Source organism: Lytechinus pictus, chromosome 11 (genome assembly GCF_037042905.1).
Source record: "Lytechinus pictus isolate F3 Inbred chromosome 11, Lp3.0, whole genome shotgun sequence".
NCBI lineage: Eukaryota > Metazoa > Echinodermata > Echinoidea > Temnopleuroida > Toxopneustidae > Lytechinus > Lytechinus pictus.
The window spans coordinates 4866811-4938899 of NC_087255.1; the positions used below are offsets into that span (position 1 = coordinate 4866811).

Consider the following 72089-nt stretch of genomic DNA (forward strand, 5'->3'; position numbering starts at 1 on the left):
AAATCGGATGTAAAATAAGAAAGTTATGACATTTTAAAGTTTCGCTTAATTTCACAAAACAGTTAATATGCACATCCTGGTCAGTATGCAAATTGGCAGACTGATGACGTCACCCACTCACTATGTCTTTTGTATTTTATTATATGAAATATGAAATATTATAATTTTCTCCTTCTTGTCAAGTGAAAAGGGTTTTATTTCTTCCTTAACATGTGGAATTACCATTATTTTAACAGTTTATGGTTAAGTTAAGTTGGTCCTTATTGTCAAATCAGTAAAAATTGAAATATTGTATTATTCAAACAATAAAAAACAAAAGAAATAGTGAGTGATGGACATCATCGACTCTCTCATTTGCATATCGCTGAGTCGTGCATTTAACTTTTTTGTGAAAAATAAACGAAACTTAAAAATGTCATAACTTTCTTATTTTACATCCGATTTCACTAGATGAACTTTGCAGCGTTATGTTTGTTTGATTTTTCTTTATCGATTCAAATCAACAAGTGGAGGTGCCGTGGCCGAGTGGTCTAAGGCGCCTGGCTATACATGGAAAGCCCGGGGTTCGATCCCCGGCCGCGGCATCTATGCCCGTGAGCAAGGCATTTAATCTACAATGCTCTTTTATCATGCTTTCAAATAAATGGAAATGCTATATGCATTATTGGTAACTAGGTGTGGACTTGTTTAAAAAAAAAAAAAAAAAAAAAAAAAAAAAAGGAGGTGCCGTGGCCGAGTGGTCTAAGGCGCCTGGCTATACATGGAAATTCCGGGGTTCGATCCCCGGCCGCGGCACCTATGCCGTGAGCAAGGCATTTAATCTACAATGCTCTTTTATCCTGCTTTCAAATAAATGGAAATGCTATGTGCATTATTGGTAACTAGGTGTGCACTTGTTTGTTAAAAATAAAGTAAATAAAAAAATTTCTAGGGTGGACTTGACCTTTAACGAATAATGTTTTTATTAAACGTTTGCTACACGGAGGAAAAAGTTCGGGTTGGAAAGCAACCTTCGAATATATTTTTTTTAGTTCTTTAGGTGGTGTAGTTATGATAAGAGTAAAATGAGTTTGAAACTAAGGTATACCATTATTTTACATAGGTGTGCTGAAGGCCACTGGCACGAATTAGACATTTTGGAGGGAAAAGTAATCCCATTATTTTAATATCTTAGTAACAATTAAGCGTATTATGCCTCAATAATAAAACCCTTTTTTATATTGAATTATTTAGGTCTAAGATATAATAGTCATGATAGTTGAAGGTAAATAACGACCAGTTTCATAAAATGGTATGATTCGAACTTTTCATCTGAAAACTTGTTCAGAGTTCAAATAAAGATGTTTTCAGTAATAACAAAGGGGATACAAGGTGATTTTAATATAATAGTATACCAAATTCATAAAGCGCTTTATGCAAAAGTTTCAAAGCGCTAAGAAAGAAGGAAAAAAGAAGAATATAAGTACAAGATATGCAGTAAAGGAACAACAAAGAAACTGAAAATGAAAACACCAGTTCTAAAAATTGATTATACATACAAATAAAGAGATAATCGGCGAATATAAAACTTAAATGTAACGGGTCGATAATAAATTTCATGGAAATGGATACAGACAACTTTGAAACTGAATCGATGATATTTTAAGAAACTATATGTGATATAAAATCTAAACGAATATAATGATCACTTCACTGATAATTTTCAAAATGAAAATAATTATTTATTTCATGTTACAGATGGGCAATCCGAATGTGATCTATAGGAATGGGGGAATTGAAAGAAGTATTTCTGATACTGTAATGTGCAATACTCTGCAATAAACACAGAGAATTTCAATACAAACAATTACGTAGGGGCTGAATACACGAAAACGGGACTTTTTCCTTTTGTAAAAGAGAAGTTGAGTCTTATTTCCAACATTTTTTTTGCAATGAAGTTAAGCGATTATGGGAAGAGATGTGTAAATATTGGCAACCGTATATATACAGAGAGTGACATTTTGGTTAAAGAATATAATATCAAATAACGTTTAAAGTATATAGTAATTTTAATTTTGTATTACCAAAACGTGAAGGACATATAGGGAACACTTTTAATTTTAATGGCATCCAATCTTGGAATGCTCTTCCTAATCAAGTAAAAGCAGTTAAAATATTTTCTCAATTTAAGAGTGCATTAAAGAAGCACCTAAAACTGGAAGCTACCGAGAGCAGTATTACCAGTAAAATCACACATTTTGTACAGTTGGTTTCTAGTATTGTAGATAATGTAGGGTATGTTAAAATATAATTTTGTTTCATATATTAGGATGATTGTTGTTTGCTTCAGATACTTGCATATTATTTGACTGATGGATATGTATGTATGTATTTTATTTATTTTTAATTTTTTCCATATTCCAGTACTTGTTGTAGTTTATACTCTTTGTTATAATATGTTCATGTACTATAGGACCCCATTGGAAATAAGCCTTTCATGAGCTATCCTGTCAAGGTATTCCTCAATTTTTATTGTAATCTCCTGTGATATTCTTGACGAATAAAATCAATCAATCAATCAATCAGGGGGGGGGGGGGAGCTGGGCAGGGGGTGCACACTATGGATGTATTGGTTTCTTCATTTTTGTTTTGCTTTGTTTATTTGAATGGGTGTATACGCGTGGATGTGTGGGTTTGGTGACGGGGGGGGGGGGGGATTCGATCAAGATTGTGGGTGGCGCACGAGTCGAGTGTCTGCATGGGGAGAGAGATGAGGGGGGGGGCATATGGGGGATGATAACCTTCCTCTATTAACCTTAAAATAACCTTTTATCCATTTTTTTGGTACAACTTTACGTGCAAAAGAGATTATTTATATAGGCGCCCCTTTTCTGTTCAGGGGGGGGGGGCGGTGAACAAATCTGTTTTATTTGTCGATTGATGTAGAAAAACAATCTGCTTTCACATTAATTGTTATGTAAGAGAAATTGGGCAGTTAATTCCAATTCTGAAAATTTGTAATCTCAATGATATTGATATATTTCTTTGTTTCGTATTCATGTACAAAATCTTAAATTAATTCATATGAATTGTGATTGTAAACTCATGATTTGAAAGAGGAAGAAGACATCGAGATCTACAAAAACATACCATTTGATTTTTTTTTCATGGTCAGCCCCATGCAGCCGCGCGCCTATTTTGGTTCCCGGTTTTGTTGGCTACGTATACGTCCCTCCACTTAATTAATGTATATAGCCTATATGGCTACATATATATGTTACTTTCGTGCGTCAAATTGACTATCGACATAATAAATGATATGAAGAAGTTTTTTTTTTTTTTTGCATGTTAATTGTTCCGATCGATGATAAAGAGAAGTTAATTTTGCGTGGAATTCTATATCTGTACTACTGTAGAATATTTTTAAACTGTTTCTCCCCAATTTTCTTCAGCCCCCATGAACTGAGCCCCCTCCGGCTCCGGTTCCCCCAAGGAAATATGGGTCTCGCGGGACCCCGCTAGCTATGCGCTAGCGCTATAAGCATTCCATACTTTCTCGAATGACGGTATAATGCGTGACGCTACGTTGAAGACCAGTCGCTATTTGAATCGGGTAAGTTAGCAGGAATTCACGCATTTTCGGCACAAAATAACGTTTCAAATTATAAAATACCACACACTTTTTCTTTTGGTATAATTTTCGTAGAGATTTCTGATGTTGATGACTCTAGAAACCCTGTTTTCTTTCGACCTGTCGACAGTTTACGTCAGTGTGATCGTGAGTGGTGACGCCCAGCTTGGCCCTGACGCGATCCGCGTCATCACTCGCGACTAGATCGAGCAAGCTGAGCTAGCCGGAGCTGAAGGTAACTCCTTGGCTGAACAAACGCTATCGTGCTGCGCTACAAGTACAACGTGAACAGAACAAAACCAAACCTCTCACCAAGCTGCCATATTGACGGGACTCAAAAATGGAAGAGTCAGGTGAGCCATTCACACCCACTACCTTTCAATTCTTAATAGAAATTAATGTGTAAATTGAATATTCATGAATATGATCTTTATTAATTTAAATAGCTTAGGCCTAGTTTGATAAAAAAAAAATATAGGAATCATACTGACAACAGTCTAGGTAAACAATCAACTTGTTTTAATATGTGTTCGGTGATCAAAACAATAATTAGAATTCTACTAAATAGTACTATTAATGATGATAGGAATATGATCGACTTTCGTACTATGATAATGATGATATTCATGATATTATGATTTATGATAACGATTTGATAAAAGATAATGAGTGATTATGAAAACTAGGATATTAGAAGAAAAAAAAAGAAAACTACTAGTACTGTACGATGATAATTATTGAAAACTGGGAGATAGAAAGTATACTATAATGATCATGATGACAACCTGAGTGATGTGATGTCTATTTTATTTATTTTTTTATTCATATCATAATTGAATTATTAATATTGATATTATTACCATCTTATTGGTTATATTTATTTTATAATAATAATAATTATTATTATTGTTCTAATCATTTCCTTTTGTCTACCGGTATACAGGTGTACTGCCTGTATAGAATGACAGCCTGTCTATGTATAAAGGCCATAATATGTGCTCATTTCTTATCTCCCATAGGTGGTATAAATTATGGACAGACTTCTTTGTATTAATTGTTATAATCTTATATAAATACTATTGTTGTATTTTGTATTATCATTACTATCATTATTATTATTATCATTATTATTTTGTATTATTGTCATTATTATTTTATTAGTATTATTATTATTATTATTATTGATATTATTTTAAGTATTATTGTTAGCGTTATTATTACTGCTACTATTAATATTGTTATTACTATTATTAGTTATTATTATTAGAAGGATATAAGTATTATTATTATTTAGTATTATTATTGTTATCATTATTATTATCATAATTATGACTATTATATTATTATTATTATTATGATCATCATCATTGTTATTATCATTCCCTTTGTTTTAATTTGTCTACTACTTGTATAGAATGAGTCTGTCTATTAAGACCATAACATGTGATCATTTCTTGTCTCCCATAAGTGGCATTTATAGACAGACTTCATTGTATTAATAATTGTTTTAATCTAATAAATACTATTGTTGTATTTTATATTATCATATTACTATCATTATTATTACTGCTATTTATTATTATTATTATTATTATTTTAAGTAGGGGAGATCGGGGTTAGTTGGAACGCGGGGTAAGATGAAACATTGTAATTTTCTTTAACGCCTCGCCCTGTAAAATAAATTTATGCAATACTGCCCTCAACACTGTTCCTTTGCCGATGACGTCCTACTTACGAAAGCGACTGGCGCGTATAATCTGGAGAGATTGAAGAGCGCCATCATATTCAATAACAACAACAACTGTTGTATTATTAAGACCATAATATGTGCTCATTTCTTGACTCCCTTAAGTGGCATTTATAGACAGGCTTCATTGTATTGATATTGTTGATATAACAGGGAATAATTTTCCTGGTATCGCATCGCAATATGCTCCACATTTTTGAAAGACTGCTATATAAAGTCTTTTGTATAGCATATTTTTATAGGACTGTACATTACTTACTTGAGAGCTTTTCTTTTATGACCAAAAATGCTATTCAAATTTGTAAAGCAAAATTATTCCCAGTATAATAGACCAATGAATATTATTTATTATTGTATTTTATGTTATTAGTATACCGGTAATTATTATTATAATTGTTATTATCATTATTTTTATTAACATCACTATTGTTATTATTAGAAATAGTTGTAGTTCAAGTTTATTCAACCAATCATATGAAAAGCAAACAAATGTAACAAAACATTTACACAAATGCAATACCAATAAATGAAAGGTTTGGACCTCTGAGAAGCATACTGCAAGAATCTGCCGAAAATGAGATACAGTAAGTGAAGACAAGCGTGGATTGGGTTCTTGGGAGACTGCAAAACAGCAGAACTCTACACCGGCAGAGCCTGGTTACGCCACAATATCGTTGATATGTCTATTATGGTATTGGTATTCATGTTTATTGTTTTTAAGTTAATTACTCATTTTTGGATTAGATGGAATTAACAGGTTTATATTCAGCAGGAGACCATATTAGCTTTCACCTACTCATATTATTATTGTTATCATAGTTGATATTAATAGTTTTCATTGTTGATGTTGCTGTTATTATTATCATCATCGTCTTCAACATCATGGTGATGATAATGAAGAAGAATGTGATGATGACATTGTTGATGATGATAATGCTATTGTTGTCAACTCATCATCATTATCGATAATTTGACTTTGGTATTCATAGATTCATTCTTTATATTTTATTGTCATTACCACTATAGAACCCTTTAAAACACCATCTTAATCTTTTTAATTTACTTATTTGTTTTTTCCTCTCTGTAATTTTTTGGAGTAGATGGAATAAGCAGAGAGCAAGATTCAACAGGGGACAATCAAGTTAGCTTAAACAAGGAAGGGAACACGATTAAACTCAATTTCATCAAAGAAGAAGCCGAGACAGACAGTTGGAGTTTTTCATCTCCAAAACACGGCAGTGACGGTTTGATAGATCCGTTATTAGAAGACGGAAACAATGACGCAGAACACTCAGACACTGATATGGATGGCTGGATTAATGAAAGAATGGGAGGTGACACGGAAAGAGGTACGGGTTGGTTTTCATCTGGAAATTGCATTTCTTTAGTTGTGATATACTTTTAAAACAATTTATGTTTTGTAGATGCACCCCAGGATGGTTTTGTTTTATGAAGCTCATCATAAGTTATGGCGTAACTTCTTTAGTACAGATTTACGACGGGGCTCGCTCCACCCATTTTTTTTATGAGAATTTTTTGCCCCACTCATTTTTGATTTCTGGAAAATAGCTCCACTGGTTCTTGGTCCTAGTCTAATGTCCCCGTCTTACAAAGAGTAATGATTGATTCGATCAATCGCAATTGTATGGAAATCCAGTATTGTCATGATATTTTATACAAGAAATTTAAAAATGTCCTTTGTAAACAAAAAGAAGCACACTGAATTTTCAAGAAAACCATGGATGTATGAATACATCATAGTTAGAAAATATATTAAACAAACATGCATTTCAGATGTTGACATTCCTGGCTTTCCATAGTTGTGATTGATTGGATCAATCGGAACTCCTTGTAAGACGGGGCCCTGATGTAACAAATAATTTTTTCTGAAAACAAAATAAGTTTACCTGCAATGATTTATTGTGCATATTTATTCTCTTGACCAGTTAGAGACATCATTTTTGTCTTGCTGTGCCTGCATAGCAGAGTGAGAATATAGGTGCCTCTGTAGGTGCCACTATAGGTGCCCCGGGGGTGGTGATGGCGGCATCGTCTCAACATTGAAATCTTAACCAAAGTTTTTGGAATGTCATCATACTAGCTTAGAAAGTATATGGACCTTATTTGTTAAACTTGGACATAAGAGTAAACAAGTATTACTTAAAATCCAACTAGGACAAGGTCATTTAGGGTCAATGAACTTAGACAATGTTTTGACAACATAAAAATCTTAACCAAGGTTAAAGGAGAATGAAACTCTTGGAGCAAGTTAGCTTTTGTGAAAGCAGAAAAATCAAAGAATAAGATCAACAAAAGTTTGAGTAAAATAGGACTAGGAATAGAAGAGTTATGAGCATTTGAATGTCGAGATCACTAATGCTATGGAGATCCTCCCATTGGCAATGCGACCAAGATCTATGATGTCACAGATGAACAACTCTCCCCTTTTGGACACTGAAAATATACCCCAAAACATCTCTTTTTGCTCATTCTAATCATATGACAAAATGATTCATCAATGATATAATGTTGTGAAACCTCTATACTTGTCCTCTCATAAAGAGAACACCTCACCTTGTGATAGACTCTATAAAAGTGAGAATATAAGTGAAATAAGTACTAAAGTAATGAGGGAGTTGTACGTGTGTGACATCACAGATCTTGGTCGCATTGCCAATAGGAGGATCTACATGGCATTAGTGATCTCAATATTCAAATGCTCATAACTTTCTTATTATTCATTCAATCTTCCTCAAATTTTCAACAATATGTTTCTTTGATTTTTCTCTTTGATATGGATTCAGCTGGTTTCAAGGGTTTCATTCTCCTTTAAGTTTTTGAAATGTCATCATAACTTTGAAAGTTTAGGGATCTGTCTAATAGTTAATAAAACTTAGAAATAAGGATAATGGTTTATCATTAACAATCTGCTTGAGTTTCAGGTCACATGACTAAGTAAGGTCAAAGGTCATTTAGATTCAACAAAACTTTGGACATGTTTGGGAATTTGTTGAATTGCCATCATAATTTATGGATCTAATTTATGAAACTTGGACATAAGAGAAATCAAGTATCACTGAACATTCTATGTGAGTTTCAGGTCTCATGACGAAGGTCAAAGGTCATTAAGATTTAAGAGTCAACAAACTTTGGCCATGTTGGGGGTATTTGTTGAATTTCCATCATCACTTTGAAAGGTTATAGATCTAGTTCTTGAAACTTGAGTAATCGAGTATCAATGAACATCCTGCATAGGTTTTAGTTCACATGACCAAGGTCAAAGGTCAATGAACTCTGGCCATGTTGGGAGCATTTGTTAAATTGCCATCATCACTTTGAAAGTTTATGGATCTACTGTACTAGTTCATTAAACATGGACATAAAGGTAATCAAGTATCGTTGATCGTTTTGCACGAGTCTTACGTCACATCTGCCCTACCTGTATGCCCCCCCCCCCCTTGACAGCCATAGGAAATATATTTTCTGCAGCTGGAGTGAAGTGACACTTCAGTCAAATTTGAGTTATTGTTGTTTCCGAAACACCCTTTGTATGTTGCAAGTGCAGGCAAAATTTGGGGAAGAAATGATCGTTCTATGGAAAGATGTTGAAGAAAATATGCTGTTAAATTGCATTGACGCCTGTGGAAATGACAAACACACATTACTCATGTACAACAAATGATGCTTTTGTAATTTGCTTCCTTTTGCCAAAGTATGGCAGTGTGGCTGTAAGCTAGGGTGAAGAATGTTCAATTTGACACATGTCTTTTCATCTGCTATAATAACCCATTAGAAATGTGATTTCCAATTCTATATTCTCTGCAGCGAGCCAATCTTCAGACGCCAGCTCCCAGCAGCAACCAAATCAAGCGCATCATGAATACGAGCGCAGAAACCGACAGCTCTTGAAGTGCTCCCGTTGCGCCAGTACTTTCTCCAGAGAGTCCAGTCTCGTGGAACACATGAAAGTCCATGATCCGGTCTATCCCTCACACCCCCCGCTGCGTACTAGACATGCGAGGGTGCACACTCCAGGAAAGAGATATCCTCAAGGCCAGAGAACAAGAGGTAGACAGGGGCCAAAGACTACCTTTCCTTGGACGGATGGGCAGGAGGAAGAACTGGTCGAATGGTGGAAGCAGAATGAGTGCCTCTATAACAGCAACAGTCGGGGTTATCTTGACAAGTCACTGAGAGAGAGGTTGTACCAGGCCAAAGCAAGGGAAATAGGAGATGGTTGTACCGGTAAGGTTAGAGATTGATTGACGGCCATTCCTTAGCTATTGTAATTGAATTCAGTTAAAAAACGGTTCAAGTCATGAAAAATGCCATTCTAACTGGCCGCAAACAAAACCACTCTTTTCTTACTACAGTTTTCCCCCCAAATCACCAGTAGACCACCGAGAGTGATTCAGCAAAGAACACATTAATAGTTAATAGTAAATAAACTAGGAATAATGCAGAATATAAAAAATGTTAAATTTGGGAGAGGTGTATGGTTTATGGTTCAGAATTTTGAATTTTAAATCCCCTTATTGTCCTTGGCCAAACATACATTTGCCACGTGTACATGGGTACCTGGCAGGAATTAACACCATAAAATATATCAGATAAACTGGTACTGGTAACAACAGAAAGTAAAATGTGCACAGAATGTAATAAATCTTACATAGAATTATAAAAACTATTAATAAATGATATCTGCAAAACGATTTATCAGGAAAATGTATGATGGGGTGTCCAAACTTAACGGACATTTGAAAAATATTCATCTGGCTAAATTTTGTTTAAAAAATATTCACATTTTATACAAAAACAATTCAAATAATAGCTACCATATTGACCGTAACATCGTAAACTATAATATTATTGACGAAAAATGTGAAGTAGGCCAAGGGGTTTTGTTGGTATCGCGACCTCAAAATTCAATTCCAATTGACAGATTTGTGCTGTGCTCGAAGCCCGTTCTGAAAAATGTGTGATCTAACTTTGCGGACCAAAGTTATGTGGATATTTAAACAAAACCTCAAGCTCAAACGTGAGATATTTATATCGGATGGGTGGCAAAATGCTATAGAATTGGTCAGTAACACATTTTACTCACATTTTTGATGATATCTGCTTGCAAAATGATGATATTGTGATAATTGTTGAGAAGTTCAGATTTTTTCAGAATGGGCGCTAATGGGGACAAATCTGCCGATCTTTTGTCAATATTTTCATGAATACTGGACTTATCCTAAAGAAACTTAATGCTAAAGGGTAAGTTTAGGTCTCTTTAAAGTTTAAAGATATTGAATCATTTTTTAGATAATGACCGTCCGCGAAGTATGTTTTACACAAAACCAAGGATCAGAGAAAATATTGCAAAAGAGTCACATGTACATGTACATGCTTGTAATTTCGGTCTGAGCGGTTTAGATTTCCCCTGTACAAAAATGCCATAGGGGATACAATAACCCTGACCGTGATTTCAATGCTCGTGGTCAGTCAAACGTTGTATCGCTTTTTCACATGCAAAGTCAATGCAGTGCCGATACTACGGTTTGGCTGACTGCTCGTGTGCGCAGCTGTTGTTTGCTTTGCTTCAGTACACGTTTCCAATGGGATGTGCGCATTTTATCAACAATTTGTATGGCATCGCCGTGGAATTCACCTTATATCTCAGAAACTAAAATAAATTGCTGTTTTTTTTTTGGGACCAAAATTGACTGATACGACGGTTTGGATCAACGCCGACGATATAATGAGCAAAGAAGATATAAAAAGTCACTGAGAAATGCATGTTTGTTTATTATAGTGTGGTCTCAAATGTTATTTCCTCTGTGAGCTACAGTACACCAGGAAAGGCATGGTGTAATGAAATGAATATAATTTCAAACAGTCCTGAATTATTTTAGTTAAACTTTGTTGTTCTAAGAAAGCATACTGGCATGTGGTAAACACTTTGGGATTGCTTCCAACAATTTCCTATCAAAATTACATACCAGAAACTCGAACGTAGCTTGAAACGCCTTATAATATGGAGCTGTGCTTATGCCAGGCTATGAGGTCAACGGTTACACTTCGTAATTCAGAAGGTTCTTTATTCCGAAGGTTCGTAATTCCGAAACACATAAATTTCCTATACCTCGATGTTCGTTAATACGAAAACGTAAAAGGGTTCGTTAATCCGAACATTTGTGGCGTTATTCCGAAGGTTCGATAATCCGAAAACAAAATAAGGTTCGTTAATCCGAAAACAAAATAAGGTTCGTTGTTCCGAAGGTTCGTTAGTCCGAAAATGAAATAAGGTTCGTTAATCATTTCGTTTTCGGACTAACGAACCTTTGGAATTTCGAACCTCATTTCGTTTTCGGATTAACGAACCTTCGGAATTACGAACCTCACTTTGTTTTCGGAGTAACGAACCTTCGGAATTACGAACCTTCGGAAATACGAACCTTCGGAATAACGAACCTTCGGAATATCCGAACCTTCGGAATAACGAAGCTTCGGAATTACGGTTGTATGCGGAGGTCAACAATGCTTCTGTATATTTTGCATTTCAGCTGAAGACGTGCAGACACACCTTCGAAGTTTAAGAACCAAGATGAATCATATACTCAAGGATGGCCAGGGGCTTGGGCCTAGCATAGAGGGGTGGTCACCGAGGACGCCGCGGTGTAAGTGGGTCTGGGATAGACTGGACTTCCTCATACCCTTCATCATACATCGCAATATCAAGACCATTTGCAAGGTAATTTCAGGTGTTGGTTGTAGCTGAAATTATTCAACAATTCTTAGCTTAGAGCGACTGTTTTCAACGAAAATGATTAGTAAATGATAAACTACGATTGTGTTCAAGCAATATTTTTTTTGTCAGCTGTGAAATAAATGTCTTTCAAACAGGTAAAATGAAAAGCTGAGACATCTGCATTTTGAAATGTTATTTTGCAGATTGTAGAACCATTGTCTTTAAAGGTAAAATAAAGTAATTGCAGCTAACAGCTATTTCATGAGAAAGCTTTTAAAATCAAGGTTAAGAATTCCACCATATCATAGATCTGCTACATTGAAATCAACTCATCATTTTGAAATCATGAAATCTTAGCTGAAAACGGATAATTTTGATGATAACTAAACACAAAAAGGCATATGTGTGACAGTGTATTAACATTGCTTGGAAAAATTCCTGACATTTTATGGAATTTCATGCTTATTTTGCTCATTTGCTCAGCAATTTAACATTTTTCTCCAGATCCAATTGGCAATATTTATACTTACAAACACTTGGGTGGTCATTTTGTTGGATTCTTTTCAAACTCATTTTGAGATCATTACCACAACTGGTATTTCTCTTTAAAAGAATGAATAAAAAGAGGTCTCAGTCATGAATCTATGATAGGCCTTTTTTCTAGTTAAGCTATGTATTGTGTAGTATCACCATTTATGAAAAAAAAATGTGCATTATACAAGAAGTAACCTTGATTTTCTTGCTTCCAACTAAGAAGAATTTACACTAAAGGTTACTGAAACTTTGTTGCTGAGGTTCGTAGTGTGATGACTGAATGAGCCTGAAGTCTATCCAGATAAAAGAATACAATAGTCATTTAAGTGAACAGTCCTCAGAACTTTACCATTCAGTTGGGCATGCTGTGGTCTGGGACTACTGACTCTCTTCTTTAAAGCAGGGTTACGAGTTAGAATCCCAGCCATAGCATGTTTTCCTTTAGCAAGAAATTCATCCACATTGTGCTCCACTAAACCCAGGTGAAGAGAATAGGTATGATTGATATATTGAATGGGAGGCAGCGTTAGGCCACCGCACACCTTACCCGACTGGTCTGCGACTGAGTGAAGGGAGATGAATCGTAAGGTAGTCATAAGCCTCGACACCGCACACCTTGCGATCCGACAACCCTTCTGTCTGCGACTCACGCATGCGCTTTTTGTTTTTTGCCATAGCAACTGAGAAAATGACGTTTACTACTGCGTATGCATGTTGCATATCATGTACGTGTCGTGACTATGCTGTCTGATTGGCTGGGAGATGGATTGAGCTTGCGATCCAGTAGTAAGGATTCGACATGTCAAATCCTTACAATTTTCCTTGCGATTTGTCTCTGACTGGTCTGTGTCTCTCAAGCTGACAAGAGCTGTGACGTCACATCTCCCCTCACTCAGTCGCAGACCAGTCATAGACCAGGCAAGGTGTGAGGTGGCCTTAAAGGCACCTTGGAATTCTTATTTTTTGATGGCTCTGTGTAAATGCCTATTAATTTTAGTTATCTCTTCAGTTACCAAAGGGAAGCTCCGGTGAGGACTCTCCGTCTGGGGGCTCCGACGTGAGCATGGGGGTCGAGATTATACCAGGGACTAGCAGCGCTGTGGAGTTAGGTCCAGGACCAGGACCTGGTCTAAGAGACTTCTTCCCAACCCGGTCTCGTGGGAAGACCAAGAGCGCGAGGCCGGACATTGCTTCAAAGAAGGCCAAGATATATGCTGTGGCTCAGGAGCAAGAACTGCATGCTAAGGTAGACTATGTACTATAATCGCACATTAAACATTCGTTTTGGAAAGCTGATATTAAGTAATAAGCTTTTTTTGCAATATATGTTGTATACATTTCTCAGTGATAGCTTTGGCTGCCAGATATTAGGGCTTATATCAATCCAGGGCTGCTAAGGCCATGGACGTGGACACCTTATTGGTTGTCGTCAATGCCCTTCTCATTGCCCTTTAAAGGACAAGTCCACTCCAACAAAAAGTTGATTTGAATAATAAGAGAAAAATCCAACAAGCAAAACACTGAAAATTTCATCAAAATCGGATGTAAAATAAGAAAGTTAAGGCATTTTAGAGTTTTGCTTAATTTCACAAAACAGTTATATGCACATTCTGGTCAGTATGCAAATGAGGAGACTGATGATGTCATTCACTCACTATTTCTTTTGTATTTTATTACATGAAATATGAAATATTCTAATTTTCTCTTCATTTTTAAGTGAAACAATGATTCATTCCTCTCAAAACATGTGGAATTGGTACTGTTTGATAATATATGGTTTAGTCAAGTTGGTCCTAATTGCCAAATCTTTAAAAAATTAAATATTGTATAATTCAAACAATACAAAACAAAAGAAATAGTGAGTGAGGGTCATCATCGACTCTCATTTGCATGTCACTGAATTGTGCATATCACTTTTTTTGTGAAAAATAAACGAAACTTTAAAAAGTCATAACTTTCTTATTTTACATCCGATTTTGATGAAATTTTCAGCATTATGCTAGTATGATTTTTCTCTATTTATTTACATAAACATTTTTCTGGGGTGGACTTGACCTTTAATAGAGGTTGACTGTGGCCCATTTTTCCATTTAAGCTGTAAAACACATGCCCTATTGAAAAGTGGACTTTCCCCAAAAACATCAGAACTTGATACCTGTGATGTTGTATGATTGGATATTCAGTTATCATGAGCTTTAATATCAAACTGATGTCTCTCGTTGATAATCATCAAACAGTGTTCATGTGCCATTTTTTTTCTAAGTCAAGAGAGTGTTTCATGAAAATCATTGTCTGTTCTTTTCGCTGAGAAAAGAGATGTTATATTAAAGCTACTGCAAGTTCTTTGCATCTGAGTATAATCAAAAGAGAAAACGTTTGACATAGTTTGTTTAAACTTTAATATATAGGTATCAAATTAATGTAAAAAGAGAGAAAACGTTAGAGTCAACACATCTATTATTTGGGTTTGTGTTAATCTTGCAAGGCTGTCTTAGGGCATTATATTGACTTATTGAACATTTTGAAGCCAAGGATGGTCCCAACACCACGCATTGTCGCTCTTAATGTTCATTTCATTGCTTTGTATCTTTACAGCCAAGACCGGTTGAAATGGATCACGTTCTAAAATCCCATCTCCCACTTACCACCATCCACCATCAGCCTCAGCCTACCATGGATGTCCAAGAAGCTCCAACGACTAGCATTCCAACGACCACCACCACCTCGCATCATCAGCCTGTCGTCTCTACCGATGAGGAGGAAGTGAAAGCATTCCTTGGACACCTGAAGTGCACCCTGTTGAGGATTCCGGCCGACTTGAGGATGGACATGCAGGCCGAGATACTGGCCTTGGTGTACGCCCGCCACAAGGAACATCGGCAGTCTTGCAAGTAGCCGTGAGGATAATGCATGACCTTGGCTGTTTGAGAACCATTTATGAACTGCCATTTGTCACAAGCCACCACTGACGTCCCAGGGGCCAGAAACTTTAGGATCCGGAACACTGTCACCTTGCTTCATCATCCTCTCAATTCCACTGATGAGAAGGAAGTGAAAGTGTTCCTTGGACACCTTAAGTGCACCCTGTTGAGGATTCCAGCCGACTTGAGGATGGACATGCAGGCTGAGATACTGGCCTTGGTGTACGCCCGCCACAAGGAACATCGGCAGTCTTGCAAGTAGCTCTGAGGATGCATGACCTTGGCTGTTTGAGAACCATTTATGAACTGCCATTTGTCACAAGCCACCACTGACGTCCCAGGGGCCAGAAACTTTAGGATCCGGAACACTGTCACCTTGCTTCATCATCCTCTCAATTCCACTGATGAGAAGGAAGTGAAAGTGTTCCTTGGACACCTTAAGTGCACCCTGTTGAGGATTCCAGCCGACTTGAGGATGGACATGCAGGCTGAGATACTGGCCTTGGTGTACGCCCGCCACAAGGAACATCGGCAGTCTTGCAAGTAGCTCTGAGGATGCATGACCTTGGCTGTTTGAGAACCATTTATGAACTGCCATTTGTCACAAGCCACCACTGACGTCCCAGGGGCCAGAAACTTTAGGATCCGGAACACTGTCACCTTGCTTCATCATCCTCTCAATTCCACTGATGAGAAGGAAGTGAAAGTGTTCCTTGGACACCTTAAGTGCACCCTGTTGAGGATTCCAGCCGACTTGAGGATGGACATGCAGGCTGAGATACTGGCCTTGGTGTACGCCCGCCACAAGGAACATCGGCAGTCTTGCAAGTAGCTCTGAGGATGCATGACCTTGGCTGTTTGAGAACCATTTATGAACTGCCATTTGTCACAAGCCACCACTGACGTCCCAGGGGCCAGAAACTTTAGGATCCGGAACACTGTCACCTTGCTTCATCATCCTCTCAATTCCACTGATGAGAAGTAAGTGAAAGCATTCCTTGGACACCGTAAGTGCACCCTGTTGAGGATTCCGGCCGACTTGAGGATGGACATGCAGGCCGAGATACTGGCCTTGGTGTACGCCCGCCACAAGGAACATCGGCAGTCTTGCAAGTAGACCTGATGATGCTGAAGACTGAGGCTGTTTAAGAACTCATGTTGAAGTTCTACCATCCGTTGTCAGTCTCGAGCAACCACCAACGCCCTAGAGGCTCAAAGTTCTAAGATCCGGGACACTGTCACCTCGCTCCATTAGCCTGTTCCTGAAAGCATTCCACGGACACCCTAGATGCACACTCTTGAGGATGAGGCTGAGATACTCTGAGGTACTGGCCCCGACATTCGCCCATCACAAGGAGCATCAGCGATCTCGCAAACATGCAAGACCCTTTGGTTAGAATGAGCAAAGGAGATCATGACTATTGAGTTGTTGAAACTTCCAGTAACATAGTAGACTAAACAAAACATCAAGAACTGCACATGGCTTAAGTATATGCTTGAGCTAAAAACATTTTGGTGGATTCTGGCCTCTTAGAGGAATATGGACAGTCTCTACTTTAAATATCCTACACTTTGCTGCATTAAGAATTACATTGTACTTATAGTAACATGAAAATTTGAATGTACATGTATAATTGGTGGATATCTTGAAGGGTCCCTGCTTGTATGTCACTGTTCAGATTGAGTGATAAAAAAACCCCAGGAATATCATTGCCTTGATATGAACAGTGAAGTTGAATTCAACATTAAATTGCTACTTGGTCTATTCATCGCCTATCCCACATTGTCTTATCCTCCTTGATCTACAATCAGTTCATCTTCTATTAATTATTTGGTCTATTCGTCATTTAGCCCATTTTCCATTTTGTCTAATCTCCTGATAGTCTTTACCCATTTTATCTAATATCCTCTTGACCTAATATCACTAAGTCTATGTAATGTGTATGAATCAAATTTTCAATTGAAATAGTGCAAAATAGGCAAAGTGGAAATCATCTGGGCTTTGGAGTTCATGGCAATTTGGCTAAGAAAGAATTAGACCAAGCATAGTGTATGCAAATTGGCGGATTCACAATATAGTGCGCCATCTATCGGTTGCAGCGAACAGGCCAAATATCCAGCTTTCGGGGTCGACATCGCGCGCAGTGCCAGTGTACTGTAATGTGACTGTGATGCTTAAAAAATGAAAGCGGAGGAAGAATTCACCGAAAACGGTCTAAATTTCGCAGAGATATACGCGGTGAATTTCTCTCCACCTCCTGGACCTGGTAATGATTTCATGCAAGCCTTCCGAGTCATGTCGGCCAGCGCAGCATAATTACTTCCATGCACTAGCGCGGGCAGATGTCAATTTCGGCCTGTCCGCTGCAACCGAAAGATTGCGCACCATATTGAGAATCCACCAAATTATACCAACTTGATCAGATATTGAATTGGTCTAGCATTTGTGGTATTCGACTATCTGACAAGTAGACCAACTACTTGTAGACCAAGCGAATATAAAATGAATTCAAGGTATCTATGACTGATTAGTGTCATAAATGAATTGGCTCACTAGAACCTAAGGTAACACTGAATACTATAAAGGAAGATTGACAATTCTAGGGCCTGTTTTATAAAAACCTGTAATAATAACAAATGTTCAATTTCTATAAATAGGTTCACTTATTTAATATCAGCCATTGGAATTGAATGATTTCAGGAGCTTTTAATGTTATTGCAAATTTGTTATATATCAAGTTTTATGAAATAGGCCACTGTTCTGACATTTGGCATTTTGGCATTTGGCATTTTGACATTGGTTTTTGTCTCGCCTGCATAGCAGAGTAAGACTATAAGCGCAGCTTTTCCGGCAGCGGCAGTGGCGTCGTCAACCATCAAAATCTTAACCAAGGTTAAGTTTTTGAAATGTCATCATAACTAAGAAAGTTTATGGACCTAGTTGATGAAACTTGGACATCGGTAATGTTATATCACTGAACATCCTGCATGAGTGTTGGTTAACATGACCAAGGTCAAAGGTCATTTAGGGTCAACAAACTGACCATGTTGGGGTGTTTATTGAATTGGCATCATAACTTTGAAAGTTTATGGATCTAGTTCATGAAACTCAGACGTAGAGCAATCAAGTATCACTGAACATCTTGCATGAGTTTCTGGTCACATGATCAAGGTCAGGGTCAATGAACATAGTATTTTTTTATCATATGAATGGTATTCTTTGTGAATAAGTTATTAATTAGTTGTTATTAAAGTCAGCACTGCTGTTATATTGAATTGTGTAATGCAGGCGAGACTGCCAGAGGCGTTCCACTTGTTTCAAATAATCACCCTTTCAGTAAATTTCATCTTCCATTAAATTTGTACATAAAGTACAAAAATGTTCCATTTTCAGCATGACATTTTCCCTAGATGTCATTAAAGTCATAAATTTTGCAGCGTCATCTTATTGTGCTCTGGGAAGATTGTAGGAAACTTCAGGAGATGGGGTCATTATCCCCCCCATTGTCCTTTAGGGTTAAATTGAGTTGCATTAAGCCCACTGCACAACTTGTTATTTCCTATTTAATCAGAATTAACAGGAATTTGGAATACAACGTATCATTCGATGAGAAGGTTAAATTATGGAACAAACTAGAGTTTAAAGTTCTAAATTGGTATTTAAGTACTTAAATGAAAATTCAAGGCTATTTCATTCACCTTCTTAGACATAAAAGGGAATACAATTCACAATAGTAATGACATCATAGGAATTGTACAATTAGCTACCATTTTAGCCAATCTAGCCATTACCATGTTTACTGTGAAACAAAGGCTTGCAATTATCTAAAATTTTGATATTGAATTTCTTAGAGTTACCTGAAACTCAAAGGAGATCATTATATATGTTTATATTATTAAAAAATTATCAAAATTCTCATTAAAAAAACAAGGGCATTGTTAATAAAGGTAAATTCTACCCAAGAAAATGTCAATTTGAATAAACATAGAAAAATCAAACTAGCATAACGCTGAAAATTTCATTAAAATCGGATGTAAAATAAGAAAGTTATGATATTTTAAGTGACATGCAAATGACATAGTTGATGATGTCCCTCACTCACTATTTTGTTTTTTATTGTTTGAATTATACAATATTCATTTTTTTACAAATTTGACAATAAGGACCAACTTGACTGAACCATATAGTATTAAACAATATGAATTCAACATGTTCAGGGAGGAATTAATCATTGTTTCACTTGACAATGAGGAGAAAATTTTAATATTTCATATTTCATATAATAAAATACAATAGAAATAGGAGTGGATGATGTCATAGTCTCCTCATTTGCATACTAGCCAGGATGTGCATATAATTGTTATGTGAAATTAAGTGAAACTTTAAAATGTCATAACTTTCTTATTTTACATCCGATTTTGATGAAATTTTCAGTGTTATGCTTGTTGGATTTTTCTCTTTTTATTCAAAACAATTTTTTGTTGGGGTGGACTTGTCCTTTAAAGAAAATGGGCATTGTTAAGGTGTGTGGTGGTATTGGCCTAACATTGATTAAATGGTCTCTTTCTGACTGGTTACCATGAAATTATCTATGCAAGAAATCATATGATATTGCACTCAAATTTCCTGTTGACTTTTCTGAGTATGAGAGTTGGAACAATTTTTTTTCTTTTTTAATACTGATTTGCTCACCAAATTACTGATTTTCAGATTTTAAAATACTAAAATGATCTTGTTCAGGTTTGCAGCTCTGGTTAGAATGTTTAACAATTCCCCCCTAAATTGCAGAAATCTTGAAAAAAAAAGGAGTCAATTTGTCAAAGTAGCATATAACTGGCACGAATTTGATGGTCCTACTCGTATATGTCCTAATTTAGTCAAATGACTACAATGCAACTGAATTTTTATGTGTAGGAATTATTTGAAAACCTTTTTAATGTTCACATATTACTTCAAATGAGTATATACATATACTCGCCTATTAAAACAATTAAGTGGACATTGATTCACATCCACAGACGTGTGAACAGTAAAGATATTGTGAATTGATTAAAAGTAACAAACTGATGGATTTTTCATCAACTATGAATGCATATATCCCTCATTTGTTTATTGATATACAACAATTTTCAATGCAATATGATAGTGCTATCTTGATAATGAATATTACACACACCAATGTATTATATTTATTACTATTTTGACACTATGAATCATTTGTTTATGTATATATACGTGTAGATAATTTGATGTCAGAATATTTTTGAATAAAATAAAGTCAATACACTTTACAGTGCTTTCATTTCTGCCTTGTTATGTTTGGATTCAGAGTGAGACGTTGTCAAAATATGGTATATTTCTTTATTTCAAAAATCTGTATTTATTCATTCATAGGACACATTCAAGCAAGTATACAAAATCAGTACAATTACTGTTTCACTTCTTGCTCAAGTTATTAAAATACAGTCAAATAGTCATGGTGATGATTGTGATGATGAAAATGATATAGAGGGTGGTGGTGGTGGTGGTGATGATGATAATGATGAAGATGATAATGATTATTATGAAAATGATAATGGTGGTGGAGGTGGTGTTGGTGATGATGATGGTGAGAATGATGATGATGCTGTTGATGATTATGATGATGATGGTGAGGATGATGATGATGATGATATGGTGATGATGGTGATGGTGATGATGATTATGATGATGGTATGGTGATGATGATGATGATGATGGTGATGATGGTAATGATTATGATGATGGTAATGATTATGATGATGGTAATGATTATGATGATGGTAATGATTATGATGATGGTAATGATTATGATGATGGTAATGATTATGATGATGGTGATGATGATGATAATATGGTGATGGTGATGGTGATGATGATTATGATGATGGTATGGTGATGGTGATGATGATGATGATGATGATGATGGTGATGATGGTAATGATTATGATGATGGTGATGGTGATGATGATGATGCCGTTGATGATTATGATGATGGTATGGTGATGATGATGATGATGGTGGTGATGATGGTAATGATTATGATGATGGTAATGATTATGATGATGGTAATGATTATGATGATGGTAATGATTATGATGATGATGCTGTTGATGATTATGATGATGGTAATGATTATGATGATGATGGTGAGGATGATGGGAGAATGCGATGATGATGATGATGATGAAGGAACAGAAGGAGATGAAGGAGTGTGATGGTAATTAAAATAGACGAAACTGTAATAATTATGATAAGAATATGTCAAGTTTGGCTCTTTCTTTCTTTTTTTTTAATACATTTTTGTACTCTCAGATACAGAGGGAATATGATAAGAGGGAAATCTGTTTTTGAAAGGGCAATTTCTTCGGGACAGCATCATGCACCTGTTACAATCTGGTTTCTCCTTTTTCACAGTGAGGGTGTATGTGTGGGTGTGAGAGAGTGTGGGGGTGCTTGCTTGTTTCGGAGGGGGTGAAAATGAGAGCCACTGACTGATAAGCGACAAGGGACTAGTGTGTTTGATATTAGATGCATCGTGGATGGAAATCATGCGGGCTTATTTCATAAACCAGCAGCAGCAGTAGCAATAGTAGTAGTAGTAGTAGTAGTAGTAGTAGTAGTAGTAGTAGTAGTAGTAGTAGTAGTAGTAGTAGCAGCAGTAGCAGCAGCAGTAGTAGTAGTAGTAGTAGTAGTAGTAGTAGTAGTAGTAGTAGTAGTAGTAGTAGTAGTAGTAATAGTAGTAGTAGTAGTAGTAGTAGTAGTAGTAGTAGTGGTAGTAGTAGTAGTGGTAGTGGTAGTACTCAGCAGTAGCAGCAGCAGTAGTAGTAGTAGAAGTAGTAGTAGTAGTAGTAGTAGTAGTAGTAGTAGTAGTAGTAGTAGTAGTAGTAGTAGTAGTAGTAGTAGTAGTAGTAGTAGTAGTAGTAGTAGTAGTAGTAGTAGTAGTAGGAGTAGTAGTAGTAGTAGTAGTAGTAGTGGTAGTGGTAGTAGCAGCAGTAGCAGCAGCAGTAGTAGTAGTAGTAGTAGTAGTAGTAGTAGTAGTAGTAGTAGTAGTAGTAGTAGTAGTAGTAGTAGAAGTAGTAGTAGTAGTAGTAGTAGTAGTAGAAGTAGTAGTAGTAGTAGTAGTAGTAATAATAGTAGTAGTAGAAGAAGTAGAAGTGGAGATGGTGGTATATACTGTAAGTATATCATTGAAAACAACAATCTTGGGTGTGAAGAAAATATATATTGGTAAAACTTGAATGTTTTGTTTCTGACTTTAATCGAATAGCAGTTAATTTCTTACTAATCGGTGTGCATGTAGCAAGCATAGATATTGATAGTATGTATATATTCCTATATCAGCCTACTATTGTCGACCGGGGCGGCGCTATGGTGTTTTGTGGGGGGCCGCGGGGCATATTTTTTTCATCTCAATTGCATTACAGGGTCAATATAGAATCGCACAACCTATATACTCTTTGTAATCCTCTTCTTTCTTCTCTCTTTCATCTTCTTCCTATTTTTCTTGTTATTCCCCCTACCCCCACTATAGTTGACAAATCATAGGGGAGGGGTGGCACCCCATGCGCCCCTAAAGCGTGCCGTCCGTTATTATTATTTTTAATCATTTTTATTTTTTACTTGATGTTTTATCGAATAAATTTATCACTCATTTCTGCCATTCGGCGTTCCCCTCAATCCCAAAGCTCCTCTGCCAAGTTCACTCAACCTTTCCCTCTCTGTCCTCCATGAGGTTTAAATTATTATTTCAGACGACCACACACACAAAATACGTGAATGGGAGACCAAAAACATTGGAACGATTACAATATATGCATGAGCTTGTCCCAAAACGTTTGATCCGATTCGAGGTCGTCTGCAAAGTATCGTTTATGGGCACGATGGGCGGGACTTTTCAGAGAAGTATGGGTTGGAAGTAAAAAGAAAGTCCCGCTAAAAAAAAATCTGCATACCGGTACTACCAGTCACGGGCGGGACTTCCTTAAAAAAAACAACCCGAAAGTAATATAAACGTGCAATGGTAAGTCTATATTTTGGGCATACAAAATATATTTTCCTATGTTCAGGGGGTGTGCCACGGGAGGGGGGGGGGGGCAGGGGGGAACCGCGCCCATGTGATTTTCCAAGTATAGGGGGAAACGATAAGAAATAAACAATAAGACTATAAAAATGAAAGGCCCAGTTGTGTTATATGTTAGCAACTTTTTCGGTGGGGTGCATAAGTGTATTTCGTGTCACTTTTCGAGGAGATACTTCAGTAAAAAACCAATAAAAAGGCTTTAGGATATCCAAAATTTTACAATGCCGAATAAAGATAAACAATCTCAAAGTCACCTACACATTCGCCGGCTCCCCAAAGTGGATTTCAATGAATTACACCAGAGAGTTGTGACAACTCCCTGACTACAACTTAAGGCTCCGACCAAATTACAAAAGTACAAAATGCTGTTTTACATTGATTTAATGCCAATATTGGAAAGCAAGCAGGGGATAAAAAAATGAAAGGAAAAGAAGAAAGTGTGATTTCCGTTTCGCGGGAACACCTTGAAAACAATCGCGTTTCTTACTCTCTCTCAGAAGGATTGCGTGCAATTGGAGCGCGAAAATTAGCTCCTTAATTCCCAAGACTGAAAAGTGCAGTCAGCGAACTTGACATTTATTTCAATACTTGAAATAAAAACAGTGGGGGGGGGGGGGGCAGAGTATTTTTTGGTAGGGGTGGGCTATCATTTCTTAAATTCATTCCCTAAACTTTAAAGGTGATACAAAAGCCCTTATAAGCCAGTTTTGATATCATCTTATGCAATAAATTCATTGATATATTTGAGAAGCGTATAGCCATTTACGCTAGATACATCTATCATGGAGTCAAGTGAGAATATACAAATATAAAGCATATACACTGAAAAAAAAATGGTTGCAATTCGACACCACAATATGAGTTCAGATTTGGGTCCTCGAGCGAACATTCAACATGTTCAAAGGTATCAGGATGACACCTTAGTGAACCATGACACCTGTTGTCTACTATGTTCATGTGTTCGTTTGCTGTGTTAAAAGTTCGCTAACTGCACTTTTTTAGTCTTGGGAGGGTGCTAAACGCCTTTAAAACACCTTTAGATGTTCACCCAGGACTATTTTTAAAACCTTTTTTTAGTCTTGGGAAGGAGCTAAACACCTTAAAAACACTGACCTTTAGATGAGTGTTTGCTCAGGACAATTTTTGACACCTTATTTATAGGAGTAAAGTCAGATATAGACCTAAACCGTGCACATGTTGAGGTTCAGAGGCGGATCTAGATTTTTGCCAAGAGGGGCGGGGGTGACTAGTTGTTGGCTCAAGTCAATGACGATGAGCTCCTCTGTACTACGTCCTATAACCCCCCCCCCCCCCCTTTCCCGTATATCCGCCATTGTTCTGCTTGCGCAACCCTCCTCTGGGCAGGGAAAGGGGTGTTGGATTTTTATCCCCTCTCTTTTGAATCTATTTTGTTATTTTTAGGAGCAAAGGGGGGGGGGGTTATCCCCTACCCCCCTAGATCCGCCACTGAGGTTAACCTCGAGTTAAGAATGCGAGCCGGTAAATTATGATTCAAATGTGATGAGCAGTGTTTATTATTATTATTATTATCATATTTGTTTATTTCTGTCACTTGTGTTAATACCTTCTCCATCTTCTTTTTCATGTTTTTTCTTTGTGCAAACACACATTAGAAAATATTCAGAAATAGTAGGTTGCCTGGGAATGAATGGATGAAATTGAAATGAACTCTTTACTGTACATCAATATATTCCTTTAAGTCAAAGAAAATAGAGCAATGTCACTTGTAAACTTGTATGCGTTCATTTTGTTAACTGTTTAAGAAGAAATGCTTTTCCACCATATTCAGTAAAGGGGCGTTCCCGGTTGGATTCCAAATTTTGGAAATCGTCTTAAAAATCGTGGAAAAGTGTAGTGCAAAATTCACTTCCAACCAAACTTCTCTCGACATAAAACATGTTTCGACCTACTTTCTCAAATATGCGAGGGCACAAACATTAATCGTCAAATTGTTTTTACCCCAGCCATACCAAACGAGTCCTATTTCAGACCAGTATTTTTTTAAACTATAACAAAAGTTTGAAGTAAAAAAAAACGAGTTTAAGTAATATGCCTACGCATTGGGCACCCTGCCGAGTGGATTTGGCGCATTAAAAATCACATATATTATTATTATTAATACCATATCAAAATTAACCTGCATAAAACGTGGCGTCACATTATAGGTCGTCCTATACCCCGATGAAATTACTCTCATGCACGTTGCCTCTGATGAGTCTGGCGTTTCTTATAAAAAGTCTGCAAAAATGGTTTCTATCATCCTATTTCATAGAAAGTCGTTATAAGTAGTTGAGTGACCTTCTGGAATCTCAATGTCAAGTTCGTCATCACGACAATGACGACGATTCGTACTTGTGATGAAGCCACCGTCCCTGGTTGACACGGCACACGACAGTAGTCTCGATTTCAGACCCAATACGTGAAGAGGAGCTTGACTGAACCATAAAATGTTAAACAATAGTAATTCCACTTGTTCAGGGAGAAATAAAACTTTGTTTCACAGGACAATGGGGAGAAAACTAGAATATTTCATATAATAAAATACAAAGAAATAGTGAGTGAGTGATGTTACCAGTTCCCTCATTCGCATACCGACCAGGATGTGCATATAACTATTTTGTGAAATTAAGTGAAATTTACAAATGTCATAACTTTCTTATTTTACATCCGATTTCGATGAAATTTTCAGTGTTATACTTGTTGGATTTTTCTCCTTTTATTCAAATCAACTTCTTGTTGGGGTGGACTTGTCCTTTAAGAATTGGAATCTATGTAGTAATCAGATATCTTGTATCTCGCGAATAATTATCTTCGCCAATGGTGATGATTATGATGATGAGGATGGTGGTGATGGTGGTGGTTATGATGATGGTCGTTACGACGATGGTACTGATGATGGTACTAATGATCATGGCGATCATGGTGGTGGTGGTGATGATTATGCTGATAATAATGACGAGGACAAATATATTTTATTTGTTTTATTTTCAGTTTTATTTTCTCGCCTGCATAGCAGAGCGAGACTATTGACCCGCTTTTCCAACGGCGACGCGTCGGCGGCGTCGTCAACATTGAAATCTTAACTACAGTTAAGTTTTGGAATGTCATCATAACTTTGAAAGTATATGGATTTAGTTCATGAAACTTGGACATAAGAGTAATCAAGTATCAGTGAACATCCCGCATGAAGTTTAGGTCACATGACCTATGTCAAAATTCATTTAAGGTCATGAACTTCGCCCTTGCTGGGTTTATTGAATTGTCATATATTTGAAAGCTTATGGATCTAATAAATGAATGAGAGCATAAGGGTAATCAGGTATCACTGATCGTCTTGCAAAGTCTTAGGTCTCATGATCAAGGTCAAAGGTCATTTAGGGTCAATGAACACAGTATTCTGTTATCATATAAATTGTGTTTATTTTTTTTGAATAATTATCCAATAGTTGTTTTCAAAGTCAGCACTGCTGCTTTATTGAATAGTGTAATGCAGGCGAGACTGCCAGAAGCGTTCCACTTGTTTGTTCAGTTATACAAACTGCTGCCCTTGAAGGCCCCGAGGATTAATGCCACGAGGGCATCAATTAAATCTAAAACACACCTTCATAATTTCCTTGTGCAAAAAATAAACCTACGCGTCAAGACTAGCTCGAAGATGACGAACTTTTTTTTTCACCAAAAAACGACGCATCACAAAATCACCTTAAAGTGTTTCATTCACCCCTGGATAAGAAGTTATCTTATCACTTTAAGAACGCGAAGGTAAACTAAATTAGTCAAGTGCAATTATAACCTACTTGAGACTATACTTACAACTGTTTCTTTCAGTCAAGTAGATTATGACATCGCCGTAAAAGACAGAATAATGAGAGGCGATTTAAGGGATGTAATTAATTTCGTTATGATGGTCGCTAGTTCGTCATGTACAGTATGATGATGACGTTATTTTGTTATATCACGAAGGGACGAGGGCCGGGGTGATATGTCGGAAAGAGATCGACGTTCATTCGTGGTAATAGCATATATGTTTCGATAATTAGGAACATATTTTATTACAAGTATCATGGCTATACAGAAAGGAAAGGTGGCGTATTTTTCATTTATTTTACATTAATTTACTCCTTCATTTTTACTATTTCTATTTTGCTACTTTAATTTGTATTTATTTATCTGTTTATCAATTCGTTCATTTATTTTCCAAACTTTGGAGAGGTAGCTCGTCATATTAATTTCTATCGTTTTTGTATGTTTATTTACATCATTATACTCCTATTTTTTTAGGGGAAATGTGTTCTCATCTGACTATACTCTGCCAATACATTATTCATGCTAACGTGTGCTACTTTTCAGATATTGATCACCTGTCACTATACGTTCCGTGTGTGTAGCCTTGGGGGCGTTCTCGAGTACAAACACGCTTTCAATGCATCCGGTGTCATTACTATTTCAAATTGTATCCTATTGGTTGTGACCTAAAACATTTGAAATAATCACAAACTGTCACTCGATCCGCCCTTCCTTCCTTTGTGCAATTTACAAACGTGCCAAATTCGAGTTGTAATTACTCCCATGCATGCAGATACATTTTGATTTCCATTACAATATTGAAGTAATTTTGCAACTTAGTAAAAATGGGCGACAGGACACACTAAAATCATTATATTTCCACTCCAAACTTTCAATAACAAAATGGTGTGACACGTACTACACCAGCCTGAGCTGTGAGATGACAGCTCCAAGCATTTTATACCAGTGTTTGATTTATGGTGTTAGTAAAATTCCCATAACACCTTTTGTTTGTTTATCGACCCTATTTTGTTTTACATTCAAACTCGATCAAAGGAGTACTTTCAAAACTTTCAACACCGCATGATGTTTTTGATACTAGAACTTTTGCCAGTGTAATATTAAGTTGAAACCCAAACAACACCCCTTATAAATTAATCATGTAAGCTCCGAGAGATGCTAGATCCCCCTCATGGGCCCGTTTCATAAAAAGTTATAACTGTTGTAACTTTGCCATTATGGCAACTACCATGGTTACCTTGATTTTGATTGGCTGCTGAGACCTGTTTCCATGCATGGTAGTTGCCATAATGACTAAGCTACAACAGTTGTAACTCTTTTATGAAACGGGGTCCCAGGATCGACTTCACGGATGAAAAGGAGCCATGAACTTAAATATGAAGAAAACATGGATGTCTAAGGTCAGCAATATTTCGTAGGTCTAATTGCTAGGACATAGGAGATGGGATTTGTCGTTACCCCCCCCCCTTCGCCCCCTCAATAAGTTACCAGCACGGCACGCGAGTCCGCAAGACAGAAGGGAGCGTAGTCATGGTAGCATGGTAGTATAAAACCGCGCGCCACGACGAAAAATTCTCATTCAGCCACCAGGGTTGAATCGTCTGCTGTCGGTTGCCTCAGTGGTCATTCCAAGTTAACATCTCGGCCCATCATCATCTAACAAATAAACTACTTTTTTTTTATAGTGATTGCTTCCATTATTCACAACTTACCAACTGAATGTCATCAATATCATCAATTCAAGTGCAAAATTTGTAATCAATATTCTGAGAGATTCATCGGTATTGCGTTACGTTTTCATCTTCATCATGTATCTGAAAAACGTCATCATGAATTTAACGTCATCGTCAACACCTTCCTTCCGACATCACCATCATCATCGTCGATCTCAGAGCAATCTCAGGGCTGTGATATTTTCTTGGATTTTCAGTGGTTGTTTTCTTCTCCGTATTTGCAATGGCTGTGTCCCGAGTTTCTCAGTAGATACAAATGTGGAGGAGGAGAAGATAGCAGGGGGATTGGCGGAGCCAGTGCGAGCCAGCCCGGCTCCCACCGCGGCAGCTCGGGTAAGGTTACCCGTCACCAAGCCTCCTCAGTGGTATTCTGATCCAGGTAAGCTATTTCAAAATAAAAATTATTCATAAACTCAGTATTTACATAATTATCTAGAAGTTAGTACATTATGATAAGCTAATTTTCTCATTTTTGTGCAAATGGCCATTCTTGGCAATGTCTTGCTTCAAAGGATGTATACCTGTATCTGTCCTCGAATCCCGGCCCCCAAATCTTGAATTGTAGCTCTAGACGAGTGCCACTTCAACCAAATACGGTTTTAAGTTTTAACCACTCAGCTTCATACTTTTTCCCCCCCAAATCTTGCTCGTTTTTTGTTGCGTTTAAATACCTTGTAGAGCTTTAATAATTGGTGAGAAATTTCTCATACATATTGAATTATTCCACTGGCTTCTTTTTACTTCATTAATTAGTAACCTGTACGCACAGTGACAACAAATATGACGATGAATGCGATGATGATGATGGTGATGAAGAGGGTGGTGATGATTACGATGATTATGATAATGACGATTACGTTGATAATGACGATGGTGATGATGACGATAATGATGGTGACGATGATGACGGTGATGGTGGTGATGGCGTCGAAGAGATGCACACAATGGCGTACCTAGGATTTTCCACAGGGGGGGCAAAATCGGCCGCCCAAAAAATTGACAAGCAAAAAAAAAAAAAAGGTCTTCAATAAAAAATAAAGGTTATTGTACCAGAAAAAAAATTGACAAGCAAAAAAAAAAAAAAAAAAAAAAAAAAAAGTCCTCAAGCTCGTCAGGCGGGGACAATAAAGGTCTTCAAGCTCGTCAGGGGGGGGGGGCATAAAAGGTCTTTCAAGCTCGTCAGGGGGGGCAGTGATATGTATTTTGTATGGGTTGTGGCTCGTCAGGGGGGGCAGAGTGCCCCCCCTGCCCCCCCCCCCCCCGTAGGTACGCTAGTGGATGCACACCATCATTGGTGTCATAATGGATCCCTACGAAACAGCATTTGTTGATTAGGTGTTCCGTTCCATATTCTGTAAGGTAAATTAATACTTTTAAAAAGATAAAATTGAAATGATTGTTTTAAACAACAAAGGTGCACATCCTTCCAGAAAGTCAACCTTTAAACTTCTTGAGGAAAACGCGACGTTTGAATCATTTTTCTTTCATACAAATAAATCATATAAGATTATTTTGTCGTCTGCTTACAGCCACTGGCGGACGAATGAAATGAACTGAAATATATACAACAATGCGATGTTGAATGAACTGAATACCAAGGGCGAATTTGTTTACTATTACCGAATATATCATTGTCTTTCAACGGTACAATGTCATTTACGGTATTTGATTTAACGTACAATGATGATTATGTCACTGCAGCTATCCATTCAAACAATAGTGATTATTTATCGGGAGCCTTTTATCACTGGGTCAATAACGGTGTCAATATATACTCTACGATAGCCATACTATGGGGCACGGGGGCTATATGCGCCTACACCTATTTAATTTATGCCATACACTCTTTAAAAAAAGTTTACCCAATATTAGGTAAAATGGGAACATGCATGTTTGCTGGGTAAAATGATGCCAAATACTTAGCAAACTTTACGAAATGTTGCGTTGAAATTTACCCTTTAAACTTGCATTTTGCCCAATATCGGGGAAGAATTACACAGCAAACATGATTGTTCCCTTTTTACCCAATATTCGGTAAATTTTTTTTACTCTTCTTTTTAAGAGTGTAGTCACACAAACGAAATAGACTCGAAACCGACAAATGGTATGCCATAGGTAATAGCGGAATAGCCTTTGTCGGTCGGGACTCGGTTCCGTTGATGTGGCTGTACAAAAAGTACAAGAAAACTAAGAAAGACCGAGCCTCCTAAAAGCCCATCATTATCACGTACGATAAGGACAATGAATTATGTTGCCAAACAACTTTTTGTGGAAGAATAAAAAAAAATCCCCGGCAACAACAAAATTAACAAACCTGGGACACTTTTTTCCCCTAGGATATTATTCCAACGTGAAAAAATAAACCCTATATATTCTCCGCCCCCACCCCCCCCCCCCCCGGCTCAGGCTCCCCAATCCCTTCACTTCCATACGTAGACTCTCATTCCACGTGTGCCGATGTATTTACTATCATATTTAAAACCCTTCAATTGTTTATTGACAGGATAAGTTGTCATTGTTCCAGCGTTCTGATTTTCTACAAGGTTATCCTAGACTAATTCTGAACATATATCCTTGATATATATTTCATTTCGCGTCGAAGCACACGACGTGTTTTGTTTGGGGGTGTTTAAGGGAACAAGAAGTAGAAAGTCACCCCTGGATCTGGGCCTGGCAAAATGGTCTTTACGGATATCAGAGTGAGAAGTTGTTATAATTGATTTATAAGGAGGAAAAGTGGTTATATCTCATATCAGGGGCGGATCCAGGATTTTCCAAGGGGGGCGGGAACACATTTTCCCAAGGAAAACTTGACAAGCCAAAAAAAAAAGGGGGGGGGGGGGACACACTTGTGTCATAATGGCATATTTACAATACAAATTTTGACTGTGCCTCTCAAGGGGGGGGGGGGGGGGCATGGACCGGCTGTGCCCCCCTGGATCCGCCAGGATCTCATATCATTTGGGTGAGTAGGAAGGGAAGAAAATGGCTACCCCTGGGTAAACAAGAGTTATTTGATATCGTGACGTGTCATTGATTTTTCTTTTAGATTTGAATTGATGAAGAAAAATAAGAAGGAGATTGAAAAGAAGGAAATTAAAAGAAGAGAAGTAGAAAAGGAAAGGGTAAAGATGAAGAAAGAAAGAAAAGAAAGAAAATGAATAATATTTAAAGAATGAGAAAATGATGATAATGGCAATGACTATGATTAAGAAAATGACTAGCACATTAACTTTATACCGTTGGTTTCCAACTGGGCACGTGACGTGAAGCCAAGCAACACAATCCTTTCGACACACCTGTCTTACCAGAAATTAAAAATATGATATCAATTTTATCATTTTGCACCTGTATGATGTGAAGAGACTATCTGTCTAAGGGTGCGGAGTGTATAAGATGGATATGTAGACAGAGAGAGGGAGACGGAGAGAGAGAGAGGGAGGGGGAGAGAGAGAAGAGAGATGGAAGAACAATTAAAGGGAAAATGCAGGGACGACCTCCTCTCTCATTATCTACATGCATGTCTGTTCAAGACAAAGTGATAATGAACAAAAAAAAAGAATAGAGATAATTAACATTTGAAGAAAAGAGTAGGATCCTAAACAAAAAAAAAGAGAAAGAGTGTCATTAAGAAAAAAATTATCCAAAAGAATAAAGCAAACAGAAGAAGGAGTAATGTTGAAAGGGGCCCATCACTATTTTCCATCGAGAGAGAGAGAAAGGGGGGGGCGATTTCTTTATCTTGCGCCCCCTCAAAATACACCAGCGCCTCCTCTGTGCTACGTTCATTACATAATCTCTGTTCAAATCGATGTAAAAGAAAGTCTCATGCGTATCAAATCCCCACTAATTACAAAAGTAAAGTTGATTTAATTGCGTACTTAATCGTGTAATTATACGCAGGAACTGTGCCCCCTCTACTCCGAATTAAATTAATTAACTTTCTACCAATGAGGGTGAACACCATTAACCTTATTTTTCATTTAGTTGTTAGGTATGTGATGTCTATGATATAACAGGTCCCTTGGTATAATCACAACCATTCAAAATAATGTAAATAATGCATATTGTTTAAGACCGTCACTCTAACAACAAGTTTTCTTTAATTTTTTTTTAAAGATTGTTTAAACTTGTTAGAAACTGTTTAAACTTTTTCAACAACTTGTTCAAACCTTAAACAATTTGTATTAATATTTAAATGATAGTTGTTGGGTGACGGACTTAAACAACGTGCTTGAAAATTAATGAAAACTGCGTTTTTACATTGTAGCTGTTTCAGAAGCGTGGAGTGAAGGGACGACAATGGTTACTATTATGCAACGATACTATCTTGTCAGTCTGTATCTCAACTTAATGATATAGAACAGTATAATCCCGATCTAATGTCAATATCGATCTGATTTTGATCTGCTTTTGAAGAAAAGGTGATCAAATAAACACCTAAATCAGATGAATTCCTTTACATAACTAATTAGGACAAGTTACTTATTTTGTTTTTCCTTGAATAGCTAATACAATTTTACGAGAAATTTACATGCTATCAGTAACTAATGGCAAATCACATCAAATTTTATTTTTAGATAAAGAAACGGTGAACAGATAAACAACAATATCATAAGATTGCCCTTACATTATATTATAATGAGGCAAAATGTGGGGCTACTGCTACTTGTTTGTTTTCTATAATAGGATACTACCGTTACCGAGAATTTTACGTTCTATTTATCAGTAACGTAACAGATATAAGAAAAAGAGACAAATGTTGTAGAATTATTTCTCGAAAATATATACAAATGGTTACAAGCAAAAAGTTTTGGAATCAATAGTAATTATTTCAATACAATTTTTTACTTAACGAATGTTAGTTTTTATGATGTCTGTGTGCAATGCCTATGCACAATACATGTTGCGCTTATGTAGTTTATAATATGGTTTTATTGATTGTAGCATTTAGATAGAAATTCGACCATAAATCGTAACTTATACAGATACTTGTATCAGAATCGTCCAATATCTCAAGTTGGGGATTTATGTTAAATAAATATACTCATAATGATATCTATACGAATAGCTCTCTAAAACAGCATTCGTTTTCGGATTATAAAGCATGAATGAATAGTTTATCTCCTTACAACGATATTCTTGGATTTTCTACTTCGAATCTATATACAGATAATTAACATTCTCAGAATAACAAATATTAGGTTTACATTCAATTTTGATTAAATCTTCAATATTACGCTTGTTACACTTTTCACTATTTATAAAAATCAATCTATTTTTGTGTTGACTAATACTTGGCTTTTAATATGAACCTACTGACGGGTAATTAAAAGAAAATTATGTGTAAAACTAAAAAAGGGTTTTTATTCAAGCAGCAATCGGTATAGGCTCATATCTTAACAATTTTGTTGTTTCCAACCATCTTTGAGAGTCTATAAAAATTGTAAATAATTGTTTAACAATGTGAACCACACTGTGTGAATTTGCATTATTTCCACTATTTAAATTAAACTGAATTCAACATTTTTCTTCCATCCATCCAGTTGGTTCCGAAATTCGTTTCTTGGTCATGGGTGACATAGGAGGAATGGCCGAACATCCTTATACCACTGACGATCAGGTGGATGTGGCCTGGGCTGCGGGCAAGGTCGCGGAAAACTTCAAAGCCGACTTCATCGTCGAGCTCGGCGACAATTTCTACGAACACGGAGTTAAACACGTCCACGATCCGAGATTTCGGGTAGGTTGCTATTCGATAATCGAGTCAATACCGATACCGATCAGTTTAATATGATATCACTGGTGGTTTTAGAACAAAAACTCGTCTGATCAAGCGTTTTGCGTACGTATTTGATATTCGACAACCGAATCAAAGATGAGCAACTATTTTTAGAGCAAAACCTTGTTAAGAGGATAAATAGCTTGACCAGGTTTGACTTAGACCACGGACTCACTCTGTACTAAAATTATGGGGAGCCAATAATTCAAAAATTCTGTTCATGATCTATATTTCTTATATTTACTATAATTTTTTTGTTTCCTTTTGCTTTCATAATAAAGAAAAATACCTTAAAAAAATTTCTTCAGATATCATTTACAGACGATTATGGGCAATTTGAGTGTCAAATGAGTTAATAAATCGGATGTGTACTGTTGGTTAGGGTTTGTGCCCCAATTGGCTCTCCATAGTTAAAGCACAACTTTAAACAAAGGTTTTTATGGTAACAGTGTTCAACAGCCAATCACAATCAAGGTTTCTATGGTAGTTGCCATTACGGCAAAATTTCTCAAAAGGTTGCTAGCTCAAGATAATTTTTGTGTAGGAGTGAATTTCAGTGTAGGAGACATACACAAGTATAAAAATCATTTATTTCCAAACATTTAATCAATGTCAAAATCTCTGTATCAAATGACCAGGATCTTAAACGCCACATTTTATATTGACATGGTACCGGGAAAAATGCATGGGAATAAGATGAATAATTGGAAGGTTCGGGACCCGTTTTATGATTGATTTTATTGTTTAATTTCTTCTACATTCATGTGATTCATATAATACATTTTCCCTAACATAAAAAAACATATATGGGGATTTCTTTGGGCATGAATCATAGATTAAGTGTACTACTAAAAAATAAATTCCAGACAAAACTGATCACCCAAATTGCATACACATTTTGTGGGAAGGATTGTTATTATAAGCACAATGCTTGAAAAATTAACAACATCGGATGAAAAATTAATAAAATCAATATCCGTTTCTGATAAAACAACGTATGCAATATAAACTGTTAATCATTTTCAATTTGCCTTTTTTTCTTTGTATAAACTTGATAAAACTGTCTCGAGCTTTAATCGTGATTTTATTTTGTATTTCATTTCTTGACAGCAAACGTTTGAAGATGTTTACACGGCCGAATCGTTACAGGTTCCTTGGTATATCGTCCCCGGTAATCACGACTGGGAGGGCAACATCACGGCACAGATAGAATACTCCAAAATATCACCAAGATGGTCAGTTACTTAATTGCAGCAAATTTCTCTCTTCGTATAACCTTGCGATTAAATGTAATGTTAAATCTGATCTGATGCTTATATAAATACAGGTATATAATATTACTATAAAGTATCAATAAATAATTCCACTTACAACTTGTCATGGCTTGTCAGAGGGGGGGGGGGGGGGGGAGGGCAAGCCCCCATCCCTCATGGTACCATTCTTTTACCCCTGGGATTATGGTTACGTTTCATATTATGTTGTATTCAAGTTATTTCATCGCTTATACTGAATTCAAATATCTTTAGCAAAGATGATTTAAAAACTTTTTCAGTATAAATCATCTTTAACAAAAAAAAAAACTCTTTCAAGTGATAATATGTATCTAATACTCGACTTCGACAAACCTAGATTCAGATACTAAGGAAACAATCAGGGGCTGGTCCAGGATTGGGGAGGGGCAGATCATATTTTCTTTTGACAAATATATAAACAATAGTTATCACTCCAAAAATGGAGAAAGCGCTAGAGCCCGGTAACAATTCGAAGTGATAACCTTGCATTAACATCCGATTGTGAACAGTACTTATGTGATATTTTGAAATCCCCGACTCGCTAGATTCATGTTCAATGTTATGCTTCAGTCATACCCAACGAACGGATTCCAGACCGACAGACGATATGACATTCCACATAACGTAATAGCCTTGATCGTTTTGGAATCGGTTCCGTCGGTGCGACTATGGCATAACTTGCTCCCAACCTTCGATTCATAACACAATTAAGGTCAGTGTACTTTCGTTTAAAAGTGCAGTTAGTATTAGTAAAACATTTTTATTGAGATAATGATGTGCGTACATTTATTCTGAAAACATAATTCATAGTTTTGTTTTCATATTCAATTTTTTCGAGGCATGCATAATGATTATGTAGCTGCTCGCTGATATCAAAATTGTCTGCTCGTGATAAACATCGACAGCAAACACTGATAGACAATGTTGAACAAATAAATGATATTGTCAACAATATGAATCAAATTGTATTTAGCTGCAGGGGATATCAAGATATTTAAAGTATTTTTTGTTCAATTAACGGCAAAAAGAAGAAGTAAAATTTATATTTACCACGTTCTTGTTATTTTAAAAATTTCCGATAGCTTTAATACTCTTCATACTCTTTTGACGAACTAATCTAAGATAATTGATTGATTGTCTTAATGATGCAAATTAAAGAGGAGGTCCATCCAATGCGGACAATAAAGCAATACTGTTTAGAAAAAAGATTTGAGCAAACATTTACGCACTTTAGATGTTGTGGTGTAAGACAAAAATCTAGAGAGCACTTCGTTAACATTTTTAAGTTTGACAAGTTGACAGATTAGACAACTTTTATTGATTATGATCGGCTGTGGAGAACAGATGTCAGTGGCGCAATGAGCCGAAAAAAAGTTTGAGGGGGCAAAACTTTTGGGAACATGGTGTGCGTGGCGAAATTTCTTTAAAAGTCCAGAGCGAGCGGGCAAACAATTTACCTTTAGAAAATAAATATCTAACTTTGTAATAGACGAAAAATAACATCTTATCTTACCCACTTTCCTTTCGTTTTCTTTCTTTTTCCTTGATCGTGGAACTTTCTCGGGGAGGGGGGTGTCATGGCCCCCAAGGAACCCTATTTTGTACATCGGTGTTTGTCGTATTGTTAATAGGGAGTTTTTGCAAGCACTACGCAGACGCATTCTGGAACGTTGAGAATCTATTGTCAAATGGCCTTCATGACAAAACAGTCATTGTCGAAAATCGGTGAATCGAAGCAGCAGTGTCGTCGTGGACCCTGGAAAAACGACATAATTTGCAATTTTTCGTCAGCTCCGAATCTTAGGACGATTCACCAATTATCGACAATGACCATGATGACGTCTAAATTAAGCCGTCGGACGAGCATATTTCAATACATTCTGAACGTTCCAGGTTGCGTTGTGGTTGTGAAGACTCTCTTATATGATAACGGTTTGATGCCAACTTTGACGGATAAAAGAAAACAACAGACAAGCAACAGTATAACAACAGTGTGCTTCTTAGTCAATCTAAATCAAAGTCAAGTCAATCTCCAACTGCCATTGGAGCATTATTTTGTATTGAGATATTTTTCGGGGGAAAGATAAATAACTAATTTTGTTTTTTTTTCTTTGAAGGCATTTTCCAAGCTTATACTACACCAAGGAGTTCCGAATCCCAGGCAACCCTGACGCCCAGCTATTCTTGGTGACTATTGATACCATGCTTCTCTGTGGTATGGGGGCGCCCCCTACGGGCCCTTGGAATATCACAGCAGCCGAGGAACAGTGGGGCTGGTTAGAACATCAACTTAATGTAACAAAAGAGTAAGAGTAGTTATTCATTTATTTCTTTACTTGTTTATTTATTTGTTTGTCTATTTGTTTATTCATTTATTTGTTTATTTACCTACTTATTTATTCATTTATTTTATTCATTCATTCATTACAAAATACTAATTTATTTATTTATCTATCTATGTTTCATTCTGGGAAGGGGGTCTAATATCAATATTTGTAGAAATCTCAGCGATTTTTTAGCATGCATATTGGCATTGGCGGCGATCGATAGGGGAGGATTTTTGTCATCAGCGCCAAGTTGTGATTGCAACCACCGATACAAAACAAAACAAAAAAATGGCATGAAAGTGGGGGAAATGTTCCTCTCTCGGTTTTTTTTCCGGGGAATTTTCCTGTCTCCCTTGAATTTTATAGCTTAATTTACATTTAATTCTATTTAAAGCCAAATGCTTAATTTACACAAACCACTTAAATACTAAGAGTCGATATAGAATATCATGATCATTGAAAAAAATTGTTTTGTTTTCTTACAGGGCAAGCTATGTGATAGTCGCGGGACACTACCCCGTTCGATCGATAGGTTCACATGGCCCAACCCGGTGTCTTGTAGACAGACTGGAACCACTTCTCAAACAGTACAATGTCTCTGCATACTTTGCTGGCCATGATCATTGTTTACAGGTAGAAATGTTAGACACCATTCTCTCCAAAGTGGAGACGCCGTTTACATTAAATTACAACAAGATAACAACAAAATCTGATCAAAATGTGTTGAAAAGTAATGACGAAAATGAAATACAGATCATATTTATATAAGTATCGTGAAACTAAGAAGAGAGCGTCACTCAAGCGTTTATTTTGCTTATATAGTTTGCCACTGCATTTGTTTTTCACTACTTTGTCTTATCCTTAAATTGTATTCATGTCTAAATTTTGTTATGACAGTGTTATAAATTTTTCACATTGCAATGTACTTAAATGTCATACTACGATTTTGTTTATGTATCGTAAATTTATTTCGACTTTACAATAAATGCAGAAACTCCTGCAAAAAAAATATGTAAAAAACCGCAACAAAATCCATCTATCGACTTGTATAAGTTACACTAAAATGGCCCTCTTCCAAGCTGTCTTTGTTAAAGACTAAACTAATGCTGAAATTTATAGTTATTTGCAGTGTACAATGCTATCATTGAATTTATTGGACACTGTTTCCATGCCCTACGGTGAGCTATGTTTTGTATGTCCTTCCCGTGCATATAGTTTGATACTTTTGGTACCGACTGGGCCATTACCATGGCAGCAAGTAACTATACATTAATGGCAGGGGCGGGCGACAACCCCCTTTAATTTTTCATGAGGAGAAAAAGAAAGAAGAGAGGAACGAAGGAAGAAGTAATGAAGCAAGAAAGTAGAGATCTGGACACTGCAGCAGTACACCCTATTATTTAATTGTGGGGAAAATGGCGTCATCTTCATGACGTCACCGAACCCCAGGAGAACGTTTCAAGAAAAGAATCAAGGATAGTTGTCAGATCTGACAACTTGTCGGACAAAAATGTTGATGAAACGCTACGAGAATACAGTGTGTAACTGATATTTTTTCTTTTCTCCCTTTTTATTTTCTTTAAATGTATAGATATAATTTTCCCCAATTTGTCATCATTCTTTTTTTTTTTTTTTGGGGGGGGGGGTGTAAACCGTCGAACAGGTTCCGCGTTCAAACTAACAAACACTACCCATTTATTTTCTTGGCATTCCTTTGTGTATATAGTTGAGTGCCCTTTCCACTGGAGGATGGAGGGGGGGGGGTAATGATAAGGGCATCTGATTTAAAAAAAATATATGAAAGTGATAAGAGAAGGACAAACTTGATTTTAAAAGTATTTTATTTTTCAATCCTACAGCATATCCACGAGCCCGAATCACCGGTGGAATATTTCATCAGCGGTGCCGGAGCTAAAATTGACCCTGGTAGGACGCATCGCTTTTCTGTACCAGCCGATTGGCAACACTTTCACATGGGCAACGTACGACGAAAAGGGGGCTTCGCCTACGCGGAGGCGACGGCCGAACGGTTGACGGTCGCATTCACCGACGCGAAGGACGTATGGGATTTACACAAAACTACAATATTACCACGGGCAGGGAGGGTCAGATAATGAGGTCATCGTCATGATCGTTGACCACGGATGGCATGGGACTTGACTTTTTGCACGCCGCCGGGGTATACGACGTCGAACGATGTCTGTTATTATACGACTTCAAACGCCGACAGGAGGATAAGTCAATGATGTCAGTCTAGATGTCACGGACTCGAAGACAAGTAAAGTTGAAATTTGCCACGGTCATCGTCATCAACTTCGCCATAGTCATCGTCGACATCAGGAACAGAAATAACAGCAGCAGTGCCAGAAGCATCAACAGCATATAATGTTAAACAACTTTAAGACGACCATGACAACATGAAGATAGCGATGGCGTCGCCTTGAGTGACGCGCGGGTGACGAGGCGCGTGCCCGTCTGGGATGACCGATGAACGACTAAGAGTGATTCAATCATGCCTCAGGCACATCGACGAATCCGATTCTATACCGATCAAAGCTATTACCTTATTTCCAATGACATACCATCGATCGGTTTGGAGTCGGTTTCATTGGTGTGACTTGAACCATTATACCAATGACCAAGCCGCCATTTTCGGTTAATTACATTGCGTCCAGTGCCACCTGCGTCGACCTTTGCATTATGCATCATCAGGCATTCCACATTTATTTCCAATGTCATACTAGGTTGGTTTGCAGTCAATTTCACACTGCAAAAACTCCGGTGTTGATTTAACACCAGCCCGGAATCTATATATGTCCACACCAGATAAGTGTTAAACAACACCAGTTTCGTTTTGGACTAACACCAGATAGGTGTTTATACAACACCAATTAGTATTAAAACAGCATCGGTTTGATTCCAAACTGGTGTTGTTTCAATACTTCTCTGGTGTGGACATATATAGATTCCGGGCTGGTGTTAATTCAACACCGGAGTTTTTGCAGTGCATTGGTGCGACCAAGGCATCAACAAATTATTACAGATTGATAAAATACATCGATTTTATGACTAGTTATACAGTATAATAATATGTTATGCTATATTAGCATATTCACCTCTAAAACTTAAAACAAACAGGGAAAAATATATTGATTGGTAGTCGGCTGTGTGCAACAGATAGGCCTATACTATTTTACAGTTCTCAGAAATCACTTTGTTCTAGTCAAATGCGACTAGGATATAATCAAAATATGTTTAGAATATTGTCAAAATGCGACAAGGATATAGTCAAAATATGTCTATAATATTGTCAAAATGCGACTAGGATATAGTCAAAATACGACTAGAATATAGTCAAAATATGTCTAGAATATTGTCAAAATGCGACTAGGATATAGTAAAAATGCGACTAGAATATAGTCAAAATATGTCTAGAATATTGTCAAAATGCGACTAGGATATAGTCAAAATGCGACTAGAATATAGACAAATATGACTAAGGTGATGGTTGCACCGAGCCGACTCGGACGTTTTTGTGTTATGCAATTTTCAGATTTTTCCTCTCAGAGTTACAAAGACTCAGAAAAGACTTTGTTCTGTTCAAATGCGACTAGAGAATAGTCAAGTATGACGAAAGCCATAGTCGCGCCCAAATTGCCCTTTTCATAAGTTGTTTCATTTCAGAGTGAAGAGGATTTTGTTGTATAAAATCCCCGAGTTACGAGGAATGCATCCCGTTCGGAGAAATAAAACACATTATAAGCTTGTAATGCATATAGGCACTTTTTTTATCTGCACTTGTGTATATTTTTTCCTTTCTTATATTATGGGGAAAATATGTTTAAAGAGGAAGGCTGAAATACTCATGTTTTATGGTCGCAGGCCCGTTATAAAGTCAGGCCATTTTTTAAAGTTCACCCGAAGTCATGCCTGGTCGAGGGGCCCGTTTCATAAAGACTTACAACAAACGTTGCCTTTGTTGTAGTTTCCATGGAAAACTTGATTCTGATTGGCTGTCGAGCCCTGTTACCATGGTAACATGGAAAAGTTGCAACAGTTGTAAGTCCTTTATGAAACGGACCCCAGGTGAGGTCCTTTATTCGAGCATCTGTTTTTCCTCAATATAGGGGTACGTTTGGGGATCGCGCGATCAGTGGATGAAACGCAGTGTTTGGATCCCCTCAAAAATCCTGGCCCATTATGCTACTGAGTCGTCCTAATTGGATTTTACATGACGATTTTATTAATGTATGGCACAACGAACTGTTGGGATATATTTACCAGGGCACACAGTAACAAAAAATGAGATGCAACTTTGCAAATGCAACGCTGGGAAACATTTTTTGGGTGACATTATTGTGCATCCTTTCAAATTGTGGAATTTTTGCACAATTTGAAAAAAGAAAATGGAGTAAAATATTTCATTTTCATGAATTCAACCAACTGACAATCAGTTAAAGTCTCCAACGAAGAAAATATGTTGTTAGCGCACATTTCACGTTTCGCGGTGGCACTTATTATTTACCTCAAAAATTGTACAAACTTGCTCCTTTTCAAATTTTGCTTGAGATTGCTGCAAATGCGTCCTTTGTGTGTAATGTGTATACCACGAAAATAAAAACGCTGAACCCCCCCCCCCCTCTCATGAGGTTGAGGAAAATATTGTATGGCTTACTGAAGGATAACGATGTGAATGGTGTCTATATCTTCATTTTTTAATGATTCAATCTCGGCATGAGCCTATGGAGATTACATTCAGGCATATTATAACACAGGTGAAGCATTTATATTGTGAAATTTATAAAACATTACATTTAATGTTGAATTTACATTGAAGTGTCGGGCGCCTTGAGCATTCCTTGGGAGTGGATATGTGTGCATTATAAACTTGGTTATTATTATTATTATTATAGTTTCTTTATTTTGTTTAAATTCAATAGCAAGTACATTCTTCCCTATATCTCTCTTTTTGTCTCTGTCTGTCTGTCTCTCTCTCTCTCTCTCTTCCCCTTATCTTCATTGACTCTAACCCATACTGTATCATAACCTTATATTTTTTCTATGATTTTATTTATCTTCAAATGTAATCAAAACTTATCTAATGTAAGTAAAGTGATTCGAATTTCATACCATTGTCAACATCGTAAAGCTAAATAGCTTGACAATGTTTTTTTTAATGGAAAGTTTACCGTCATTAGTGATGCTCAATAATTTCCTCTATGACACATTGTGAATAAAATCTCTGTAAAAAAAATCAAATTGTCCCTGTGTTTTTAATTGATCATAATAACTCATTGGAATGCACCGATGAGTAAAAAGGGAGCGTTATGGATTTACCCAATTTTGCTCAAGATTTCAAAAATAAAACTTATTGTACCTAAAATGGAACTAATTTTCACCCAGCAAATAGGCCTATACATCATGTACATATTTTCTTGAAACTATGTTTTACTCATTTATTTTAGTAGTGTATATATCACGACACACAGCCTTTTCGAGATTGAAATGGCAATGACTAATTTCGTTTTGCTTTCAACTGGAGTGGATACCATATTTTCTTTATCGTGTTTATACTTTAACTCTCAATATCTAGTCCTTCTCCTTCTATTTCTTATCCCCGGACTCACATCTTCTTTCGATCAACATCTGGTTTCCTTTTTTGTTTGTTTTGGCTGAAAGACAGGCAATGATATTCATTCATTCATCATTTTGGTTTGTCTAGGTAATTATTTTAATCGTCAATGTAGTATCATTTAAGATTTTGCTGGCTTATAAAACGTCATATCGCATTATCATTCTGCTGACCAAAAATATGAAGTATGACAGACATGGAGCTGAATTCCTCGACGAATGTAGAGATCGATCTTATCAAATTCATTCGAGATCCAAACGCTGAATACCGATATGAATGTTTGTTTTTTACACTCTGTGAAAATTTTCTATTTTTTATTTTATTTCAAGCTTGACGACGAAAAGTCCGACTTTCAAAAGCAATTCAATCAAGTAACATGCAATGTGGATACTCTTCTCAGAGCTTTGTAGCTGGCTTGTGATCATTGGCGGTTTTCATTTGCTGGAGGAGAGGGAGAGAAACAGAGAGAGAGAGAGAGGGGGGGGTTTAAATAAAATAGAATAAAGAATGATACATAAATAATGTCATGATACCTCTTGCGAATAGCAAAAATAGAAAAGCGGGAAATAAAAATGATTGTCAAATACGAAATGACATAGAAAAAAAGATTGACTATTATTATGGGAAGCAAAAGGAACTTTCAAGGAATCCCCCCCCCCCCACAAAATGATGTTTACGAAGATTTTGTGTTTTTATCAAATAACAACGTAGAATTGTACAGGGATGTGACGATTTATCTTATTCATTTTCATGCACTTATTATAATTATTATTTATTATTAATATTATTTTTATTATCATTATTATTATTATTATTATTATTATTATCATTATTATTACTATTATTATTATCAATCATTAAGCACTCATAATAGATACCTCTTCACCCCGTATGTGATGTATTCTCTCATGTCGGAGGACTGCACCATGGCCTCTGCCCTCATAGCTACACAAGTTGAAGCATACATAAAAGGGTAATTAATAAACGAACAAACGAAAGGATATACATCGGTTGATAATGGTGGATCTATAGTTTCTAGGAGGGGGCGTTATAAGAACTAGAGCGACCGAATGAGGGGATGGATGCGCCGGATGATGCTTTTGCGTTTTCTTCAAATTGTGGCGTTCATTTTGTATATTTTTATTAATTTCTCACCAATGAGTGCCAATCATTAAATGAAACGTTCGTTTTATTCGATTAAATATTGAGTGAGGCAAGAATAGCGGATAACACGTTTCTGATGAAGAAACAAACGAAGTATAGATACAATTGGTCTATCGATAATTACAATGTAATTAGCTATTAATGAAATAATCTATCAATGAATGAAACATTAATTCATTAACTTAAGGTCAATCCTATATACGAATCAGCGAACCTCACTCACATTTGGATTAGTTGACGAAGTTCTTGGACGGTTTGTTTCTCCTCATCGAGACTGTGGTTGAGGTCCTCGATGACCTCCTCAAGTTCGCTTTGCTTGTTCTGCAGTTCATCATTGGTTTGTCTAATGGCGTTGCTCTCTCGATGAAGGGCAAGTACTTCGTGGTCTTGCCTGTATTTAGATTCTTGAATGGCCTCCAGACGACTTCAGTAAAGAATAGGAAAATACCAAAGACTGCCGGTCACTAAGAGAGTCGTACACAACTACTGTATAAAAACTCTAAAATTTCAAGCACGTTGTTAAATGGTAGTGATTTTTTACCTGATTGCAAAGAAAGCATGAATGCTTGTAAGCAAGAAACCAGATGACCGACGGCTTCATGTCCTCTCCGAGGGACCTGGTAATGAGGATGAATGCCTTACCAAAGTGCTAGCGCACCAAGTGGAAATCGAACCCGGGTCTCCGGAATCCGAACCCCCCCCCCTCTACCGACCGAGCTATCGCACCTACTAACAAATATTTTTTAAAGTTTTAAACAAGTTGTTAATCTTTTAAACAAGTTGTTAAAGTTTTAACAAGCTTAAAACGTTTATACAGTTTTAAAAAAATTAAAATAACTTGTTGTTACGGAGACGGGCTTAAACAATTTGCTATTTTTATATTGTGTAAAAACACTTTTTACAATTTTATACAACGCTGTTTATAATACAGTGGGAGGCCTCGACAAAAGGCTAGCCCTCTGTAGATTTGCGACGCAACCATTTGACGCGGTTTTCACTGAACGCACGTGAGTTAATTCAAATAAAAATTGACAATTTGATCGCAAATAATAAGAAATACATCACCAGGGGCCCGTTGCAGAAAGAGTTGCAATCAAACGCAACTCAAAAAATCATGCGTAAGTCTCAAATACGCGCTGTTGATTGGTTGAAAATCAAGTTGCGCATGATTTTTAGAGTTGCGATTGATTGCAACTCTTTCTGCAACGGGCCCCAGATTGAGAATATCAATTGTATTTACAGGGTATGAAAGCCAAGATGGCCTTCTGATAAATTTGATAAAAATAATTGTTAAGTTTTGAGAGATTAGTGATCTTTTAGTAAGCTTCTGTTTCTTTTCCCATATCCTTCTCATTCAGTATGCTACATTTATTGATCATCCTGTTTATAATCTAAATTTTTAATATTCATGTACTCCAAGATAACCGCTCTGGGTCCCGTTGCAGAAAGAGTTGCAATCAATCGCAATTCTAAAAATCATGCGCAACTTGATTTTCAACCAATCAACAGCGCGCATTTGGGACTTGCAATTGATTTTTTGGCTTGCGTTTAAACGCAATTCTTTCTGCAACAGGCCCCAGTACGATTTCTTATGCCTTTTCATTGATGTTAATTGACTATTATTCATGTTATTTGTAATGATATATTGTGATTACATTGTATGCAACTCTTTGTACAAACATGTTTATGGAATTGATATTGTTGACAATATAATGATCATTCGGGGGTCAATAAAAGGATCTTTAAGAAGGAAAGAAAAGAAAAGATGGCCTTCTTAAAATAGGGGGAATTCACAGGCAACTGATGAGAAGTACATTCAATTCAAAACGGTTTATCAAATAATAATTGAGGGTAAATGACGAATTGCAAAATTTAAAAGGATTGCTTCTAAACTGCAGTGTCTCTTACCGGATCTGATCAGCCTGGGTCTTCAGCTTATCATCCTTCTCATCTACCGTCTACAAAAACAACAACAACACCCATAACATAACAATTGCAATTGAATTATTAAAAAAAATGCAAACTATATTTTGAGTATAATCATCATTATCAACAGCGATTATAGTTTTAAACATTGCCAGGATGACCGACCGGCCATAGAACAATCCTCAACGAACAGTAACATTTGAATTTCTATATATAAAAAAACATTTAAATTTTATGATATAATCCACAGAGAGAACCACGCTATTTTTAAAACATAAAACTTAGATTCGTATTCGGTTATTTTTTAATTTTGACAGAAAATAAAGCGCGGGCGGGGATATTTGCCTTAAAAACATTTCCTAGACTCTTCTTTTCCAGTCTTCCCTCATTGCATTCCTCTTTCTCTCTCCCCCTCCCCCTCTCTTTCTCTCCCCATTGATTTCATCCTTTCTTTTTGACTACGTAAATTTATACCTGTTCTGGTATCATTGTATTGATGATGGTCCTCAGAAGTCTTTTCTTCTTTTTCTTGATTTCTTTTGAAGTTGTCGTCTGTTCTAATTCTTCCTTCATCTGATCCAAGGCGGCCTCTAACTCCTTTGAATAGACAGAACGAAATGATATCGATAATGTTAGACAAAAGGAAGAATAAGACAGGTGGAAAAGGAAAATTTGAAAGAATGAAAGAATGAAATTTGAATATTTTTTGTCAGATTCAAACCGCTAAGAAAGACGAACGCAGCGTTCGTTTCAATTCCTTAATAATTATCACTCTTTCAATTTTGATTTGAATTGAATTGAATTTATTTCCGTTAAAAACAAATAACAATACATATGAAATGATACATGTGAATTGATAAATAAAAAAACGGGAGGATGGCCCTACTCAGCAGCATCAATCATGGTGCTGCTGGTCTATACCGAGGGGTCCTCATAAATTATAGCATAAAAGAAAATTACACAAATATAAATTATGCACAATATAAAAATAACATACCAAAACAATAAGAAATAAAACAAATCGGTCATAACATCTAGCCCCCAACCTCCCCCTACGTTAACACACCCTACATTTCAATGCATAGGAATTGAGCAACAGAGAATAACGTACAGTCAGACCAAATTTAAGATGTGGTTATTAACTACGTTATTAATTGAACTATATAAGAAACAGAACATTTAGCATCACGTGGCAATTCATTAGAATATATCGTACCCTGTATGAAAACATTCTTCTGCAGTATTCAGTACGTGGTTTTCGAAGAGAAAGATTTTTATCAGAACGGAGAGAATATTTATGAGTTGAAAAATCAAATATATTATTCAAGTAAGGCGCACTAAGACCATTCAAAGATTCATACACCATCAGCGTCAGATCATCATCATCATCATATTCATCATCGCTTTCGTTGTCGTAGTCTTCGTCAACGTCATCATCATCACTGTCATCCTCCTTCTCTTCCTCCTCCATCAAAGTGCTTATCTTTATGTTATTATGTTTTTTTTTTTTTTGGGGGGGGGGGCTGTTACATTTTGAAGCATTCTGCTTATATAGGCATAATAATACAGCATAGATTTCGTACATAATTTGGAAGTTAATGGTATCGATCGTAAGGATTATAATTAATTACACACCCATAATTCATCATGAAACATTAATAACGTATTTTTGTCGCGCTGTGAATATTTATTATTATTATTATCATTATGATTATGATGATTATTATTACTATTATAATCATTATTATTATTAACAGCTGTTCGATCTTTACCTATTTAACTTACTTACTTACCTCAATTCGGCAATCACTTTCAAGAAGTTTCTTGTCTAGTGACGTCACCAGATCTTGCTGTTTATACCACACACTGCCGAAGAGAGCAAGGAATTCTGGGATTTTCGTCTTCTTTTTGAATTTGATGTCCATGTCTGTAGCAGTTGCCTAGCACCCAGCAGATGCGTGCATGATTGGGGGAAAAATTTCAGTTTATTCATATATGACCAAATCGATTTGGGAAATGATTATGATTTTCTAAATTTTATCAGAAAACAACCATATGCACAACATATACGCATAAATCTAGTCACGATTAACATCATATTTTTGCAATATCAAAATTCTGTCAATTTATGTCTATTTTTTGTAATTCTGGGTCCCGTCTTACAAAGTGGTACGATTGATCCAATCAATCGTAACTCTATGAAAATCCATCAGTGTCATAATTTTTTTTTTTACAGGAAATGTCCTTTGTAAACAAAGGTGAACACACCAAATAGCCAAGAAAATGATGAATTTATGAATATACATCATTATCTAGAAAACATTTTGAAGAAACATGCACTTTAGATGTGGGCGTTGCTGGCTTTCCATAGTTGAGGTTGATCAGATCAATCGCAACTCTTTGTAAGACGGGGCCCTGGTGTTCATGTTTGAACCATACTAAGTTACTACACTGTAAAAAATGAAGTGCTAATTTAGCACTTACAGTGCTTGTATAGTGACTGCACTTCGGGTGCTGATTTTCTAGTTTGAATTTGAACTAGAAAATCAGCACTCGTAGTGCAGTCACTATACAAGCACTGTAAGTGCTAAATTAGCACTTCAGTTTTACAGTGTATAATGATAAGCCTACCATGCTGACGGTCAATTCACAGTAAGACTGTCATTGACATTATAGCGGAAGGGGGGGGGGGGCTTTTAAATTTAGAGTTGGCCTTTGAGAAGTACGTATTCTGTATCCTACTTTGTATTTTGGGATATCTTATTTGCAACTTACCCGGCAAAGGTCACGAATTTTCTGAAGCTTTTCTTTGGAAGACTGAAATGATGAAAGAAGAAATTATAAGATGGTTTTATCATCATCGTCGTCGTCATCGTCATCATTATCATCATTTCCACCATCATTAAAAATCGTGATAAAAATGAATGCCATTCACTGACATTGGAATTATTATCATAATTGTACCATTGTTCATCATCATTACCACCATCATCATTACCATTACCATCATGATCATCATGATCATCACCCTTATCATCGGCCACCACCATCATCATCATCATCATCACCATCACCATCATCCTCATCATCATCACCATCATCATCATCACCATCATCACCATCATCATCATCATCATCATCACCATCATCATCATCACCATCATCTTCATCATCATCATCATCATCACCATCATCATCGTCATCATCATCATCATCATCACCATTACCATCACCACCAACATCATCATCATCATCACCATCATCATCATCATTACCATCATCATCATCACCACCACCATCATCTTAGTCATCATCTTCATCATATCATCATCATCTTCATCATCATCATCATATCATCAGCAGCATCATCATCATCATCATCATCATCATCATCATTATCATCATCACGACGACCATCACCACCATCATCATCGCTATCAATCCACACACAAACCTGTTGTTTTGCTTCCAGTTTGGCATGGATGTTGTCGATCTTTAGCGCGTAGAACTGCCCGATATCCTGTATCTTGTCAACAAGGTCGACGATCTCCATCGAGCCTGGCTCAACCACAAGAATCTTCTCAACAGCCTCCTTCAAGAGCTAAACAGAAGTAAAATGAATTGAGATTAGGGAGTTTTGCTCCACGACGCGAGAACATAAAAAATGTATTGTCAAATCCCCTTCATGACAAAGAACAACCAAGAAGTCTTTGTCGAAAATTGGTGAATCAAATCAAAACAGCTTCATCCCCGACTCTGGACAAAACGGCATATCATTTTCAATTTTGCGTCAGCTCCCAAAATTGGGACAAAAGTGCTGTTCAGGTTCACCAGGGCCCCGTCTTACAAAGAGTTACGATTGATCCGATCTTTGTAAGACGGGCCCCAGTTCTTGAACAAGGACCCCCCAATTGTTCTTTGTCATTAATTGACGGACATTTTCAATACATTCACTCTGTTCTTGAATACGTCGTGCGTCATGAGCGAAAACTCCCTATTATCTTATTAGCATGATTTTTTTCAGCTAGGAACAGTCACACCAATGAATTCGAATCTAGATCGATCAATGCCTTAACGTTATTTCGAATGGCATATCATCGAGTCGGTTTCGTGGGCATGGTGGGTGTGACGGCGGCAAAATGGACCACTCCAGACTAATTTTACAAACATGGAATAATAATTATTCTTTATAAGATGCCACCTTTTCCGGTCGACACAGATTATCCTAAATTGAATCTTTTAACTTTTTTATACTCCCGCCCGGCAACGAAGATTGAAGGGTCATTATAAATCAGCGGTCCTGTCGGTCCTTTGCAAATCTTGAGGTTCGAACTACTTCCTCATTTTTTTAACCAATTCTCATAAACGTCGAGGGAACGAGTTATAAGTCGTGGGGGCACGTCGTGGTCTATATAGTGGTTCTGACTCTCGCCTTTCAAACAGAGGGTCGTGGGTTCGATTCCTAGCCATGGCGTGTTTTCCTTCAGCAAGAAATTTATCTACACTGCGCTGCACTCGACCCAGGTGCGGTAAATGGGTACCGGCAGCAAGAAATTCCTCAAAAGGCTGTGCACACCAGAATCGGTAGACTAGCTTAGCCGGGGTAATATAGGAGCGCCTTGAGCACCTACCAAGGTGGATACGTGCGCTATACAAATCCTATATTATTTATTTTATTATTATAAAAAAAAACATGTCATGTCACCTCAAGAGTTTCGTAGAAAGAGACAAAGAGAAATAAGATTTTGTCTTAATATATCTCCCTCTGTCATGTCTGTCAAAATACTTTGTTCAAATATTAGTCAAATATTTTCGTTCAACGGTCTTATACCTGTGTGTTCGTGCAAGCGTCCCTTTTCCTTCCAGAAATCTCTTCTAATCCATCCCGTAGTTGGTGAAAACGGGTCTCTTGCGAATGCCATTCCTCCCTCAGCTTGGCAGCCGAGTCCACCGGCGACATATTCTCCGGGAGACCCATGGTGGATTGCACCACGGAAAGTAGTTCCTGTTAATGATGGGATGAAGTAAATGCACCACGATAAAATTATCATTTTCGAAACCCATTTAAAACAAAAACTCTAATAATAATAATGAAAAAAATAATAATAATGATAATAATAATAATAATGATAATAACAACAACAATAACAATAATAACAACATAGGTATATTTACCCAGGTAAACCACTTCAGTTCTGAAAATTGTGCTTCCAGCGGGCCCTGCTATTATTATTACTGATTATTTTACTCTACTTATATCATATTACCCTTGTATTAAATTTTGATAGGGGGTCTACATCTTACAAGCTTTGCTTTTCAGTAGGCCCCTCCACTTTTTTCATTTCATTGGTACGTTTCAATCCTGCTTATGTTATGCAGTTGATGCATCTTTTCATTGGAAAATGATTTATTATAGATTGTACTTTGAGGATTTGTGGAATAGGAATATATCAATGAATAAACAGATAGATAAATAAATAAATAAATAAATAAATAAAAAAAAAAAAATTACCCCAGCTTTAGCTGTGCTGCCTAGGCGCTCAAGCATTCCAGGAATTACTTCCTACCGGGTACCCATTCACCTCACCTGGGTTGAGTGCAGCACAATATGGATAAATTTCTTGCTGAAGGAAATTACGACATGGCTGGGATTCGAACCCACGACCCTCTGTTTCAAAGTCATGCAGAAGGCTAATCCACTATGAACACTGTGAAATAATCACTCGTATAAGCGCACACCAAGATAGTGCTGCATCACGCTATTATATCAGTATAAGATGACCGTGTCCCGTCCCGCGCGGCCTCCAAGCATCATTGCAAAAATCATATCTAAAAAAATACATATTTGATACAATTCAAAGAATCTAAATTGTTGTAAAACACGCGAAAGATACATATATGTCAAGGCGGTAGGATGAAGATTTACCCCCCCCCCCCGAAAAAAAAGAGGAAATATATTCGAATCTCGATCCCGTCGTTATGTCGCTCTTTATGGCACCTTCAGTGCCGGAGTACCCCATATATGTTTGTTTCAAGGGGGACAACCTCTAAAAATCCTCTCGATACAATTATATATTTGTAATATATATAGGAAAAATCATATCGTGATGAGCTGGGGATGCTGCACTCTTAAATCAAATTAGTCAAATTGACTAGACAAGTAGTCAGCTGGGTGCAACTGATATGGAAATCATTTATGATGTATTCTTGTCAGAAATAACTCTGTTCTAGTAAAATACGACTATTAACATTTGCACCCAGCTGACCCTATTAAGTAGTTATTTTTGACTGATTTGTATTTAGAGTGTAATAAAAAGACAAAGCATGGAGGATCCATCTCACCTGTAATTGTTTGAGTTCCTCGTCATTATCTCCGTTTTTAGAGCTTAATGGTTTCTTCTTTCGTTTCTTTATCTTATCTATTTGGTCCATCAGTTCCTCCTTCTCTCCTTCTAAAACTAGAATGCTGGATTCTGCGTTGATAACCTCGTCGCCAGCAGTCTACGAAAGGAGGAATAAGAACAAACAAACAAACATCATGCTCTCCTGGGACCCGTTTCATAAAGAGTTACAACTGTTGTAACTTTACCATTATGGCATTTACCATGGCAACAGGGCCCAGCAGCCAATCAAAATCAAGGTTACCATGGTACCATAATGGCAAAGTTACAACAGTTGTAACTCTTTATGAAACGTGCCCCTAGTCCATGTATACCTGGAAGCGTTGTGTTGTTCTTAATCAGGTTTAAGACTGTCATGCGGATAAAGAATTTGTCATTTGACCATAATGATAAGTCATGATAAAAGTAACAATAGTAATAATTACAATAATAATAATCACAAAAACAAAAAATAATGATAACAACTACTACTACTTCTACTACTACTACTACTACTACTACCACCACAATTACTATTTATAATGATAGTGATAATAGTAATACCACTAATACCGCTACTACTGTAACTATTAATACTGCTACTGTGCTGCTTCTGCTGCTGTTGCTGCTGCCTTTGCTATTACAAAAACAACAACTACGCCTACTACACACAAAAAACGAGAACTATTTTCCATGAGTAAAATTGTTTTTTACATAAAGAATTAAGTGCAAAAATTCGTAACGTATGTGTTTTTACTCGAGAATCTGGGTTTCTGTTACACCTGATCTTTTTTTCAAGGACATTACTTATTAACTACTTTTCTTGAGTATCCCTGTCAGTGAAAGTATGTAAAACAATCCGTACAAATGAGTTTTTCTTCAAGTTTGTAAGGTATGATAGCAGAACGGGTGAAAAAACTCACAGCCAGGTAAAGCGATAATCTGACGATTAACTGCGCTGAGAAAATGAGTAGTATATGACTCTTGTATGTGAGTTTTGGGGTGTTGAGATCATGCATCCAAGTAATTTTACTCGGATCTCGCGTTAATTGCTTGCGCGCACACGTGATACCGGCCAAATGTGCAGAGCATGAAGACTTTTCTGGTAAGTTCTACATGTCTTTTTATTTATTTTCCCCCTTTTCTTCTATAATTACTTTTCTTGACAATAATAGCTTAGACCTACATGTATGGGGCAAACATAAATGCTATTTATGGTGACAACAGGGTGCATTGATCTACATTCTCATCCATCCGAGGCTCACGCCTCTCGGTTTGGGTAACCACACACCAGCCTGTTGTTGCGCCGCTACCCCGGGGCCAGAAGGGAGTGAAGGCCAGTGTGCCGCTATATACGATTGCTGGAGTCATTTATGAGGAGGGCAAATAAGTGACATCGTCCATGATGTCACTTATTTGCCCTCCTCATAAATGACTCCAGCAATCGTAGCGGCACACTGGCCTTCACTCCCTTCTGGCCCCGGGGTAGCGGCGCAACAACAGGCTGGTGTGTGGTTACCCAAACCGAGAGGCGTGAGCCTCGGATGGATGAGAATGTAGATCAATGCACCCTGTTGTCACCATAAATAGCATTTATGTTTGCCCCATACATGTAGGTCTAAGCTATTATTGTCAAGAAAAGTAATTATAGAAGAAAAGGGGGAAAATAAATAAAAAGACATGTAGAACTTACCAGAAAAGTCTTCATGCTCTGCACATTTGGCCGGTATCACGTGTGCGCGCAAGCAATTAACGCGAGATCCGAGTAAAATTACTTGGATGCATGATCTCAACACCCCAAAACTCACATACAAGAGTCATATACTACTCATTTTCTCAGCGCAGTTAATCGTCAGATTATCGCTAAAACTAATCAAGTGTGTAATATGCTCACATACTCAAAAAGTCAGTAAATATACTTTAAACATACTCATTACACTGGGTTAAGTTACTCATTAGATTGAGTTATTCAAATTTACTCACTTGATGTGTCACTATAGTGTCAAATGAAATATACTCGACAAGATGAGTTTTCAAAGTACCTTCATTGAGTGAAAGTACTCATCAAAGTATGTCGCTATAGTGTCAAAATTATTTTGACATTTGAGTACGATTACTAACACATGCAAGTTTCTGTTTTTTGTGTGTACTACTGAAAATAGAAATTATAAATTTTGCTTATATCGCACCAAATCCACTCTGTAGAGTGCTCAAGGCGCTTTTCAATAATTTTTTAAAGAAAATTAATGAGAAACACAAAATAGGAAATGAATAAGAAATAAGAGGACGAGTTTGATCAACCGTGAACATAATAAAAAGATAAGCGGTCCGCAAATCGACCCCTGAGGAGCACCAAATTTTCTCATATGAGCATCACTACCTTTATTTTCTTTTCCAGTATCCTAATTTCTCGTTTGAGATCTGCAACGGATCCCTGGAAGGAAGTGCAAGGGGTGTTCTCAAGTTCGAACTTTAGATTCTTAACCTCTCTCATCGCTTTGTCTCGCTCTTCAGTTAGTATCTGGGATGAAATAAGACAAGATATAAAATTATTAACGATTAGACAAATGGATTAGGGACAAAGGAGGTGGTGATTATGATGATGATGGTGTTGATGATGGTGGTGATTATGATGTCGATGATGATGAAGAAGAAAAAGAAACAGAAGAAGAAGAAGAAGAAGAGAAAAGAAGAAGAACACAAAATACTTAAAATTAAAAAGCCAAAGATAAGAAGCAGCAGAATATGTTGGAGTAAGAAGTGACGATTTGGTGTTTGATTAAGAATATAGTGACAATGATGATGATGATGATGATGACGATGAAGATATTGATGATTATGAAGATGATGACGAAGATGAAGAAGATGGTAATGATGGTGATGATGATGACGAAGATGATGACGAAGATGATGGTGATGATGACGAAGATGATGGTGACGATGATGATGACGATGATGACGAAGATGATGTTGATGATGGTGATGATGATGACGATGAAGACAGTCATGATGATTATGAAGATGATGTAGCAGGTTATTGTTACTATTTAATCACCATTGTTTTCATTATCATGATGACGATTATTTTATCAATGTTAGCAAAGTCTATAATTTATCACTATTGTATAATTAATATCTGTATCCTTGGTAATATCATTATAATTACTACTATTGTTATTATTATTGTTATTGGTATTATTATATTATTATTTAAAACATAATTATTAAAATTATTATTATTATTATTATTAAGATCATCGTCATTATTTTTCTGTTACAATTTCTATTATTATCATAACCACCATCCTCATTTTCATCATCATCATCATTATCATCATCGTCATCATATCTAATGTCATTATACCTTGATTTGTTTCTCAACTACAGTCATTCTATCTCCCTCAAGACGAGATTGACAACGTGGTTCCTCCTTCCGGAGCCTGGAAGATTGGGAGGTCTTCTTCTCCCTCCTTTTCTTCTCCAACTCGTCTGTGAGTCCTTCCTTCTCTCCTTCCAGTATCATGATAGCTGTCTCCCCTTTCGCTATTTCACTATTAGCTCTCTGATAGGATGCAAGGAGAATTTAACAGAAACCGAATAAATTAATAAGACCGTCACAGTTTTATTACATTTCTACGATGTATGTCACTACAAAATAAAAATGAAAAGAATAAGTATATTAATAGCATTAATCGGTCTGCGGTTGATTGTTAAATATTTTATATATATATATTTTTTTTTTTTGGGGGGGGGGGCGACCGCAACTTTGTAATTAAACAACTTGCCTCTAAGCTTTTTTCAAGCTTCTTGATTTTCTTCTTCAGATCCGCATCGCTTCCTTCGAACGATGACGACGTCGAGGTATTTTCCAGCTCCATCCTCAACTTTTCCACCTCTCTCCTCGCATTGCCCCGTTCTGCATCCAGCATCTAGAGATTAAAGATCGAGAATTGGATAGATGATGATGATGAAGATGATGATGTTGTTGGTGATGATGATGATGATAATGATGATGATGATGATGTTGTTGGTGATGATGATGATGATGTTGGTGATGATGACGTTGATGAAGATGATGATGTTGTTGGTGATGATGATGATAATGATGATGATGTTGTTGGTGATGATGATGATGATGAAGATGATGATGTTGTTGGTCATGATGATGATGATGATGTTGGTGATGATGACGTTGATGAAGATGATGATGTTGTTGGTGATGATGATGATAATGATGATGATGTTGGTGATGATGATGATGATGATGATGAAGATGATGATGTTGTTGGTGATGATGATGGTAATGATGATGATGGTGATGATGATGGTGATGTTGGTGATGATGATGATGATGTTGGTGATGATGATGATGATGGTGATATGACGATGATGATGATAAATATAATAATGCATAAATGCATCTTTAAAACATGAAGAAGTATGACTATTTAATATGTTTAACACAACAAAGGTCTTATTTAAAGAAAAATCCCGAACTTTGATGCGTCATGCATTTAAATATTGTATTTCATATGGATATAAAAAAGAGAACAATCGCGAAGAGAAAGAGAGAAAAAAAAATCCAAATCGGGATGGTGTTTCGGAGCTCTTTACTTTTCACTGTTTTGAAGCACTAAATACAGATTTTAGGGTGTCTTTTTTCAGGGCTTAAATTTAAACTTAAAATAAACAATCACATGCATGTTAAAAATGGGATCATGCAGCTCGGATTAAAAAAAAGTTGAATAAATCAATTTTGACCAATAATGTCCTAAATCAAAAGATGATTTTATTCTTTTTTCGTTCTTGTTCTTGTTGTTCTTCTTATTTCCTTCCTCTGCAACTTAGACTATATTTTATATCGATTCATATATTGCTTACTTTGTTTAGTTTCTTCACTTCTTCAAGATCTTCTTTCACTGCCCTCAGTTCCTCCTTCATATTTCCACTTTCCATCAGAAGATACTATTAAAGAGAGCAACATTAAATCAATGAATAAAGAATTTCCCCAAAAGATATTACATAATAAGAACAATTGGCACCGGATCCCAACTTCATTAGCGTGATTTTAGTCAAGGTTTGTACGTTTGTACTAAAAAATTACCCCAAAAAAGTTACTGAAGGACCCCCCCCCCCCCCACACACACACACCACCTCCACCACCACCATCACCACCACCAGCATCACCACCGCTGAGCAACATCAAATCTGATGATAACTCAAAACGACATATTTTCATTGAAATAAAGATGCCAATTCGAATTCAAATGCATGTGGGGATGGATTTTTTTTAAGTAGAAAAAACAAAAGAAAGACTGTGATGAAATAAAAGCACTAGACACCGGGTTGTGTTGGATCTGACTCGCATTTATTGATCAGGTTGTCGTTTGCTGAATTCCTACCCCCAGACTTGTGATGCACCCAACCCATGTGAGGTAAATTAGGACCTGGTATGATGATTCTGAAACGCAGAAGGCATCACAGCCGTTCTTTCTCTAGAAAAAAATTGTCTAGGAGTGCCTAGTGTCTATTGATAAATGCAATGTATTCACATGAACATATATGATCATTATTTCCACTGTCGTTTAGACCCCCCCCCCCAAAAAAAAAAAAATATATATACATCTGGAAATAAAATAAATAAACAAAATGAAAAATGAAAATATAAGAATAGATGAATAGAAATAATTCAAGAAATAAAAATATAATGATAATAATAACAATAATAATAACATTAATAATAATAATAATAACAACTCCTAGACTAAGGGAACAAACAACTAAAAGAAGGATGAATAGAATATGAAAGAAAAGAACAAATATATTGAATATTCTATTTAATATTATGTCAAAATCTTTCCCAAATTTGGATTTTCATTTTAAAAGGGCTGAAATTTCTGCTCGCGATTTTATCCGAAATATCCCCCACATTTTTTGGGGGGCACATCACGCCACTGGTCATTGGTATTATGGTAGTTAATGGGACATTGGCATCACGCCCCCCCCCCCCCCCCCCTCTCTCTCCCCCCGTTTCTCTTACCTCCTTTTCATTTGCCATCTCTTTAAGCTCTGCCTCAGCCTTCTTGAGCTTTTCCTTTCTTTTCCCGTTTTTCTTCAATAAAAAAATGTAAATATCATTGAGCTTTCAAGAGATATACATTTAAAAAAATCTATATTTAAAATGAAATAAATAAATTGCATTGCGATTATTTTTTTTTGTTCGTTTGTAAATGTACCCTCCTCATTTCCATTTATTCTCAATTCTATACTGTTTTTTTTACGAGGTCTGAATGCTCGTCTGTAAAGTTATATCTGATATATATACTTTGTATTATGTTTTGAATGGAAATGGAATAAAGAATTGAATTGAATTAAATCTAATACACAAATTGATGCACATATATGTGGCGATATAAAGGAACATAATTATGTTACCCTTCCTTCTCAGAGGGAGGGACACGATGGGGGGACCGCATACGATGTGTACACATTATTACAGTATTAGGGGTATAATGCTCACTGCATGTGTCACCCTCCCCCTCTCGGGGGGGGGGGGGCACTGTGAAGCCCCGAATTCCCCTTTTCACACCTTGCCAGCCGTTCCAAAGCATGTTATCGTCACCATTTATCACTGACCAATCCGTTCTCCCCCATTCCTATAAGCCCCTATTTTTCAGTTCTCAAAAACCCATGTTGAATTCTAGTTCCCAGGCACCTCCATTTGCTGAGGGCCATATAACACTGTAACAAATGAAGTGCTGATTTAGCACTTACAGTGCTTGTATAGTAACTGCACTACGCGTGCTGATTTTATTTTCTAGTTTAAATTTGAACTAGAAAATCAGCACTCGTAGTGCAGTTACTATACAAGCACTGTAAGCGCTAAATTAGCACTTCATTTTTTACAGTGTACCTTGTTAGTTCTTGAGCCCCTCATTTCATGAGCAACTTTCGTTCTTAGGGGTATGGTTTCAGATTTAAGGACCACACGTCCCTACCCTTTCCCGAATGCCACTACACCCCCTCCCCCCCGATTTGCACTGGCTCTATTCCCAAGATGGATCAGTGCTTGGAGTTAAAGGGATGGTCCGGGCTGGATATATTTATATCTCAATAAACAGAGTAAAATTCACAAAGCAAAATGTTGAAAATTTGATCAAAATCGGATAACAAATAACGAAGTTATTGAATTTCAAAGATTTGCATTATTACGGTGAAACAGTTCTAGGCATGTCTTCATGAATATTCATTAGGTGGGCTGATGATGTCATATCCACACTTGTTCTTTTGTATTTTATTATATGAAATTATGTTTATTCAAGATTTCTCCACCAAGAAATGAACCAATAGAATCGACAACTGATTAAGTGCATTAGTTATTTGATTTCATGCAATAACATAAGAAAATGGAAAGTGAGGATACGACATCATCAACCCACCTAATGAATATTCATGACGATGTGCACATAAATTTTCGCGAAATATGGATAAAATTTAAAATTCAATAACTTCGCAATTTTGTTATCCGATTTTGATGAAATTTTTAGCATTTTGCTCTGTGAATTTTACTCTATTTATTTAGACATAAATATTTTCAGCCCGAACCATCCCTTTAAAGACGCATGTAGCAGATTTATACGCTTACATTATTCTTAAAAACTTCGCTCCGCCATTTCCCTACAACCCCCCCCCCCTCTCTCTCTCTCTTTCTCTCACCTTTACAATTTGGGGTTGGGTCGTCTTCATTTGAGCGCTGTCCTGGTACATGATCACCGGCTGTTCCTTGCCATCCACCCCCGGATCTCTGGCGGTCGAGCAGGCGTCGCTCGCCTGTTCGATGCCCTCTCCTCCCTGTGTCGCTCTACGGATCCTGGAAAGTCTGGCAGCCCGACGGGTCAGGCCAACATCTGGCGTCTCTGTCCGAGCTGGTGGACCCAATGCGCTTGAGCCCAAATCCATTATAAAGTGCTAAATGTGCTTGATAATTATAACATAAAACTGTTTGATAATCATAAAATGCACTTTGAAAGACAAACTAAATAAACAAACTTTATGCCTGATTTTCTAGTTCAAATTTGAACTAGAAAATCATCGCTCGTAGTGCAGTCACTAAACAAGCACTGTAACTTAGTGCTAAATTAGCACTTCATTTTTTACAGTGTATATAGGCCTAAGATTAGATCATTTCTTAAAATGAAAAAGAAAGGGGAATGATTCAGATGACGATATCTTGTAAGGATACCTTCCTTTCTAGGCATAATGTATACATGTATCCTAAATAGCAACATAGCCTTCAGCTAAAAAAACTGTTACAGAAATGTAAATCCAATATATTCGCAACTCTATAGCTAAAATAGGGGATAGACCTGTACCCAAAACTTGACAGCAAAATTTATTGCACTTTGAATGAGGGACCAACCAGATTAAATCGATGATTTTTTTTCTACAAATAAAGTTGTAGGATGTTATTCTGATACTTACAGTTTTAAACTCCGGATTAAAAAAAAAAAATTATTACACACTTTAATGAAAACCAAGTTTTCTAACTTCTTCAATATACATGTATACATGTGCCATTTGGTTTTATTTGCATATCCAATGATCAATATAATTCAACTTTTATACACATTAGTGTCTAAGACAAGATAATACAACATTTTTATGACAACGACAATGTCGGGCCTACCAAATATTTCTTTTGAAATTTGTTATATCATCATAATACATTACTTTGGATGCTGAGGTAAATTTGAAAAGCAAAAAAAAAAAAAAAAAAAGATTTCACTACAAAATGGAGATTAAAAAAATAATGGTCCCGAGAAAAAAAAAGGTTTTTATTTTGCTGGTCTAATCATAATCAGCATTCATATTTTTAAATTGTACATTATTTATCTTTAAAGTCTTCCATTAAAATGTGGACCACCATAAGCATCATTCTCTTCACTACAAATTTGTACTCCGACCATCATCACAATGTTATGGATTATGCCATCATCATTATCATAATTCGTCACCATTTTGCATGGTTTCAAATAATTCTTCTTTATAAGAGCATAATCTTTTACGCACTCACCTGAAATTTTCTCTCCGAATGATCGTTTGTACGTTGATTGGATAAATTGTGTAATTTACTTTTCACTCTACACTCATTTTAAAATAGTATTGCAAATCTTAAACATATTGCCGATATCAGGCCATGTGCCAGCTAGCAAGATGATGCACAGCGTGCACGTAACTATGATGCGCGCGCATACATTTTTTGTGACGTATTCCCTACGCAACAACTACAAAACTTCTAACCAATGGGATGCGCATTAGGGAATTAGACTCGGCGAACAGCCGTTATGATGAACGTTGAAACAGACTGGTAACATCTCCACATACATGACAGAACCAAATACAATATCTTTATCTTTTACTGTTCTTGAGATCGACATGTGACAGCCTACAAAAAAGGGGAACTGGCGCAAATATTCACTAATGAATGATACGCGCCGTATAAGCTAAAACGACAACAACAACAACAACAACAAGCAGTAATGTGCCATCTTCATTCTCGCCCCATTTTTACTTAGATATTGCATTTAAAAAAAAGTAAAATATATTTAGTTAAAGGGGTACTCCGAGCTGAAAATAATTATATCTAAATAAATAGAGTAAAATTCATCGATCAAAACGCTGAAAATTGCATCAGAATCAGAATCAGAACATATAACAAAGGGATCGAGTTTTAAAGTTTGACAATATTTTTGTGAAAACAGTTACTATGCACGCCGTCACGATTATGCAATACTTGTAGGTGGGCTGATAATGTCATATCTCCACTGTTTTTACATGACATCATAATTATTTCATATTTTCATACATGTGTGTATAATTATTCATCTATTGTAACAAAATAAATTGAAGCAGTGATTACCTTTCACATTAAATGATAAGTCAATTCAATTTGTTTCATTCTACGAGGACATTTTCATTTTCATTCAAAATTTGAATAAACGTAATTTCATATTATAAAATACAAAAAAAATATGAGGGGATGTGGCATCATCAGCTTGGTCATTGCATATTTAATGAAGACAAGCATTGAACTGTTTCGCAGAAATGATGCCAAATTTGAAAAGGACATAAATTTTCTTATTCCTTGTCCGACTTTGATGAAATTTCCAGTGTTCTGTTTGTCTGAATTTACTTTATCTGTTCAAACAGGGGCGGCGGAGCGAAGTTGAAAGTGGGGGGGGGGGGGGGTTGGCACAGGGAAAAAAGGGCCCATTTTCTTTTGAAAAGGGTACTATCTTAAACATGGCCGTTTGCAGAATTTTTTTTCGCTGGGGAGGGGGGGGGGCAACACGTGTAAACTTTTCGAGAAAAAAAATCAAAATCGAGGGAGCGAAGCGACCGAGCTTATCCACTGGCACTGATACGAGACCTGGCACTAGCTAACTCATAAAACGGGTCCTTCTCAGGTGAAAAGGGCACAGAACAAGTTCGCGAGGGGGCATTTTGGAGGGGGGAATTGGCACTTATACGATACAGGGCACTTAGTAACACCTGAATCGGGTTAAGGGTACTTTTTCAGTGCTTCAAAAGGTGTGGGGGTACTGTGCCCCTGTCCCCCCCCAGGATTGCCGCCCCTGTGTTCAAATGAGCCTGGAGTACCCCTTTAATTTTGAGCGCCGTTTCTCCTTTCAATAACTTCACCCCTATGATACTTTCGGTGTAGTTCACCTGTATGGTAGACCACCTCCACCAAAAGTAACAGGTATTAAAAGAGATTCTTGTCCCAAAATGTGAGTGTTACCTAAAATCCCTGTCGCATATTTTGTTTTGTTGGCGTTTTTCCTTCTTAACAATACAATCATAACCGCTCACGATGGCGGTCTCATGCGGTTATTTGTTAATGGTTTTCTTTAATTATTAAAATGTGAAATATATGATCATACCATTTTTTGGGGTTCGAATTATGTATTGTGATTATATTGTATACATTATGGATTACTTTGTATATTGCGAGCAATGTAAATATTTTCGACAATGTATTGTGAACGCAAAAATAAAAATAAAACAAATAAATAATAATTTTCATATACCTCTTTACCTTCGCATGCATGAAATTGTGTATAGGCCTAGGATCTTTTCTTCTTTTTCTTTTTTTTCTTCTTTTTTTCTTCTTCTTGTACTTCTCCTTCTTCTTCATCATCTTCTTCTTCTTCTTTCTCTCCCGCTCTTTCTCTCACTTTCTTCTTTTCCCTTGCTTTTTCATTTTTCTTCCCTTTTCCCTCTTTTTCCATCCCTTTTTTTTTCTGCGTCATGAAAAATGGGAGGGGAGGGGGGGGGGGGGGGGGGGGGCTTACGACATAATCGAATACAGTGTTTTTCCATACAAATTGGCAATCATGATAGTGTTAAGCATATACAAGTCGTTTAATGTGTATTTTAAGGACTGTTTGTGAGAATTTATTAAGAAGTATACATATCTCACTTATCAAAATGCGAGCGCGCAGCGCAAGCTGATATGATTTTGACAATCAGATCTGAAAAAGGGATAATTAATGCGAGCGCGTAGGGTGAGTTGAGATTTTTTTTTATATTCAGACCTGAAAACGGGAAATTTTACTGAGCACTTCTTTAAATCATGAACAGGATGTGTGATTCAAATTAAATAATGAAAAAGCTCGATGTGCAACCTGTAATTATGTTTGTAAATTGATTTCGAAACTGGACTATATTAAAGCGCCATTGAATCTTCTTGAATAAAATTCATTAAACAGACATTGCGATATATTTTCACGGATCCAATTCACCTTACACTTCCTTCTTAGCTCCCACCCTTTCAAATATGCTCCACAGTAATAATAATAATAATAATAAACAATTTCATCCACAACATTTAATTTGTGATAGATTACTGCCGGGCTATAGATAATAGGTCCATGACGATACTTACCTTAACCCGTGCCTTGCTCTGGTGCTTATTTCTTCGCAGTTCGCACTCGAAGCCTTCAAAGCCATCAGCAAGATCCTTTTGCTTTATTTTACATACAGGTATCCATCCAAGAGAAGCTTTCTCCCACCCCTTTCCGTTTGTACCCACTCCATCCTTGCTAATAGCGACGGACTCATGTACCAAAATAATGGCAGGTTTCCATTGAAAAGTCTCCAAATTCCCTTCTAATTTTGCCATTGATTAAGTAGAGGATTCCCATAAAAGAAATCATCACTATACAGATATGTCGTGCGCGCCAGAAAATCATGATAAAAACTCTATTCAACCACAATTTATACCAAAACCTAATGATAAGAAAAACTGTAATGTAGGATTTGCATCGTGTACGTCTGATCTTATTCTTGTTCCAAACGAAGTTCAAACCCCAGTGGGATGTTATAAGCTGGAATATTCTTTATTTAGCGTTTCAACAACAACAGCAACAACAAACAACAACAAAATCCATTGTATGCACTTTATACCTTCTTAATATAGTTGTACATATTCATTCAAATCTCTTGTTCTTTCCCCCACTCTTTTAGCACGTCTGAACGCACATGGGTGTCGATCACGGGGGGGATGGGGGGGGGATATATCCCCCCCAATATTTCAAGTGGGGGGGATGGCCTGTATTATCATCCCCCCCCCCCCCAATAATTTAGGGTAGAAAAATTATAATAATGATGATGAAAAAATGAAAAGTTTGATCATGATGATTATAGTGATGATTATAGTATGCCATCAATCAGTTTGTTTCCCTCGCAATTTGTGTATATTGTTATTAAATGAAAACATTCTTTTTCAGGACTATTAAACAAATGGGTGGAAGTTCAAGATGAAAAAGAATGAAATGTTTATGTATATGATATTTTTTAACACATGACATAAAAGGACCCCAACGAAAAACAACTTTTGTTGATAGGGTGTTCCATCCCACCAGTGGTGGCAAGATAAATCATCTAAGGAATGACCATATAGCTATTAGAGTAATAGCCCCACCAATGAAAATATTTTGGGGGAACATATCGTTTTGCCCCCCTCCTAATAATTCTGCATGTGCAACTAAAAATAAAATAAGATTGTAATGCTACACTGAAACCAGCAAGCGAGATTAAGATACCAACTCGATTTTGATCTAAAATCGTGCTCAAAATGTCTGCTCTTCAGATCGGAATATGAAATTTTTCAGCTCGCGCTTCGCGCTCGCATCATTTCTGTACCAAAACCCCATACTTTTCATGATTAAATAGGTGAATAGAATGTCCCGTTTTCAGTTCTATACCTCAAAAGAACTCCCGCTTCGATTTGCAATAATCTTTTGTTGGATATTAAATTGTCTTTTTGTCCAGATCGAAATATTAAAATTTTCAGCTGACGCTTTGCGCTCGCATCTATTGTTCTTCTAGATACCCATCTTAATCATTGGTACCAAAAGTGCCTAGAATATCAAGCTTTCACGTCAGAATATAAAGAAATTTTAGCTCGCTCTCTAGTGAGATACATGTATCTATGCTCCTCATGAGTTACTACAAGCAAACCTAAACAGGTACATTTTTCCTGTTTTCATGTCATACTAAAAATTTTCAGCTCGCGCTTCGCGCTCGCATTGTTGGTGAGGTTGAGATATGTGTCTCTTTCTCATGATTCATATATATATATATATATATATATATACATATATATATATATATATATATATAAAATATAGGCCTATGTGTGGGGGTGTAGGGTGTGTGGGTGAGTTTGTTCGTTTTATATGATCGAGCGTCTTTGGAACGTTGATTCATGATTTTGCCCCCCCCCCCCCATCTGAAAAATGGATCGATGCCCCTGTGTATACATCATGCTCAATCAACAGATCACTATGTACATGTTCCAGATAATTTTTGTCATTTTTTTCTTGCGTATGAGTTTAGAATAGGCTTACTTGTAACACAAATTGAATTTAAAAAAAAATTATATAAGTACAGTACACTACAACAATGAAGGAATTTCCAAGAACACCATGCATATCAATCACTCCCAAATGTCCTAACTTATGATTTTAGTGGGGGTAATGTTGACAGATCCCCATCCACAAGAACTTTTGTGTCATCATCCCCCCCAACCAAGAATACTGATCGACACCCATGCACGGGAGGCAGCCTGAGCTGCGCGACATTTATATATTGCGGAAAAGAAATGTGAAGATTCAGTCACATCTTCTGGTGGCCCATATGGCGAGCCAAGAAAAAAAGATTGTGCTGGTCATACGAAGATTGCCAAAACGAATGATTTTATGCTACGGTGACATAAAAAATTATGATCGTACGAATTCTGGGTTTCGTACAGATTTGCAGATGGAGCTCACTTTTTACGGCTTTCTTGAGGCGTTCGTTTGATTCCAAGATACTCGAGAATGCCTTGAGTACTTCTTACGTCAAACGTACGGCCGTCGTATGACCTTGTGCTCTCCCTTTGTCTGGGGGTAGTTGTCCTGGGGGTTATTGTTCTCGGGGGTGGGGTGATTGTCCGGGGGTAATTGAGCGGGGGTAATTGTCCTCGGGGGTATTTTTCCGGGGGGTAATTTCCTCAGGTGATAATTGTCCGTTGGTAGTTATCTGGGGGTAATTGTCCTCGGGGGTAATTGTCCGGGGGTAATTGTCCAGGGGGGTAGTTTTCCTGATACGGGAGAAATAGGAGTCATCTATGTTCTGAGTTAACCTGACCCAGATTCCGAGATGAATTGACTCGAATTGATGAGGCATCAGCTGGAAAATCACTCGATTCCAAGTCAAAGAAACTCGGAAACGAGTCAATTTGACTAGAAACAGAGTTGAATCCCAACAGGCGCCATAATTTGAGTCAAGTTTGACTCCTCAAACACGAAAGTATACATGAACTGTTTTCATCCCACATGAATATCAAAAACAAATCTGTTTATTCGTTAAAACATTTGTTAATAGGTATATCTGGGTACATAGAGAAAACTCCACTCTAAATTGAAAAAAATGGATATAACTCCAAATTGACTGTCGGTATCGACCAATCGAATTCTGAATTTAATATTTAATCCTTCCTTTTTTAACATTTTACTAGAAATCATAATTATACTTACACAGTGGTGTGAGTGTGACTATAGCATAAAAAAGACTCCCAGATAAGGGTTTCATCAAAGGTCAAGTTCACCCCAGAAAAATGCTGATTTGAGTAAATAGAGAAAAATCAAACCAGCATGACACTGAAATTTTCATCAAAATCGGATGTAAAATAAGAAAGTTATGACATTTTAAAGTTTCGCTTATTTTTCACAAAACAGTGATATGCACAACTCGGTGACATGCAAATGAAACAGTCGATGATGTCCCTCACTCACTATTTCTTTTGTATTTTATTGTATGAATTATACAATATTTAATTTTTTACATATTTTACAATAAGGACCAACTTGACTGATCCATATAGTATTAAACAATGCTAATTCTACATGTTCATGGAGGAATTAATCATCGTTTCACTTGACAATGTGGAGAAAATTACAATATATCATATTTCATGTAATGAAATACAAAAGAAATAGTGAGTGGGTGACGTCATCAATCTCCTCATTTGCATACTGACCAGGATGTGCATATAACTGTTTCGTGAAGTTGAGAGCGAAATTTTGATGAAATTTTCATTGCTATGCCTGTTGGATTTGTTTCATTTTATTCAAATCAACTTTTTTGTTAGGGTGGACTTGTCCTTTAATACCACAGATTCTATCTGACGCAACCTATATATTTTCAAAGACGTTTTTTTTTATCATTATTTTATCTCATAAATCTAATACACAATCATACAAATCATTCTCAGCAAAATCGAATGACATATTTCCGGACAATACTTATACATAACAAAGATGAATTAATCATGACAAATGAATTTATCAGAACGATCCAGTAAATCGATGGTATAATGTCAGTAGGCCCTACACAAATTCAATATTTGGACTTGTTCTGTAAACATCCCTTTTCACTTGTAATTGTATATTCTCTTGTAAATTGATTGTAAAAAACTGTTTTTGTTGAAATGCCGAATAAAATAATAATAATAATAATATTCCAAGTTTTGAAGCAGGGCTCATCCAAATAAGTAGAGAAATATCAAACAAGAAAAACACTAAAATGGATGTAAGGAATCCGGAAGTCATACTTCTCCTATTTTTCCCACAAGGAAGCCGGTGGGTGTTTCATAAAGCTGTTCGTAAGTTAAGAGCGACTTTAAGAACGACTGGTGATCCTTTCTTTTGATAAATGGTATATTCATTAGCGATGGTTTTGCGCGTAAGAAAGGATCACCAGTCGTTCTTAAAGTCGCTCTTAACTTACGAACAGCTTTATGAAACGGCCCCCTGGTAATATATCAATTTGCAATGCGATCATATTTTCCGAATTTATCTCTTCTCCCAGCATGTCCAAGGGCCCGTAGCACATCGAAGAACATTTTTATACGATTAATTGCATTGACTACAATGTACAATCAATCGTGAAAATCAAGCGTACGATCAATCGCTAACCTATGTGTTATACGGAACAACCCCGGTTAATTTTCATGCAAAAACACTGATCTTGTTATCAGAGTATCTGATGGTGATACACCTTTCTTATTATACGGTAGATCTAACTTTGGATAAATTTTCAGCGTTCTGTTTTCTCGATTTCTCCATTTATTGAAGTCAATTGTTGGATCATAGTTTGGACTTTATGCGCAAATGTACATATGGATCGCTCGTAGTTATGACCAGGAAAGTAGGGCAGGGGACTTGCGTCTCCTTCTTATCAGAATTCAGAGAACCTCGAGTGCTGCTCCATAATATGCAAATGTTGCCCATATCACGATGGGGCTACCATATTGCGTCTCTCCTGCATTCGAATCCTCAGCTGAACTCACAGAATCACCATTCCTGATCAATGATATACCAAGGTTGCCCGGATCAGGAGTGGGGCTACCATCTTGGTCTCCTGCGTTAGAATCCCCGGAGCCCTGAGGGACAGTGTCAGGATTGTCCTGAGAAGTGGGGTCAATGTCGCCCGCAGTAGTAGGCCGGCTACCATCATGCGACTCTCCAGCATCAAACGAACTCACATGATCTGCAGAATCACCAGTGCTGATCCGTGATAATATGCTAAAGTTGACCGAATCAGGAGTGGGGCTACCATCTTGGTCTCCTGCGTTAGAATCCCCGGAGCCGTGAGGGACAGTCTCAGGATTGCCCTGAGAAGTGGGGTCAATGTCGCCCGCAGTAGTAGGCGGGCTACCATCATGTGACTCTCCAGCATCAACAGAACTCACATGATCTGCAGAAACACCAGTGCTGATCCGTGATAATATGCTAAAGTTGACCGAATCAGGAGTGGGGCTACCATCTTGGTCTCCTGCGTTAGAATCCCCGGAGCCGTGAGGGACAGTCTCAGGATTGCCCTGAGAAGTGGGGTCAATGTCGCCCGCAGTAGTAGGCGGGCTACCATCATGTGACTCTCCAGCATCAAAAGAACTCACATGATCTGCAGAAACACCAGTGCTGATCCGTGATAATATGCTAAAGTTGACCGAATCAGGAGTGGGGCTGCCATCTTGGTCTCCTGCGTTAGAATCCCCGGAGCCCTGAGGGACAGTGCCAGGATTGCCCTCATGAGAAGTGGGGTGAATGTCGCCTGCAGTAGTAGGCGGGCTACCATCATGCGACTCTCCAGCATCAAAAGAACTCACATGATCTGCAGAATCACCAGTGCTGATCCGTGATAACATGCTAAAGTTGCCCGAATCAGGAGTGGGGCTACCATCTTGCAACTCTCCAGCATTGTAATGCTCAAAACTCACAGCATGTGCACCACCAGTGTTGACCCATGATATCCCTTCGCCTGGAGTAACTGGATCAATGTTTCCCGAATTTGCAGGATGAGGGATAGAGGACAACGGACTGTTTTCCGGTTCCACTACCTCTGGAGTTGTTGGGTGCTTACTGACATTATCAGGTGCCCAGGAAGACTGCAGGCTACTAGATTCCTGGGTAAACAGAAAAGTTTAAAAAGACGTTTTGTTAATTGCTACTGTGCAGTCTTGTGCTATGGGGGGCGGCAAATGATTGTCAAGTGATGAAAAACTGGAAAAGGATACGAGATAAAGAGAAGAGAAAGAACAAGAAAAGGAAGCAAGAAGAGTTTAACAAAAAGAGAGGTAATGTTTAAGGAGGTACTGTTGTGTTACTCTATCATGATATAGGTCGCCCCCTCTCACAAAATACCTCGGTCCCGCCTCATAAATAAACATTGATAAATCAACATGTGGATATATTTCGGGCTTATTATTAAAACGGGTATGAAATGTTCTGTAAAATATTTGAGTTACGTTGCCATAGTTTCCCATTC

General features: G+C 36.9%; 4 protein-coding genes across 7 annotated transcripts in view; 2 read left to right on the forward strand and 2 right to left on the reverse strand.

Moving 5' to 3' along the window:
• The first annotated feature begins 3529 nt into the window (after positions 1-3529).
• On the forward strand, positions 3530-20840 carry LOC129270727 (uncharacterized). Of its 3 annotated transcripts, none has more exons than XM_064106503.1 (7): positions 3530-3592; positions 3686-3963; positions 6458-6706; positions 9183-9602; positions 11909-12096; positions 13637-13873; positions 15223-20840. In XM_064106503.1, the coding sequence occupies exons 2-7, from the start codon at positions 3951-3953 to the stop codon at positions 15520-15522; spliced, it is 1407 nt and encodes a 468-aa protein (XP_063962573.1). In that variant the 5' UTR covers positions 3530-3592; positions 3686-3950; the 3' UTR covers positions 15523-20840. The 3 variants fall into 3 exon arrangements, with proteins under 3 accessions (XP_063962573.1, XP_063962571.1, XP_063962572.1); XM_064106501.1 differs by having other exon boundaries at positions 3741-3963; positions 13625-13873; XM_064106502.1 differs by having other exon boundaries at positions 3741-3963.
• An 8215-nt stretch (positions 20841-29055) lies between these two features.
• On the forward strand, positions 29056-43858 carry LOC129271405 (tartrate-resistant acid phosphatase type 5-like). Of its 2 annotated transcripts, XR_010295105.1 has the most exons (7): positions 29056-29590; positions 34758-34954; positions 36104-36228; positions 38403-38591; positions 39098-39245; positions 40472-41360; positions 41609-43857. XR_010295105.1 is itself a non-coding variant. In XM_064106658.1 (6 exons), the coding sequence occupies exons 1-6, from the start codon at positions 29287-29289 to the stop codon at positions 40724-40726; spliced, it is 1218 nt and encodes a 405-aa protein (XP_063962728.1). In that variant the 5' UTR covers positions 29056-29286; the 3' UTR covers positions 40727-43858. The 2 variants fall into 2 exon arrangements, 1 of the variants encoding a protein (XP_063962728.1); XM_064106658.1 differs by having other exon boundaries at positions 40472-43858.
• Positions 43859-44225: 367 nt separating this feature from the next.
• Positions 44226-48805, reverse strand: LOC135155952 (uncharacterized). The gene is made up of 6 exons (XM_064106558.1): positions 48698-48805; positions 47809-47931; positions 47317-47366; positions 45632-45832; positions 45123-45189; positions 44226-44685 (listed from the first exon to the last, which is right to left on the reverse strand). Exons 1-6 carry the CDS (start codon positions 48803-48805, stop codon positions 44641-44643), a joined length of 594 nt encoding a protein of 197 aa, XP_063962628.1. The 3' UTR covers positions 44226-44640.
• Positions 48806-68597: 19792 nt separating this feature from the next.
• LOC135155941 (papilin-like) overlaps positions 68598-72089 on the reverse strand; it is a 12146-nt gene continuing 8654 nt past the window's right edge. Inside the window, exon 4 of the mRNA XM_064106514.1 lies at positions 68598-71727. Within this exon, the coding sequence (XP_063962584.1) occupies positions 70507-71727 (1221 nt within the window). The 3' untranslated portion in view covers positions 68598-70506. The remainder of the gene's footprint in view (positions 71728-72089) is intronic.

Coding starts and splice junctions, on each gene's coding strand:
- LOC129270727 (XM_064106501.1), top strand. Junction 12,097..13,624: donor ATATCAAGACCATTTGCAAG/GTAATTTCAGGT, acceptor TATTAATTTTAG/TTATCTCTTCAGTTACCAAA. Junction 13,874..15,222: donor AGCAAGAACTGCATGCTAAG/GTAGACTATGTA, acceptor GTATCTTTACAG/CCAAGACCGGTTGAAATGGA.
- LOC129271405 (XM_064106658.1), top strand. CDS start 29,287: ATGTATCTGAAAAACGTCATCATGAATTTAACGTCATCGTCAACACCT. Junction 29,591..34,757: donor TCAGTGGTATTCTGATCCAG/GTAAGCTATTTC, acceptor CCATCCATCCAG/TTGGTTCCGAAATTCGTTTC. Junction 34,955..36,103: donor TCCACGATCCGAGATTTCGG/GTAGGTTGCTAT, acceptor ATTTCTTGACAG/CAAACGTTTGAAGATGTTTA.
- LOC135155952 (XM_064106558.1), bottom strand. CDS start 48,805: ATGGAGGAGGAAGAGAAGGAGGATGACAGTGATGATGATGACGTTGAC. Junction 45,833..47,316: donor ACCCAGGCTGATCAGATCCG/GTAAGAGACACT, acceptor TCTTTACTGAAG/TCGTCTGGAGGCCATTCAAG. Junction 44,686..45,122: donor ATCACATACGGGGTGAAGAG/GTATCTATTATG, acceptor CCTCTCCTCCAG/CAAATGAAAACCGCCAATGA.